This window comes from Cajanus cajan, chromosome 8 (assembly GCF_000230855.2).
Source record: "Cajanus cajan strain Asha chromosome 8, NIPB_CcT2T_4, whole genome shotgun sequence".
Classification (NCBI taxonomy): Eukaryota; Viridiplantae; Streptophyta; class Magnoliopsida; order Fabales; family Fabaceae; genus Cajanus; species Cajanus cajan.
The window spans coordinates 11,298,135-11,370,223 of NC_138524.1; the positions used below are offsets into that span (position 1 = coordinate 11,298,135).

General features: G+C 29.5%; 5 protein-coding genes across 8 annotated transcripts; 4 read left to right on the forward strand and 1 right to left on the reverse strand.

The window, feature by feature from the left end:
• The first annotated feature begins 3,343 nt into the window (after nt 1-3,343).
• On the forward strand, nt 3,344-9,301 carry LOC109814240 (protein DETOXIFICATION 40). Its single transcript, XM_020378613.2, has 7 exons — nt 3,344-3,795; nt 4,217-4,848; nt 7,332-7,388; nt 8,341-8,579; nt 8,695-8,813; nt 8,899-8,985; nt 9,072-9,301. Exons 1-7 carry the CDS (start codon nt 3,454-3,456, stop codon nt 9,135-9,137), a joined length of 1,542 nt encoding a protein of 513 aa, XP_020234202.1. The 5' UTR covers nt 3,344-3,453; the 3' UTR covers nt 9,138-9,301.
• An 8,796-nt stretch (nt 9,302-18,097) lies between these two features.
• LOC109814237 (glutamate receptor 3.4) lies at nt 18,098-24,240 on the forward strand. 2 transcript variants are annotated; one of them, XM_020378607.3, is made up of 7 exons: nt 18,098-18,264; nt 18,706-19,092; nt 19,770-21,115; nt 21,258-21,535; nt 22,037-22,068; nt 22,164-22,573; nt 23,583-24,240. In XM_020378607.3, the coding sequence occupies exons 2-7, from the start codon at nt 18,795-18,797 to the stop codon at nt 24,009-24,011; spliced, it is 2,793 nt and encodes a 930-aa protein (XP_020234196.1). In that variant the 5' UTR covers nt 18,098-18,264; nt 18,706-18,794; the 3' UTR covers nt 24,012-24,240. The 2 variants fall into 2 exon arrangements, with proteins under 2 accessions (XP_020234196.1, XP_020234197.1); XM_020378608.3 differs by having other exon boundaries at nt 18,780-19,092.
• Nucleotides 24,241-25,851: 1,611 nt separating this feature from the next.
• On the forward strand, nt 25,852-29,560 carry SGP2 (Ras-related small GTP-binding family protein). The gene is made up of 6 exons (XM_020378619.3): nt 25,852-26,442; nt 26,586-26,700; nt 26,806-26,902; nt 27,014-27,053; nt 27,150-27,233; nt 28,903-29,560. Exons 1-6 carry the CDS (start codon nt 26,104-26,106, stop codon nt 29,065-29,067), a joined length of 840 nt encoding a protein of 279 aa, XP_020234208.1. The 5' UTR covers nt 25,852-26,103; the 3' UTR covers nt 29,068-29,560.
• A 7,504-nt stretch (nt 29,561-37,064) lies between these two features.
• LOC109814253 (Transmembrane protein 97, Putative) lies at nt 37,065-39,005 on the forward strand. The gene is made up of 2 exons (XM_083062550.1): nt 37,065-37,533; nt 38,568-39,005. Exons 1-2 carry the CDS (start codon nt 37,210-37,212, stop codon nt 38,742-38,744), a joined length of 501 nt encoding a protein of 166 aa, XP_082918676.1. The 5' UTR covers nt 37,065-37,209; the 3' UTR covers nt 38,745-39,005.
• A 6,489-nt stretch (nt 39,006-45,494) lies between these two features.
• LOC109814239 (homeobox-leucine zipper protein HDG2) lies at nt 45,495-52,589 on the reverse strand. 3 transcript variants are annotated; one of them, XM_083062211.1, is made up of 14 exons: nt 52,288-52,581; nt 51,977-52,168; nt 51,575-51,836; nt 50,883-51,138; nt 50,521-50,638; nt 50,239-50,427; nt 49,469-49,912; nt 49,244-49,345; nt 48,796-48,996; nt 48,460-48,634; nt 47,998-48,269; nt 47,070-47,165; nt 46,581-46,971; nt 45,495-45,942 (listed from the first exon to the last, which is right to left on the reverse strand). In XM_083062211.1, the coding sequence occupies exons 4-13, from the start codon at nt 51,092-51,094 to the stop codon at nt 46,606-46,608; spliced, it is 2,175 nt and encodes a 724-aa protein (XP_082918337.1). In that variant the 5' UTR covers nt 51,095-51,138; nt 51,575-51,836; nt 51,977-52,168; nt 52,288-52,581; the 3' UTR covers nt 45,495-45,942; nt 46,581-46,605. The 3 variants fall into 3 exon arrangements, with proteins under 3 accessions (XP_082918337.1, XP_082918338.1, XP_082918336.1); XM_083062212.1 differs by lacking the exon at nt 51,977-52,168 and having other exon boundaries at nt 50,883-51,108; nt 51,547-51,836; nt 52,288-52,589; XM_083062210.1 differs by lacking the exon at nt 51,977-52,168.
• Between the last annotated feature and the right edge of the window lie 19,500 nt (nt 52,590-72,089).

Here is a 72,089-nt window from a genome sequence, read left to right on the forward strand (position 1 = left end):
CTTATATACTATTTAATTATCTTATCTCTAATCAATGTGGGACTTAAGTTTTTTCTAAATAATTGTCGCTAATAGTAAACTTTAGTGTAATATAAATATATTTTTAGTGACTATTATATATTAGCCATTAATATTTTTACATATGGTGGCAATTAAATTATTGTCATTAAATAATTGTCATTAAAAATAAATTTTGTCGTAGTGAAACAATCTTTGAATAATTACATTCAAAATTCCATGTTCAACAAAAGAAGACAGACACGTTCATTGATATGCTTTAATATTTTGAAAGGAATAGGTTGTTAATAGAACATCTTTGCATTATTATTACACAGTCCAACAGTGTGTTTTGCAGTTAAATTTCTTCTAAATGCCCGTTAAAATAAAATCAATAACTACTTGCTTCTTAATTTTATAATTTGAAAAGTGGAAATTCCCGATTGCATCTTTTAAGATATAGATCCATATCGGTCAATAAGTCTTGTATCTTACAAGGAAACTTAAGTCAAACCCTTATGAATCCATGCATATAAATTATCAGTTGATTGTTTTGTCACAATAATTATAAATGAGTTTGTTTGCTAAATTAATTTGATATTTTATTATGTCTATTAAATTTATATAACAAAAGGGGAGGATTTTTCATACCTAACACACAAGATATAATTGTTCAAAAAAAAAAAAAAGATTGGTTAGATTTTCTATTTTTATTGAGTTTACTCATTTTTGAATTTTTTTTTTAACAATTCTAAGTTTCAGATGTAGTATTGAAAGTTAGATAGAGATTTCGGGATATTTGATAGCTTTTCCAATAAAGAAAGTCTTTTTGTTTGTTCAAGCCATGTAACACCTCTTAGATTTGATATCTGAGTAGTTTCACTCCATAATACTTCATACGGTAATATTTCACATAGTATCATTTTACACAACTCTTTGTTGGTTAGAACCCTTCACTGGTTGGAATCTTCTGTGAATAACATTTTTTGAGATGTTCGTCCACCTCTAGGATCAATGATTGGTTCCACAAATCAACACAAGACTTTTCAGCATTTTTTGTCTTCACTCACACGCTTTCTGAGAAATTTTCTAGAAGGTTATCCATCTCTAAATTATTTCAAGTCAAGCACACTTAATTGTGAAATTCTTATATGATGAGCTACCAAAAAGTATATATATCTTGTTAATATAATAAGTAGTACAAATTAATTCTTTTAAATCATTCTCAATTATATAAACTCATACTTATACAATCTTTGTATCTCTCTCATTTCAGTGTGTACAAATTGTTACAAGACGAACCACATGTCTCTTATAGTAGATTTACCTAAACATTTAAGTTGTGTATATATGAGGGTCTTGTATTCTAAATTGTACTATAATTCTATAACTAATAATTAATTATTTTTAGTTTATCTTTCAATATAATTGGTTATTCATTTGATTTTTAATAATACAGGTTTTTTTTAGTGACATACTTTCAATTTTGAAGTGATTTTTCTCACAATCTATTAATAAAATTAGTGGAAATTTGGGTTTAGGATTCAGGTTCGTAGCTAGTTTTATTTTTTCAAAATAGAAATAACACATTTAATTATATTATATTATATTATATATACGATGGCGTAACATTTAAAAAGATAGTTGCTAGAATCAAAACCCATATGTTCCGGATATGATAGTACTTGTGAAATTGGAAGGTGAAGACATGTAATCATGGAGGTCGGATGTAATAGTGCTTGTGAAATTCGAAAGTGAAGACATGTAATCATGGAGGTCCAAATTAACTGATACATATATTGGTTTAAAAGATAGCTTCCTACAATACCTATAATTAGGGTTTAGGGTTTTGACTTTCAGATTCAAAGATTAGTTTTGCTTTTTTCAAATAATAAAAGTGTAAACACATTTAATTATATACTATGTCATATATATGATTGGTGTAGCATCTAAAAAAATAATAGTGCAAGAAGGAAAATCTAGATGTTTATGGGATATATATGATTGGGCCTACGAAACTGGAAGGGTAAGTATTCGAAATACATATATTGGTTTAAAAGATAGTATTCGAAAATATAGTTAAGGATTAGAGTTTAGAATTCGAGTTCAAATTATTTTTGTTTTTTAAAAATAGTAATAACATATTTAATTATATTATATCATATATGATTTAAATATAGTTACTAACATGACTAAAATACTTATAAAATTTTCTTTAAAAAAACAAATCAAGTAAAATGAACCACTAAGATAATTCAGTAATAAAATGTTGAGATAAATGTACAAAGATTTAGGTTAATTTAATCTATATTATCATTGTCTTAATTATGTTTACTAATAAAAAATTAAAATGAAATAAAATATTTAAAAACCAAAACACTATATAGTCATTCATTTGCATGTATTTCTATGTCACTTTTTTTTCCTACTCATTTTCTTTGTCTCTATTATTTTTTATTACACCACTTATCATGTATGTAATTTAATTTTTCTCTCTTTATCTTTTCTTTTTCTCTATATCTCTCTCCTTCATAAACTCTAATTCATAAGAAAAAAATTTACCTCTTATATTAAATATGAACTATTATCTTATATGACAACCTTTAAGAAATTTTTTTTAAGGAAAACATTTTTAGAATTTTTCTATGAATTGTTCTTAAAATTTTTCTTAACTTCTTATTAATTTTAATTTTTCTTCATAACACTTATTTATAAATTAAATTTAATATTTTTAAAATAATTTTTTAATGATTAAAAAATAATTTTATATCATAATATAAATTATTTATCATAAATTTAAAATATAATTTATATATTTAAACTATCCATTTATACATATTTTAAATATAATTTATGTATTCAAATTTATTTGTATATATTATTATAAATTTTGTTTATCTATTTTTATATATAAAGAGATTTTTTTTTATTTTCGTGTACATTATACTTTAAATATTATTAACCTTTTAAATAAAAATAAAAATCTGTTAAATGGAGGTTATAAAAAGTTTAAAAAAAATTAGTGCATGATAACTACATATTACTCTAATGACATGAATAGTTAAATAAGGACATAAAAAAGTACCTTTTTGTATAAAATAAACATTTTATACATTATATAGTTTCACTTCACCCAATCTCATGGTATTGCAGTAACCGGTAATTCATCTTGACCATTTCTTTATTTATGCAAAAGATTGTCCATTGGTGATCCACTTAGTATATGTTTAGAAAATCGTCCACACACCCTTAATATTCACATTTATTTGAGATAATACACCGCTAATTATATGTTTTACGGGTTCACCTAGATTTACCCCTCTAAACAGTATATAATCCGATAGAATCCTAAAGTTGAAAGCACCCTTTCGTGGCTGAGCCTCGTGGTGCAGCAGAGGGAAAAACGTTTAATCTATACATGCCACAAAGTCTAACATACACAAGTTAGTTTCCAATATGGGTTCTACATCAGTGGACAAGGAAGTTGATGAACCTTTGCTGCTCTCAAGCCAACCCCCATCATCACCTTCAAGTTTCACTTCAAAGCACGGTTCAGACGGTGAACTTGAGCGAATACTCACAAACACCAACGTCCCTTTTCGGAAGCGCATAGGAGCCGCAACATGGGTGGAGTTCAAGCTCTTGTTTCACCTCGCTGCTCCTGCTGTCATCGTCTACCTTATCAACTACGTCATGTCCATGTCCACCCAAATCTTCTCCGGCCACCTCGGTAACCTCGAACTCGCTGCTGCTTCCCTCGGAAACAACGGCATCCAAGTCTTCGCTTATGGCCTCATGGTACTACTCAATCATCCATTCATCTCAACATCAATTCACATGCAATCCAATCTTATTAATCAACTCTTTTTCAAGACTAAACATATATAAAATATTTTATATTAATTAAGTCTTTCTGTATACAAAATTAAAAATACTTTTTAAGAGTTTCTCTACTTAAAATAAAGAGTGTTTTTCAGATAAGTTTTTCAAGAGAACTTTTGCACTCGTATCTAAACAGACTTATTATCATATATAATAAGACTACTATTGAATCACTGCTACAAGATGTTTAGTTATGCAAATTTTTACGTTGGTGATCCCTAGTTTTCAACATGAAAGTAGTATATCATAGATCAAATATCGACTAGTAATGAGATTTAATAACAATTTTCACTATACAAAAAGACTGAAGTAAAGTTTGAGGAATGTTTTTGAACAGTTGGGGATGGGGAGTGCCGTGGAGACACTATGTGGACAAGCATACGGTGCAAAGAAGTACGAGATGTTAGGAGTATACTTGCAAAGATCTACGGTGCTTCTCACTCTATCAGGTCTTCTTCTAACCCTAATCTACATCTTCTCAAACCCAATTCTAATCTTCCTCGGAGAGTCCACAAGAATCGCGTCCGCAGCCGCGCTTTTCGTGTACGGTCTAATCCCACAAATCTTCGCCTACGCCGCGAACTTCCCCATCCAGAAGTTCCTTCAGGCGCAGAGCATAGTGGCGCCGAGCGCCTACATTTCCTCTGCGACTTTATTGGTCCACCTGGCGTTGAGTTGGGTGGCGGTGTACGAGGTGGGACTAGGGTTGCTTGGCGCGTCGCTTGTGCTGAGCGTTTCGTGGTGGATCATCGTGGTTGCGCAGTTTGTGTACATTGTGAAGAGTGAAAGGTGTAGGAAGACGTGGCGTGGGTTTAGTTTAGAAGCGTTTTCGGGGTTGCCGGAGTTCTTCAAGCTGTCGGCGGCGTCGGCGGTGATGCTGTGCCTGGAGACGTGGTACTTCCAGATTTTGGTTTTGCTTGCTGGGTTGCTTCCTCACCCTGAGTTGGCTCTTGATTCTCTTTCTATTTGGTAACTCTTTCTCTTTCGTAACTCTTTACCAAGAAATTATTATTACTTAACTTTTCTATGATATTATTAGTTAACAACTTAGAATTATATGTTGGCATGTTGTCTTGTAGTAGCAGCCATGAGTTATGAGTTATGATGAGTGAAACAGTAGTAGTAGCAGACCACCACCTTTATGGACTCTAAATAGCATGCCACGTTGCAACATATTTTGGCTTGTTCTACTTTTATCGAAGTTATAAATAAAAATGTCTTCGTGGGAAATATTAAAAAATAGAAAACAGAAACCATATTTTCAGAAGGTCACTTTGGCTTCTTCTAGTACTTTGTTTTCTAGTAGAAAAGCATCGAATTCGAAGAGATATGGTTGCTGTCGTAGCATAAATTCTATTCCTGATATTCAACTACAATATAGTGACAACACAAGCCAACATGTTCTCCAACACTTTCAAGACTTGTGGTTAACAATTTGATTTTGAAGTCTCTATAGACGTGTTTAGATATGTTAGATTTTAAAATGAATTTCAGAGATTAGTTTTTAATTTTAGAGTTATTATTGGTCTCTTAAATGAAGAGATTAGTTATTATTAATTATTATTTTTGTTAGGAATACTTCGGGTTTAAAATAAATAGTAACAACAACAAAGTCTTTCTATCCTCCATTTTTTGTTAGGTATGTCTGTCATACTTATCATTTTGTATTTTTGGGTAAGATGAGAAAAATGAAAATAATTAAATAATTATGTTATAGTACCTCAAAAAGGAAACTGATATTGAGAAGTGTACAGTAATCACAAGCCTCAATAGGCGAAAGATAAAATGAATTAAAGTATATGTTTACACTAAAAGTTGGTATCACTTTTATATATTGTTTGGAGATGTTCTAAATTAAAGTATAAAACCATAAGTTAAGTAATAACAATTAATTAAGAAACATACATTTTATAACTTTCATTAATCGTTTTGTAATTTTTAAAAATAATACATTACTGCTGTAAAAAAAACATTATTTTGAAAGGGACGTCAAAATAAATTCAATATTCTCTTAATTTATGTTCTTAATTAGTAAGCTTTCAATTATTATATAAACTCAATATCAAAAATTACATTTTCAAATATTAAACTTCTTATTTATTTTATTAATATTATAATAATAATTTTTTTTTAATATTTAACGACTGGTATAGAACGAATTAGAATCAAATTGTTATTATACTATTATTCAAATATTTATAACAGAATGAAAATTTTATTTTATCATTTAAACATATAAAAAATAACATAAAATTGATAAGAAAAAGAAAACTGGATAAAATATATTTTATCGACTTTTAATATAATCTAAGTTATTTGTTTTTAACATATTATATCATAATTAATGATGATTAATGTTATTCTCATTTCTTTATTTTTATTCATTTCTATTGATTTAAATATGATTTTTTTTACAAGAGATTCGAATATGATTTAAACGACATATAGTAATCATGCCTAATTTCTTATTAATAACACGGTTTTTTATTTTAATAAAAAAGGTACAAAATAAATTCTATTCAGGCCATGGTTTTACGTTTTTCAAATACTTAGTGTTGCTTTTCAGAACAATCTCCTTCTTCTATATATGAACATGTTGTGGGCTCATTTCGTAGGCCTATTACGAAATTATTTTGGGAATTGTTAGAATACCCTCGAAGATCGATGAATTTTAATACATTTTTCTATATAAACTTATAAAAAATTTTAAAAAAATAATTTAATTATAAAATGAATAATCTAAATTATATTTATAAAATAAAAAGTAAGATAAAATTATAAAAATTAAAATTATAAGATTTTAATGATATTATAAAATATTAAAAAAAGAAAAAATTAATAAATAGTAGAAATAAAAAATTATTAAAATTACAATATAAAAATTCAAAAATTTAAGATAAAAAGACAAAAGGTATACTTAAAAAATTATTAAAATTAAATATAGAAATTCAAAAATTTTAAGTGAAAAAATAAAAATATACTTAAAAAATTATTAAAATTAAATTATTTAAATATATAATAATATTATTACAAATAAATTAAAATATATAAAATAAAAATAAAATAACTAAATAATTTAAAATTTGAAAGAATAAAATATATAAATATTATTTAAATAAATTATTAAAAATATAAAATATAAAAATTGTACTAGTACCCTCTCAAATAAGATGGGTACCATAGAAGTTCTCGATTATTTTTCCTGTCAGACTTTGGGTCCATCAAAATGATAGGTCTACGTGCATGGTTTTAATTGTGTCTTTTCTGTAACACTCAAATTATTGTTGGTCAATTAATTATCTATGTATTGGTCTCTTGAATATAACACTACGTTATGTCTTGTTCAATCCAATTAATGTTTGACTGTGCATGTTAGAAAATGATTATTTGTAAGAGAACAACCGTTTAATAAGCATTATTTTTTAATTTTTGTTTTTTTTTTCTTATTACAGTACCACAGTGTCTGGATGGGTTTTCATGATCTCAGTTGGATTTAACGCAGCTGCAAGGTTTGATTCTCCTTTTATATTTGATAACTTTGGCTGTTGCAATTTTCTTATTCTTAACTAACTGTGTGTTTAGAAAGCAGTTGAGATCTTACTTTGGAGTTGAAAAATAAGTTACATCTATAACCTTTTATTTTTTCTTTAATCGAAACACGAATTTTAAATTGAAATTCAAATATACACGTGGTTGTTCTATAGCAGAAGTGAGTTTTGAACTTTGATTCTTTGGTTTATGCTATTACTTGTGTTTGTTTCAAATTACATAAGCATTTGTTGAAAAATATTCGTGTTTATTCTCCTGCGTACCACATATGCATGCTGCTTGTCACTGTTGTTGATGATGAAAAATATTCGTGTTTTTGAGCTTGGTAAGTAATGCACGTCTTGAGTATTAATTAACTACGATTCATTGTCAGCAACAGTGACAAGCAGCATGATTCAAACGGAATAATCAAAGCCTAGAAGAACTTAATATCTAGTGTTACATCTAAGAGATAGTGAAAGACAATCAATAATTAGTAGCCTAGAAACTACCTTGATCGAAGGTCTTCTTCATGTTACTATCTTAATGGTGCAGAGTATTAATTGAGTACCTCGGTAACTAATTTTCACCGGATAATAATATTACTTAAGAAATCTCCATCAATAATTATAATTCCACTTGTTCATTAATCGAAGAGACTAAAATCAGGTTACTATATATATAATCACATTACTTTTGATAAGTATAAATACCGTAAATATTGTATTAAATCTTATAGAAACATATTTTATCCTTAAAAATATATATGACATTAAGAAAAGTTGGAGGAAAAAATGACATAATACGTTCTCTTTCTTTCTCTAGTCTCTTTCAACTATTGTATATGTTTTGTATCAAGTCTTTGATCGTATATGCTGCGAATATTAATTAGTTTTTAAAATGAAGTATATAGTTTTGTGGTGATGCATGCAGTGTGAGAGTGAGCAACGAACTCGGTGCAAGAAATCCAAAATCAGCTTCATTTTCAGTGGTGGTGGTGACATTGATTTCTTTGATAATATCAGTCATTGTGGCAGTGGTAGTGCTGGCAATTCGAGACATCATTAGCTATGCCTTCACAGATGGTGAAGAGGTCGCTGCTGCTGTCTCAGATCTTTGTCCCCTCCTTGCTCTTTCTATTGTCCTCAATGGCATTCAGCCTGTCTTATCTGGTATAATAATAAACACTATAAATAAAATGTCACATTATATAAGTGAAAGTAATTTTAATGCTTAAGTTTTTATTTTTAGTATATGATATGCTTTTACGTGTCTAATCATGAAAAGGGGTGGCGGTTGGATGTGGATGGCAAACTTTTGTTGCGTATGTGAACGTTGGTTGCTATTATGGAATTGGAATACCATTGGGTTCAGTTCTTGGTTTCTATTTCAAACTTGGTGCTAAGGTATGCCAAAACCTTTGATTTTAATTAATAACAATGCAAGAATGGATGCATTTAATTTGCATGCACGTGCGGTGTCTGTGTGCAGGGAATATGGGTGGGAATGTTAGGTGGCACGGTTTTGCAAACAATTATTTTAGTGTGGGTTACATTTCGAACGGATTGGAATAAAGAGGTAAAAAAGGAAAATACTATACTATACTATGTAGCAAGATTTATGGTTATTATTTGTAACCAATATTTTGTTGATTGTATTTGCAGGTTGAAGCAGCAGCAAAGAGGTTGAACAAGTGGGAGGATAATAAAGAGCCACTTCTAAAGAACTGAAGCTCGTTATCATTTTCACTATTATATAAATCGGATTTTGCATCTTGCAACTTTTCATATTCCTTATTTGTGTGGTTGAAGACGCTCTGTATTTTCATATTTATTTAAAAATGTATAAAAATTATTTATATTTGTTAAATTAATTGATAGTATTTGAATCTCAAGATTTTGGATTCAAGTTTTAGGTTTAATTAATTTTAAACATTATTTTTTATTATTTAAAGATTTAAAAATAAGATAATTTAAAAATTATATACACAAAAATGGGATGTCTCCTTTGTAATAAGTATAGATTACAAGAAACTTATAACATTGTCAATTTAGTAAGTGTATATATAGCATAAGAAATTGCTACTTCCTCACATATAATAAATCATATTAAATTTATATATGGCTCAAGTAAATGTTTCTTTCTCAAATATAATCAATTAAGTATGCAATTTGTTTGTGTGAAAACCGAAAATAATAACACGTAAGTGTTAAATTATTTTATTATTACTTCTAACATATTAATTACTTTATTATTATTGATGTACTAATAATTTTGTTATTATTAATATTACAAGTTTTTAAGTATTTAAGGAGATTCTTAATCATTTAAGTATTGAAATAGTTTAGTACATGTACACTATTCAATTGTGATTGAACAGCCAAAATCATAGTGTTCCCTAAGCTATTGGATAAACCTCAAAGGTGCTGAATTGGGCTTAACAATGTGTAGGAAGGAAGGAAAGAAAATAAGTAGGAGATGTGCTTAACATTCACCCAACAAATGGTTATTTATGTTGCCACACTTTGGACACGAAATCAAAACCCAACAAAGGAAAAAATCAGGCCCAATTTATATGTAAATGGAAAGCAAGACATTTATAAAGTATCTTAATGTTAAATGTAGCAAGACATTTATACACATGGACTATAAACATAGTACCTTTAAAAAGACAAATTAGCAAGGGATCTATAAGGAAATCAAGTGTGATTTCTATATTAAGTAAAATTTATATATAATTGTCCATAGTTGGTTTTAGGAAACATTAGTGTGACTTTTCGTTTTTCTACAAGATATATAAGAATAAGAAAGAAACACCACTTAATTCTTCTACATATGATTTTTCAAAATAAATTAAACTAAAAGTAAAAAATGATACTGGTTATATCATGTTTGTTTGAAATGGTATCGCGTCAAACAAACTTGAAAGACATATAAGTGGTTGACAATTAATTCTACCGACAGCAACTTCAGGCGCTTTAATTTCTCTACAAAAATTTTAAATTCAGAAACTTTCACCTCTGCGCCTATGAAACCTGCATTAGTAGTTTACCACAATACCCTTATTTATTTCTTCAAAAATAATTCATGCACACCCATTTGTCTTCAGACATAAAAATAAAAATGAATAGGTGATATAATATGTATTAAATATATATTATGCGGGTATTTATTAGGTACATTTTTTTTTATTATTTGGTATATTATATGAGTTTCCATACATCATTATTTTTCTTCTTTATGGTTGTTTGAACACATTCTTTGTTTTATTTTTATTTTTATTTATACTAGTAATTTAACTCTATCCCATTTAAATATGTTATTTAGTCTCCCAAATTAAAGAAATTCTAAACAAGTTTCTGAAATTTTGTATTATTCTATATAAGTCTTCAAATTGAATTATTTAATTTTAAACTTATGTTGTTATCACATTGAAGATATATATTTTTAAAATTCTAAATTAATGTAATTAATGAATTACACCCTAAAAATTCATCTAAAATTTTCTTAATTTTTTCATGTGCGGAAATTGAATAGAATATTTATAGAATTTATAACAACCCATGCACTATACCCTTTAAAATTTTGTTAATTTATGAAGTACTAATGTAATAAGAGTAATGGTTTGGTTTAATATAAAAGAAGTAATAGGAAAGGATGTAAAAGAGAGGGTAGTTGAATTTTGATGGGAGATCTTGGTCCAGGTCCCACGGGCACGTGATCCATTATTAAAAGATATTTTAAGACAGTGGATCGTAATTGGTGTTTAGGAAGAGAAAGTGTTGAGTAGAAAAGAATCTGAAACCAAAAAAGCTAAGAATATGGAGAAAATACATCCCATGGAGTCCCTACCAGAGGCTGCTATGCTTCAGTCATTGATGATAATTAACTCCTCTCCACTTGTACTCAAAACTTTTTTTTTAATAAAGTTTACTTAAAAGTGACATGAATATGCATCGACTTTATAAATTATAAATGACTTCTTTATATATATATATATAGGCATCATATCAAGTGACAGAGAATTTATTATGAGAGATGAGAGAGTTAAAATATAACTCTTAAATTAATCAAGTGAGAGAAAATTTGGAGTTTAATCAAGTGAGAAGAAATTAATCTAAGGAAATGAATATATATATATATATATATATATATATATATATATATATATATATATAAGGCGAGGGATCCCTTTATTTCAGGAGTAAATCTACCTAAACTTATTCTATTTAATAACTCATGTTCTACATTAAATTTTAAAGATCAAATCGTTGAATTTAAAGTTTTTAATTCATAAATTAAATCTGTAAATTTTGAAAAAAAAAATAAAAATCATTTAATACTTTGTTTCATTAATTCAAATTGATGGATAATCATAAAATCATTTTATACATTGATTTGAATTAATGAAACGAAGTATTAAATAATTTTTAAATTTTTTAAAAATTTGAAGATTTGATCTATGCATTAAGAACTTTAAATTCAACGGTTGGATCGTTCAAATTTAATATAAAACATGAGTTATTGAATGGAATAAGTCTAGATAAACTTATTCTTGGAGTAAACGGATCCCTCCTCAATTCAAAAGTTGGTCGTGAAACAAGCATTAACTATAGGCTTAGTTATTTTATTTTTTTTCAATCTTCTAATTATCTTGAAGATTTAATTTTATTTTACTAATTTTAAATTATTTAATTTAGTTTTTTAAGTTTTAAAAAGTTTAATATTATTTTTATATTAAAATTGACACTAATCATGCTAATAAAATTAGACAAAAGGCAAAAATGAACATTTTTTTTAAGAAAATAGATGATTAAATTGAACATTTTTAAAATAATGGTATAAAATTGAACATTTTAAAAATAGAGTAACCAAATTGAATAATAATTAATAAATAGTTAAAAGAAATTAACAAATAGGTAAAAATATATTAAATAGGTAAGTGAAAATTCAAATTTATCTAGGTAAAAATGTTAGAGTAATTATTGATAAATTTGATCCTTTTATTTTTAGAGTATTCAATTTTGTTTCACTATTTTAAAATTATTTAATTTGATCTTTTAATTTTTACAATTGTCTCATTATTGTTGTGTTGATATGTTGTAGTGTTATTTTAAGTTGAAAAGTTGATGAGTTGTATTGTATTATAAGTTGACATATTGCTTAGTTGTTGATAGACTATAACCAATGTCAAGGAATCTAAGAGGTGATATCTTAAAAGAACCAAGAGGAATGAGATGATCTTAAAGACCTTTTCATATGTTTGTACATATAGTAGTCTCTTTGTATAGGCTTATTTTTGCCTTTGTATTTGTGAGGCATTTTACTTGTTTTTATTAGTGATTGTATATTGATTTTAGGGTAGGTTACTTGGAGAGTTTAACTCCATTTAACCTCCTTTGTTGATACACTCATTTTCTATTTTTTCAGTAGGGAAAAAGGGGTGGCATTTAGCAATGCTTGAGGGTGTGACTAGTAATTGTGCCAAAGTTGGGCCTAGGCAAAAATTTACATATTAGACTCATTTTGCTCCTAATTTTTCATAGATTTGATTTAGCTAGGTCTCATCATCATATGATGAACCTAACTAAACCAAATCAAATATTTTTGAAATTAATTAAGTGAGCAAATTAAGTCTTGGTCGCCTAACTCCTTGGTTCTCCTTTGGCCGAATTTCACTCATGCTCTTCAAAGCTTAGAAGCTTGCTCTCCAAGCTTTGTAAACCTTGGACGGTCAAGCTTGACCTTACCATGGTTCCTAGTGAACCATGGTTAAGAATAGCTTGCTCTACAAGTTTTACAAACCTTGGATAGTTAGTTAGGCTAAACCTTACCATGGTTCCTAGTGAACCATGGTTAAGGTTAGCTTCCTCTACAAGCTACCTCTCCCTATATATTTCTAAATTGCTCATTCTACTTCACTTTTTGAGATATGAAATCAGAATTTGACTCAAATTCTTTCCTCTTAAAGTCTTAAGTTCCGTGGAGAAACTTACTCTCTAAGTTTTTCTCAAAGGTTTCCAACTTTTAGCTTGGTTCAACAAGCTTCATCACCCTTTCATGGAGTAACCGAACCTCCTTGATGATTCAAACTCCTTGAAGCTTCTTCAAAGGAGTTCTTCAAGATCAAAACGTGTCAACCTCAAAGAGCATCTTCGGTCCTTGCATGGAAAGCTTGGAAGAACATCAATCCTCTCCAAGTAGTTCCATCAGTTGTGGTGTTGATTTAGTGACTAGATATGTTTTATGTTGAGTGAAAGTAATTCAGTTGTTAACTATTATACATAATTTAAGTTGTTAATATAGTTGGTGCAATACTTCTATAGATTATATGTTATTTTCTTGAATTTAAGCTTACCTTTACATTTTTCTTATTGTTGGATTATGATGATTATATTATTATGGGAGTAGAGTAGAATTAGGTCAAAAGGTGAGCTGGACTTTTTGGAAGCCATATGTTAAAGATAGTGGTGTTGGTTGTATTGTTTTTACACAACTTGTAGATAGTAATTATTTATCTAACAACTTAAGATTTATGTTTACAGTTTTGGATTTATATATATATATATATATATATATATATATATATATATATATATATATATATATATATATAAGATTTATTGTAGTTCCACGGAAAGATCTTTATGTTTTCAATTGATTGATTACTTCCTTTACATATATAATGTTACATGTATATTCAAGAATTATTTGCATTGTAATTATATGTAATTAGGTTTATGTTTTTAGTTGTTTAAATGTTAAAATATAAAGTGTATTGATCTCTCATGTTATTACATTTCATGTCTAATATTTCAACTAAATATATAAATAATTTAACATTTTGTTAATATTTTTAAATTTGTAAAACATCAAATGTATAAGTTATGGATTTTAAAATTTAAATAATATGTCGCTTAAAAATAATAATGTAAGAATATAAATGATAAACATGAATAAGTAAAGGAAAAATCAGAAACTAAAACTTTAGTGTATGTGTGATTTATGAATTAAAAGTTTATTTCAGAAAATATGAACATGATAATATAATATTTCCATTTTTACACGTTTAAAAAAAATGTTCTTGAAATTTTTATTTATTTTACATAATGTTTTTAAAAGTTGTTAATTCCCGCAAAATTTATCCTATCAGAATTCCTATACTTTTATTTTTATGATAGGAGATGTGAACATGATATTTTTATAGGTAACAGGAATTATTTTTTAAAATCACTTGTAACTTTTTCTTAATTATTTTTATTTAAATTATTTCAAGTTTTACTTTACAGCAAAGTTATTCTTATAAATAGTATTAAAGTATAACTAAACACGTTTTTTTAAAATATATTTAATGAAAATATTTATGAAAGGATAATTAAAAATATGTAAGCTTTAAATGAATCTGGATTAGATGTTATGAGGGTGAATTCATAATATCCATTGTTATGTGAACGGAGCATTGATTGAGGCATATGCTCTTGAGAAAGAAGAGCACATTCATTCATGGATCTCTTTCATGTGTAACCATTCATAGCTTTCACACCCTCATAAATCAAACAGGCTTGTTAGTGTTAAAGGGGGTCCTGGGTTTTGATTTCCATTCTGTTGAAGTTTCTAAATGAATGAGAGATTGGAGAAAACTTATGGAAGAGAAAATATTATTGTATCAGTGAGTTACATCTAAGGTGATAAACATCTATTTATAAAGTCATCAAAACTGTAACTAACTAACAGATTTTAATCTTTTTCTGTTATCCTTAACATCCCCCCTCAAACTCATGTTATCCTTGGAGGTAACCATGAGTTTGTGTCGAAATTCTTCAAACTGGAAACTGGAGAGAGACTTTGTGAGGATGTCAGCAACTTGAAACCTTGCTGGTAGGTGAATGACTTGAATTTCTCCTTTCATCACTTTGTCTCGGACAAAATATAAATCAAGTTCGAAATGTTTGGTACGAGAGTGCAAAATAGGATTGGCTGCCAATAGAACTGCACCAAGGTTATCACAATATGTTTTTGGAACAGGAACAGAGATGTATAGTTCACTAAGTAGTGACTTTAACCAAACCAACTCTGCAGTGACAGCTGCGATTCCACGATATTCTGCTTCAGTGCTACTTCTGGAGACAGCTTGTTGTTTTCTTGAACACCAAGAGACTAGGTTCTGCCCTAGATAAACACAAAATCCAGTGGTGGATTTTCTATCATCCAAATCTGATCCCCAAGAAAAGACACTGATGAGATTTGAAATCAAGTTTATGTTGGTTATATGGTCGAAGAAGGGGATAACAGGCACAACCAAAAGTTTTCAAAAAGTTGTAGTCAGGGGGTTTATGAAAGAGAATTTGGTAAGGGCTTGTGTTTTGCAAGGAAGGTGTTGGGAGGAGATTAATGAGAGTTGTTGCAGTGACAAAAGCTTCACCCCAAAAATGAAGAGGAAGAGAGGCACGAGTTGTCATTGAATGAGCATTAGTTCGAGATTGTAGAACTGTAGAGCCTGTATCAGTAATAGAACTAGAAACAGGAACAATTGGATTAGTAGTATTTGCATCATCATTAGGAACAACTATAGTAGCATTAGTGGTATTAGCAATATTACAATTTTCATGAGAATTATTGTCAGCAGTAGGAATGAGCACAGTGAGTGGAGGACTAGGATGAGAAGTATATATATCTAAAATAGAAGATGAAAGGAAGGGATTCGGAGAATGTTTATAAGGGAAAAAAGATTCATTAAATTTGACATGTCTGGATATATAGCACTTGCCTGTAGGAGACAGGCACTTGTATCCCTTATGTTGGTTGCTATACCAAGAAATTTTCATCGTCGAGCTTGATCGCAATTGACGTTGCAAATGTTTGAGGGGTGAATTGCGCCGCAGAAGTCATGTTGAACCGTTTACGCTCTGGATACCATGTTGAAGTTTCTAAATGAATGAGAGATTGGAGAAAACTTATGGAAGAGAAAATATTATTGTATCAGTGAGTTACATCTAAGGTGATAAACATCTATTTATAAAGTCATCAAAACTGTAACTAACTAACAGATTTTAATCTTTTTCTGTTATCCTTAACACATTCTTCTAATTCAAAAAATGAATTGTTAAATTTTACCAAATGTAAAATTGAATTTTTCTGTTAGTAAATTTGTCCATATTGGTCGTCTCTTATTTAAAAGATAAGTTGGCATTCGCATAAGTATAAAAAAGAACATTATTTTTCTATTTAATGAGATGAAGAAAAAAATAAATTTTTTTCTAGCTTGATTTATAAGAGACTGGTTTTTAAAAATTAATTTATTTTTGTATTTTTATAATTTTAAATTTAAAATTACAAGTAATCTTTTTTAGACATTATGTTCTAAATATTTGAAATTTTATTCTCTCTCCTCCAAATTCTTATAATATTGAAGAGGGGTTAAAATTAGATTATGAAAGATTTTTTTTTTTAAATTAAACAATACAAATTTATAAAAAAATTATTCCCTCCGACCAAGCATTATATAAATAAACATCATATATTAAAGAGAAATGTTAATTCTTCCAAAAATGAATGGCCCACTACTCATCCGAACCATTAAAATTTTGACATTTGTCAATATATTTCATTGTTAAATATTCATTTATTTAATATTTTAGAATATAGTTTCTTTCCAAATTTAAGGATCCACAACCACACACTTTATTTGTTACACACGTTCACACACATACGAAGTTTATGACGACAATCACAAGGACATGACAACGCTTTTGGCAAAGGTAGATTGGCCCTTGATGTGGATGTCAACACTACAAGGATGTTTAGAAAGATTCAGATGATACAACATTTTTGTTAAAAGAGATAAGAACATGACAGGTGACCCTTGTTACATAACAGGTGACGACAAAGATTAAAACAAAAAAGTTAGTAAAATACTATAGCCAGTACTTGAATAATTTTCAAGTGAAGGGACTGAAAGTTAAATGTGTACATGTATTATTAGACCAAACTTTAAAAGTAATAAACAACATTTAATTTTTTAATTAAACATTAAATGAATTGACAGAAGTCACTTTTTAATTGAGTCCGCTGATTTTTCGGCTAAATATTTCCGAGACAATAACATTTCTCTATCTAGAATTATTAGTCTTTAATTCATACAACGAGTGTTACCCAAACAAATGAAAGAGAGTTTGTCCTTTTTTTGTGGAAGGTTGAATTCCAACATGGCACCATGCAAGATTCCAACGCAATTGTGGAAAATAAGACACGAGGATGTTCTCTTCACTTCCTACCAATATATGCTTTGTCTTCATTCACGTGTTACTATTTTAAATATTTTATTTATCATTTTTAAATCATTTTAATCTTTTAATATAATTTAAGTACTTCATTTTTTGCCTGCTATTGACCAATACATCTTTTTTAATTAACATTTGCGACATCTTAGTTCTTAAAAATTGTCTATAATTTTTTTAAAAAATATTGTTATAATCATCAATATCATCACTAATAATGATCAATGCTAAATTGAGGGATTAAAATAATGTTTTTTTTATATATTTTTTAAATTATATAAACTAAAAAAAAATTGAGAAAAAAATTATTAGAGAAACTAAAAAAATATTTAATCCGATCCTTGTTATAAAATTAACTGCAAAAACTGAAATATAAATGAACACGTTGATTCCGTCGTCTGAATGGCAAATATCTCTTTAAGCAGTACGAAGTTTAAAATGAATATGCTTGAAAGCGAGTGAATGATTCTTTACTTGAAACTAAGACACAGTAACTAGCCTTTTTAGTTGGTTATGTTCCAATGTTTCAGAACAGCTCTGTTCCAACCTTTTTTAATCCCTTCACAAGTCCGTTCTTGAGGTAATATCAGATATTCTCCTCTTCCTAACGTGTTATCAAGGTTTCTGTCACACACATACTATATTGATTTTTTAATATTATTATTAATTATTAATAAACTAGACATGTGGGTTTAACTTCTCCAGGACAGCTATCATTTTATATGGTTTCAGTGGCTTATCTTTTGGTGTTTCTGGGCACAATTGACTGTTGTGGTTCACACATATGTATATTTAGAATCACCAAAAGAATGGACATGAATTTTTCTGTTGGGTGCTGAATAGTGAATCTACTTTTCTGGGTTCCCCCCTCCCCCCAACATGGATGAGTCCCTACACCTTACTTTTTTAGAATCTTTGGGTTCATGGAGTCATGTGTTTTTCTTCTTTAACCAACTATGATGGTGCTTACTTTTGTTTATTTTTTGTGCTGTTCCTGAAATGGTTTTGGCACTTTGACTAGTGCTTATAGTTCTCTGTGCTGAATGGTGGTATAAGCTGAAGAACTGAAGCTGAAAGTTGCTTACTTTGAAGCAGGGTCCTATTGGAAGCATGGTTATGGGGAGAACATTGTTCCTCTTGGTTTTCTGCTTGTGGATTCCCTTGGAAGTGTTGGGGAGGAAAGAGCCTTCTTCACCTACCACTGTGAATTCCACTGTTTCTTCGAGACCCAAGGTTGTGAAATTTGGGGCCCTCTTTACTGTGAACTCTGTCATTGGGAGATCGGCCTTACCTGCAATTTTGGCTGCCGTTCGTGATGTTAATTCTATCAGGACCATTCTCCCTGGCATTGATCTGCAAGTTATTTTACATAATACAAATTGCAGTGAGTTTCTTGGAACAATGGAAGGTATTTGCCAAAACTTGGAAGTTTCAGCAGCTATTTCTTTCACCAATTGGTTTTACTTGACTTTATGCTTGACAACTTATGTATCTTTGTATGGTCAAGATTAATTCTTCTTACCTCTCATGTTCTCATTGTCCCTGTAATGTGAGACGAACTAATCTTACCATTCAACTCTATGTGAATGGTAAAGGTTAGTTTTACTTTAATTTTGACCACACATATGTAGTTAACTAGTTAAGATTAGCTCTTCTCATGTAGTATGGTCTCTCTTGATAAGATGATATTAAAGTCTATCTCAGTAATTATTGATTATTGTTGAATTTATTAGGTCATTTGCTATCAAGTTAATATTAAATCACTTATAGATATTCAATTCTCGACATTAAAGACTATGTTAAAGATTTTATATCAATTAGTGATATATATATATATATATATATATATATATATATATTTATTTATTTATTTATTTAAGTGACAAACTAGTTTTATAATGTGAAATTAAACTCCAAACCACTCACTTAAGACCCTCCATATCCATTGTTTATTGCTGAAATACTTCTTTTTTAAGTTTGCCTACCAATCTTGTTAAGCCACATTTTGCTTGATTATCTACACCTTGAAATGAATCTTTATCGAACCAAAATCATTATGCTTGATTAATCTTGTTGATCATGTAGCTCTGCAGCTGATGGAGAATGATGTGGTTGCTATTGTTGGTCCACTATCATCTGGAATAGCTCATGTCATCTCTCATGTTGTAAATGAACTCCATGTGCCTCTTCTATCGTTTGGGGCAACTGATCCCACTCTATCTTCTCTACAATACCCATATTTTGTCCGCACTACCCAGAACGACCATTTTCAGATGTTTGCAGTTGCAGACTTTATTGATTATTACAGATGGAAGGAGGTAATAGCCATTTATGTAGACAATGATAATGGAAGGAATGGAATTTCTGTATTGGGTGATGCACTGTCAAAGAAACGCGCCAAGATCTCTTACAAGGCTGCTTTCACTCCTGGTGCCACAGAAAGTGATATCAGTGACTTGTTAAATGAAGTTAACTTAATGGAATCGCGAGTCTATGTTCTTCATGTGAATCCTGATTCAGGTTTAGCTGTTTTCTCTATTGCCAAGAGGCTAAGAATGATGACCAGTGGCTATGTTTGGATTGCAACACATTGGCTTCCTTCAGTGCTGGATTCCTTTGATACACCTGACTCTGACACAATGGATCTCTTACAAGGGGTTGTGGCCTTTCGCCATCACATTCCTGATACTGATCTCAAAAGGAGTTTGCTCTCCAGGTTGAAAAGCCAAAGAGACAGGGAGAGCGTTAGCTTCAATTCTTATGCATTTTATGCATATGATTCTGTTTGGTTAGCAGCTCGTGCCCTTGATGCTTATCTCAATGAAGGTGGAAATATATCTTTCTCAAGCGACCCTAAGTTGCATGACACAAATGGAAGCTTGTTGCAGCTATCGTCACTTCGTACCTTTGATGGTGGTCCAGAATTTCTCCGGACAATTTTGGGAATTAACTTCACTGGTGTGAGTGGTCAAATTGAGTTTGACATGGACAAGAATTTAGTTCATCCAGCTTATGATATTCTAAATATTGGTGGTACTGGATCCCGCAGAATTGGTTATTGGTCTAATCACACTGGTCTTTCAGTTATAGCTCCTGAAAGTTTATATGAGAAAAAATCATCCAACACGTCTTTGATGAGCAATCAACAAGTGTACAGTGTGATATGGCCTGGTGAGACAACAACTACGCCAAGGGGATGGGTGTTTCCAAACAATGGACGGCCACTAAGGATAGCAGTGCCTAACCGAGTGAGCTACAAGGACTTTGTTGCTAAAGACAAGGACCCCCCAGGGGTACATGGCTATTGTATAGATGTCTTCGAAGCAGCCATAAATTTGTTGTCTTATCCCGTCCCACGACAATATATGCTATATGGAAATGGTAAAAGGAATCCTGACTACAACGAGCTTGTGGAACAGGTTGCACAGAATGTGAGTTTCTATAAATCTTATGTTAGCATTGGTAATGTATGTATGGTCTAAAATGGACTTCATGCAGCAATAATATGGAAAGTTGGTCCTTTCCCTGATATGATTTTCAAAATTTGGTTAACTTGGCCCTTTCTTTGTTCAGAACTTCGATGCAGTTGTTGGAGATGTTGCAATTGTCACAAATAGGACAAGGATTGTGGATTTTACTCAACCTTTTATGCCATCAGGGCTTGTTGTTGTTGTTCCTGTTGTGGAGCAGAAGTCAAGCCCTTGGTCTTTCCTTGAGCCATTCACTACTCAAATGTGGTGTGTCACTGGTGCTTTCTTTCTTTTCGTTGGAACTGTTGTGTGGATTCTTGAGCACCGGCTCAATCCTGAGTTCCGTGGTTCACCGAGGAAACAACTTATAACAGTGTTTTGGTAAGTATGTTTTGACCATTTGAAAGCCTTTTTATCTGAATCTTTTCGTAGATCATAAAAGCCTCTTTGTGATGGACCTGTTTATTGCAAGGTTGTGCCATTGCTATCCTTTTTTATTATATCATATCACATCATATACAATAGAGGATTGTAGTTTGTTAGTCAAAGAGGTAATTTTATTTCTTCGACTGTGCTAATATATTATTTCAAATCTCCCAATCCTTAACAAATAAGCCTTTATCCGAGTCTCGTGCCTTGACTCCAAATACGAGGTGTGTAGGCTTACTTTTTTTTTTTTAAGGCATTATCATGATTCATATAATATCTTATAATTGAAAATTAAAGATTAATTTAGATTTATAAAATATAACTTTTATTAATTAAATATTATTTTAATATTGAAAACATAATCTTAAGAGTATTAAGTCGACCTCCCTCCCGTATAGGAAGACTTTAACATCAACTCAAATATTTTTTCATAAACGAATTCTTTTTTTGCAGGTTTAGCTTCTCAACAATGTTTTTCTCACACAGTATGTACCCTATATATTCTCATTCACACCCTCTTGAATTTTTACCTGTAACAATCCTTATTTTGTATTGTGCATGATGAAATTCTTTAATTTAGGGGAGAACACTGTGAGTGGACTTGGGCGATTGGTGCTAATCATATGGCTCTTTGTGGTGTTGATCATAAATTCAAGCTACACAGCTAGCTTGACATCTATCCTCACTGTGCAGCAACTGTCATCTCAAATTGATGGAATTGACAGCTTGATCTCTAGTACTCAACCTATTGGAATTCAAGATGGGTCATTTGCACGGAAGTATCTGATAGATGAGCTCAACATAGCTGAATCTAGGATAGTTACGTTGAAAACCATGGAGGAATATGTTGATGCCCTTCAGCGTGGCCCTAAAGGTGGAGGGGTTATGGCAATTGTTGATGAGCTTCCTTATATTGAGGTCTTGATGTCCAGCACTAACTGTAAGTTCAGAAATGTTGGGCAGGAGTTCACTAAAAGTGGCTGGGGATTTGTAAGTATCTCTGTTTGCATGTTTATGGTTCAGGATTCTATATGTTCATCCATTCAATAAATAGGATACCTTTTTTTTTTTTCTTTGTTAGAGAATATTATATCGAGAAAACTTAAGTCTCGTTTTGACTAAATAAGGTCAACAAAAAGTTTATAAATGAGAAACAATTCTTATTTTATAAACTATTTTTTAGGGTTAAGTTAAGAATAGCAGATTTTATCTTAGCAATTATTTTTGTTTGGATTGATGAATATTCAGAATATCCTTAAGAATACAAAGTTGCTAGGGGTGATTGCAATTAAGGTAACTTTCCAAAAAAAAAAAAAAATGGTTTCTTCTTGTATGAATGGATATAAAACTAGAGTACAGAATATATCATCTCATTTTTAAATCTTCTTCCAGACAAACATCAATTGAGTTAGGGTTTGTTTAGGAAACTTCTTGTTTAGGAGAGGAAAATAGGAAGGAAAAATAAAATAAGATTTTCTATAAGTTGAAATTAACTTGTTCATAAGTTATTAATTTGCAAAAACTCTTTCCTATTATTAGTTTCTCTAAAATTTTATTTTTAACTTATGAAGAATTTTATTTCAATTTTTCTTTTCTATAAGTATTTTTGGAGAAATTTATTCAAATATATCTTTACTTTTTTTATTTTATTTTTTATTAATAAATGTTAATTGTTAATTGTTATGATAGTAAGGAGATTGAAACCCACACCCTCCATATCACTCTAACCCAATGTCCCTCCCCCAAACCACCATCCAACCTTATAACTCCTAACATACCTGTACTTTGCTACATAATGTTTTTATGATGACACCTTCTGTTCATATGCAGAAATAAACATAAACAAATAAACAAAGTATATCCAAGTCCACACATGAATGTTCTTTTACCATGAGTGTGCTTGTTGTGTCTATACCTTTAATTATAATATCTTGTGAGGATTTTCCAAACATGGTTGGATATTGTTCTCATCTTCTCATGTTTGTTTCCCTGACAACAGGCATTCCAGAGGGACTCTCCTCTTGCTATTGACTTGTCAACTGCCATTCTTCAACTCTCCGAGAATGGAGACCTGCAAAAGATTCATGACAAATGGCTTAGTAAAGAGGAGTGTACAACCGTTGCTAATTCAAACAAACTAGCTCTGACAAGCTTCTGGGGCCTCTTTCTTATATGTGGCATTGCATGTGCCATTGCTCTCATTGTTTTCTTTATTAGAGTGTATTGTCAATACAACAAATTCAGCGCTGAGCCTGGGAAGATTGATGAGGAAATTCAACCAGTCAAGTCTAGACGTCCTAGCAGAACATCTAGCCTCAAGAACTTGATAGAATTTGTAGATAAAAGGGAGTCAGAAATCAAAGGGAAAAACAAAAAAAGGAGACACAGCCAGAACTTTGATGAACATTCGGTTACATCACCTAGTTAACCAATTGGTGCATCTTTTTGTTTTTCTCCTTTTGACTACCTTAGATATAGTGATGGTACAAATTAATCTACACTAGTGAAGGTAAATTCATTCCTTCTTAACAAGGAAATTGTGACAGCAATAATGTCACTACAATAGTATTTTGAAAATAAAATATCATGCTTTAGCTTGTACCCTTGTTTAGAAAAAGGTTGAGAAGAAAAAAGCACCCTAACCGCAATTCCCATCACTGCATGCTTCATTTTCCAATCTTTTGGTGGTCCTCTTATAAGTTGAGTTTCATCATTATAAGCATAAATATCTGCATGGGTTTCAAGATCAACATCAACTATGCTCAATGCAGCATACGGTGTTAATGCGCGCAATTTATTAAGTGACATTTAGTAGTGTTAACGTGAGCTCATTGGTTTATACAGATCCTTTATTTAGTAATGAAAGTTTCTCTTAAAAAGTGAAAAAAAAGAGTAGCAAATTCAAGCTTGATATGATCCTATGTGATCATTCCAAGTATTCTTAAAGGCCTTCATCTACCAAGTATGAAATCTGCAAAACCGAATTGAATAATTCCGAGATATCGCTATACATGGGTTTGTCGCTCCCAAGTTACAAGATTGAAAATGATTCATGAAATGGGACCATTGTACTCATGTTTTCCATGGCAACACGTGGTGTTTGATAATGTTGTCTTGTTTCTCAAAAGCTTCTTTACTACTCACCAAACTTGAAACATAGAAAAAGGAAAAGATTTTTATAGTACCCTCAATTAATTACTTGAATAATAATGTCACTATTTCTCGTCGAAGTTAATAATTAGATTTAGTCAACTTACAAGAAACACAATCAGTTAGGCAGAATTCTCCAGGAAACGAGAACCATTATCTAATGGACACATGTTAAAGAGTTAAGACAAAGGTTACTTGGGTGGCACGAGACTATGGGTAAGTGCCACCTGTTATGGTAATTGAGCAGTCACTGTCTGTCGCTAACAACAAATTAAAACTAGGCTAGTGCAAAAAGATTCTTCCATTTAATAACATCTTTTGGAAAAGAAAATTACCCAAGTACTCATTTATCTTACCAGTTCACAACTTATTCTGGAGAATAAAGTGAGCAGAATGCATCTTTCTCTTGCCTCTCCATCACTCTAGCCAAAATTAGAATTGCTTATTAAATTCTCTCTTCGTAATTCTTTTATGAATAAATAGTATATACACTGAACCTATCAAGGTTTTCTCTATGGTTAAAATCTGAATTTCTTCGGTTCTAAAATGACTTTTTACACACTATTAAGAATAACAATAGATATATAATTTTATTAAAATAAGTTCACTTTTTTTTAATAAATACATTACTTTGAAAGTTAAGAAGATTTGTTATTTTGAAATTCTTTTACATGCTAAAATTGCCATTATTTTGGACGGAAATAATATATCTTTTCTTTTTTGATTATTGTATAAATTAATAGTATATGCTGTTTATATAAATAACTTTTACATTTCCATTAAATCATAAACTTACATTAAATTTGTTAACTTTTGTAATAATCATGTTGACAATCGAACTAATTTGAATTTCAAATTGTTTAACATTATAAAATTTAAAAAAGAAATGCATACAAATTAAACTTATTATATAATGACTAATGAAATTTCAAATTGTTTACATTATAAAATTTAATAAAATTTGAATATAAAATTCCGACATGTTTATACATAATATTTGAACTTCCACTGCTAAATTATATATATATGATATATCTGAGAGAAAGAGAAACTGCAGCCACTAATAAAAAGAAAAGAAGGTGTGGAGTGTGGAGTGTGGATATTTTAACGGTCAACCGTGGCGTTAAAGTAGTGTTGCTGAGAGCACAAAAGTCGTTGGAAGATGTAACTGAAAAGTGAAAGGCATTCCCAAAACACCCTCTCACATTCAAAAATATGAGACAACACACAACCTCGCTTTTCATTTTCATGGCTGAGAGCCTCACTCGTTGCACTTGAGGCCATCCCACCATCCCAAACACAACATCACTTCCACTTTTTTTTCTTTCTTCTTCTTATTTCCTCTCAAAAATTAACAAAAAAACTAAAACATGTCCCAGTTCGCCCGCATGCACACCCACTCCCCCGCCATCCGCCGCCGCTTTCACCACCGCGTTTCCCTCCTCCGCCGCTGCATCCTCCGCGTCCTCCACCGCATCCTCCTCTGCTCCGGGAGAAAGGCCGCCAACACCACCTACAGCATGCTCCCACCGGCATTGCCCTCTCCCTCGCCGCCGCCGCCGCCGCCGGACTTCGACGGCGAGCCTCGCCGTGAAGAGGTGGAGCCCGCCTCTCCGACGGTGTTCCACACCCATGACTTGGAATCTGATTTGGTTTCCTTGAAGATCAGCTTGTTGGGTGACTGCCAAATTGGAAAAACCAGTTTTTTGGTTCGTTCATCACCTTTTTTAAAATAAAATATAAAAAATTATAATTCAACCAACATGGATCTTTCTTCATATTTAGCTTCTGTTGGGTGTAATCTGAAATGGGTTGAGTCAAAAATTTGATTTTTTTTGGATTTGTTTTTCAGGTGAAATATGTTGGGGATGAGAAAGAGCAGAACCAGAGCGAGGGGCTAAATCAGATGGACAAAACATTGGTTGTTAGAGGGGCACGTATATCGTATCGTATCTGGGAAGTACAAGGTAGAGGGAGAGAAGATCCCAGATTGTGTTTTGATGGATATGGTCCAAAAATAATGATAATTGATGGTTAATGATTTTATATTTGATTGTTACATATCCATGCAGGCGATGAAAAATCAGAAGACCAAATTCCAACGGCTTGTAAGGACTCCGTGGCAATTTTGATTATGTTTGATCTAACAAGTCGATGCACATTAAACAGGTAAAAATCTTTGTTTTGCTGTGGTGTTTGAATTAATTTTGCATTTTCAAGAGCCAATTGGTAATGGCTGATGAATTGTCCACCAATTCCTTTGGTTTGGTTTGATTTCAGTGTCCTAGGATGGTACAAAGAAGCAAGAAAATGGAACCAGGTACATATATCTTTTTTGGCACCAATGGTTTAAATTGTATGCATGTGGATGCAGAGGAGTGAGAATTTTATGGTGCTGTGTGGATAATTTTTGTAGACGGCGATTCCAGTGTTGATAGGAACCAAATTTGATGATTTCATTCAGCTCCCTATTGATTTGCAATGGACCATCGCCAGTCAGGTTAGGATTCCACTGTTTAACATTAAAAAAAAAAAAAAAAAAAAAAAAGTTTAAGTATGATCTCCCTCCCAACAACAAAAATGTATGTTCTTAGATCTAGTAAAACAGAACCTCCGGATCTGATGAAGTATTTCATTTATGAGTAAGTTCGATTTTGGTTTCAAAATCATCCTCAATCACGGTGAAATACAATATAAAGGTGAATTTAGATAAATGTATATGTTAGATCTCATATATTTAAGAATTGATTTTGAATTAAAGTTACTTTAGAAGGCTTCCTTTTGCATTGAATTAGAAATCTTATACTAAATTTTATTACCATTTTTTTTTAGAATAGAAACACCCAATTACAAATCATTTCACTTCAAAATTAATTCTAAACAAAATCAATTTTATAAAATTAATTTCATTCAAAGTAGTTTCTGAAAAATAAGTTGGTTTATATTAATCTTAAAAATTATGACTTTTACGATGATTGTTATAAAAAATAACAAACTTATCAACATGGATATTTATAATTAGATGATCGTTTAAAAAACTTTTAGCGTATATAAATTAAGAGCTTAATACATTAATAGTTCCATTAACATTTTTGATCATTTTTAATTATGTATTTAAACTAAAAAAATAAATTGCATTTGAGTTATTGATTATATATATATAATATATATATATATATATATATATATATATATATATAATTTAGCCTTTGTTGATAGTTTGTAGTTCTTTGAAACTGCTAGAAAAATATCCATTTATGACGGTTACAAAAATTTTAAGACTCAATTACAGTTTTTTTGTTTAATTTAAAGACTTAAATTAAAATTTTCAAAGCTCATGAAACTCAACGTATTAAACCTAAATTAAATTCATTTCTTGAAGTAACTGAAAACTGAAATTTAGCTCTTTTTTGGCTGTCGTTTTCCAAATAGTTTTATTCCTAATCATGTTTTAGATAACATATGGAGAAAAAAATAAATTTGATTACGACTTAGCAACGACCACGTTTTATTTCAACATAACCACCTCAAGCACCTAACAGTAAGGTGCTACTATTCAGAGGCATGAATGCCTGCAGAATGATATTTGCAAGACTAATCAATTTCGTACATTCTTTACTGAGAAAAACGAACAACGATTAAGAAACTTTCTAGTTAATACTATAAACGAAGCCTCTACTTTTTTTTTTTTTTTTTTTTCTTTTCATTCTTATGACTAAGCCACCATTTATTTTCGGTTGCAACGTCGATTCAAGTGAAAGGGATTGATGGGATCACAGCAGATAGCATATAAAGAAAACCCATATTTTCTAACACTACTTTGCAGACACTATTAATTCTGTGTAGGGTAGGCTTGTTAAAGATAATGTTAATTACGACAAAACCAAGTTGAATAATCACCTATATAAAGCATAATCAAACTATTATATGGACCCCATATAAGCATTCATATCTTTTTCTTTTGTATTTTTTTTGGTAAATATGGACCCCATCTTGTTACATTATAAAACAATGCATGTTTGATAATCATTGAGTACCATACTCCCATGCCCATTTATTTACAAGCAAGTTAAGCAAGGCATGTTGGAATCTATGCAAAATAAATAAATAAAAATTATCATGTTTTGAAGATGAGATTTGATGCGTCTGATGTGTGTGACATTGAACAGGCAAGAACATATGCAAAGGCCATCAATGCCACGTTGTTCTTTTCCAGTGCAACATACAACATCAACGTGAATAAGATCTTCAAGTTCATTACTGCCAAACTATTCGACCTACCATGGACAGTAGAAAGGAATCTAAATGTTGGGGAACCCATCATTGACTTCTGAAAATTGTACATTACATAGAGTTTTGAAGTTGTATGATCAAACGTCAACCGGTGCCATCTGGTGGTGTCATGAGTTAATATCTCTCACTCTAGGGGCAATCGAGTTGTTAGGTTTAGACATGTCAAATTGTCAATTCCTGTGGAAATTACAAGACTCTTCAATCAATATCATCACCAAACAATAAGGTTTTTCAAGGAGAGGAATAAAGGGCAAGTGAGAAATAAGAGAAATGAAAACAAAGGAGAGGACTAAGGTTTGTTTAAGCATAACAAGAGAAGGGGGCAAATGCATTATTGTTTATTGAGTTTAAATTAGTCAATGGTTGGTGCTCTTATCTTGCTCTTAAGGAATTGTCCTGTGAGTTACTGTCAAAAGAACATAGACAATGAGATAAGGAAGCTATAGAATCTCCTTTTGTTTCCTTTTTATTTCTCACCCAGTTTTGAAGTTCTGGTAATGCAAAGCTTCTTCTGAATAAATCTATCATTTCATATGGTTCTCGCTTGTCTCTGTCACTCAAGTCTTGGGGATCTTTCAATTTGATAGAATTTCACATAATGTAATCCAGAAACCAATCCTAAGTCCTAACAAAAATGATGGGATTTTTTTCATGGACATCCATTAGTATTCAAAAACCGACAATTAAAAATTAACATTAATGATGAGATTTTGAATATCAAACAATAATGAACAAATTTTAGTGAAAATTATTCGAGAATTGAGCAAGCAACTTCAAATTACAAAACATGGTACTCTGAAAGCATTTATAAAAAGTGTGGCATAACTTTGACAATTTCAACTCTCTTTTGATCACACTGTATATAGGTACTATATGGATGTGTTGGAACATTGTTTCTACCTAAAATGGTCACAACCATGGTAGTATGAATTGGATGTATCGCAATTTGTATCGTATGATAAGATACAATTCTAAGGTTCCACGATTTGTATCGTGTTGCGAATCGAAAAATCGTGATTCAAGAAGAAATCACATGATTCTGGAAGTAGTGGGTCACATTTGAAATTAGGCCAGGTCATGAATGACCCGGTTCTAAAATCCTAAAAATTGATTTAAAAAAAAAACAAAAGTAAGATAGAAAGTGTCAATAATACTCCCTCTAAATGACCCACTTAGTGGGTTTCACTTTTTGTAGTCCATTTGCTTAGTTCGAGTTCTCTGCTTCGTTCAGGTTCTTGTTCAACGTGGTCCCAAGGGTAAGGGCTTCCCTTCCTGTTGTGTGGTTCATTCCTTCACTTGTTCTCTCTTTGTTTTCTTTGTTATTCCCTCTACAACTTGCTGGTCCCATCTCTTTACTTGTTCTATATTTTTTTCTTTTGTTGTTCCCTCAACAACCAGCACATGCTGTTGTCTAAGTTTCTATTTGTTGGTACTTGGTAGGCCATTAAAAAATGGGTCATTCAAAAAGAGAGCCCGATATCACTTGGAACTATTGTGATAGTATCCCCTCCAAACAGACTTAAAGTAAAATGTAAGTTATATTTTCATGTTTGTTAGGGTGGTATTTCAAAGATGAAACATCATCTTGTTGGAACAAAGGAAAATGTGATTGCTTGCACAAGTGTTCCTAATGATGTGAAGGAAATATTTGTCAAGTTCTTGAAAACTAAAGATAAAAAGAAAGAGGATTGCTTGGATGTAGAGAATGGGATAGTAAAGGAAAAGAGGGAACATCTAAGGTTTTCAAACAAAAGACAATGAATGAAGTTTGTAAAGATAGGAAATTTGTGATTCAAGAAATTTGTAAATGCATTTATGGTAATGTATTACCATTTAATTTGGTAAGGAGTCCTCTTTTTATTCAAATGTTAAAGGTTGTTGGAGAATATGGAAGAGGTTTGAAGCCACCAAATTATCATGAGGTGAGGGTTTCTTTTTTGAAGAAAGTTGTTGACAACATCCAAAAAAGCTTAGAGAAATATAGAAGTGATTGGGAGAAATGGGGATGCACCTTGATGTGTGATGGTTGGACAAATGGAAAAGGAAGATCACTAACTAATTTTCTTGTTAATAGTTTAGGGTTTAGGGACTATTTTTTGAAATCTATTGATACTAGTGATGTGATAAAGGATGGAAAAAATGTTTGAATTGTTATACAACATTGTTGAAGAAATTGGGGGAACATGTAGTCCAAGTTGTGACAGATGGGGCTTCTAATCTTGTGGCATAAATTGAGGAGATTGGAGAGCTTCCAGTATTCTATAATACCATTGCTAATGCAAAGAAGATTACTACCTACATATATAGGCATACATGGGTCCTTAATTTGTATAAACAATATTCCAATGGAAAGGAATTAGCAAGACCAGTTGTGACAAGATTTGCAACTTCGTATCTTGCACTAAATTGCATTAAACAACAAAATAATGCTCTTAGATCAATGTTTGTATCGGAGAAATGGGCTACTAGTCCACATGCTAGTAAAAGTGAGGCTAAGCAAGTCATGAACCTAGTGTTGAGTGATGATAGATTTTGGAGATCAATTATATATTGCCTAAAGTGCGTGATTCCACTTGTGAAAGTGTTAAAGCTTGTAGATGGTGATTCAAAGCCAACCTCACCATACATTTATGAAGCAGTGGATAGGGCTAAAGAGAAAATTGCTCAAAACTTTCAAATGCAAGAGTCAAGGTATAAAAAAGTGTGGAAAATTATTGACACTGGGTGGAATCTACAACTTCATAGGCCTCTTCATGTAGTTTCCTATTATCTCAATCCTAGATAAATTATTTAAAAATAATTGTCATTTTAAGAGCTACTATTTTCTTTGTGCCTAGTAGCTTATTTATTTCTTATTTGGTTAGGTATCATTATGGCAAGAACTTCAATTCGGATAGTGAAGTGTTAATTGGTTTATATGAAACCTTTCAAAGAATGGTTCCAGCAAGGACAAGAGATAAGAAACAACTGGGTATCCCTTTAATTTTTACTCTTTATAAATATCATAAAGATAATACATAATAATTAATAATAACTAGATTTATAAACTAAATACACTTTTTTTGTAGCTCTTTGGTAGGAGAGTTATGGTGGAAAAGGTAAAGAGTTACAAAAGGTGGCCATGAGAATTTTGAGTCTTACATGTAGTGCCACGGGATGCGAGAAGAATTGGAGTACATTTGACTAAGTGCATACTAAGAGAAGAAATCAATTGGAGCAACAAAGATTAAATGCACTTGTATATGTCAAATATAATCTTCAACTTGAGATGAGGCAAAATAATAGATAAGAGAATGGAGATACCTATGATCCCATATGCTTGTCAGATATTGAATTTGATGATGAGTGGATCACCGAAAAGGAGAATCGTTGCTTGTCTATTGGTGCCTCATGAATGAATGTACATGAGTGTTTTGGTGTTGATGAGAGAGTTCCAAAGAAGAAAAGAAAGAGAGGTAATTATTTATATTTAAAAGTTAGTTTAGAACTTGAAAGTTGGAATTATAACTAGACCTTATTATTTTCTTTTGATTACATAGGTCCAAGAAACTTGAATGCCAAGATTGGTAAGGGAAAATCAATAATAGAAGATAAGGATGAAATTGAAGATAATGAAGAAGAAGAACTTTTGATATTAGAAGATAAGGATGACTTGAGTGATGTAGATCTTGGGATTGGAAATGATGAATGATCTTGGATAGTGGCATTTTGTATTTATTTTTTGAGGTTGTATGACTGAATTTGTGTGGCAGCAACACCACTTGTACATAATTTCGTACCAATTAGTATCTATAATTAAAAAAATTCAAGTTTCAATATTGTCAATACTATATTAAAATATGAAGATTTGTTTTTTCAGTAGCCATTTAATAAGAAATACTTCAATGTAATAAATGTAATAAATTTTGAAATTTGAAATAATTTTTTTAAAAAAAATTTAACCCGGTTAAATGTAATAAAGTGTGATGTCTTTTTTATCCCTATTTTATCTGGACATAAATTTACTAAATTAACCCTAATTTGAATAGACTTTTTTTGGGGGAGAAATTATGTTAACAACCTTATATAATAAGATTAAATATAATAAAGTGTAATGTAATTTTTATCTCTATTTTGAGTGGACTTAAATTTACTAAATTAATCTTGATTTGAGCAGATATTTTTTTTATAAAAAAAACTACTTTAAATTAATAAATTTATATAATAAGATAATAAAATAAGATTAAAATACAATGTAGGGGTAGATGAATGCCAACAACGTCATTGAGAGATCGGGATAGTGGTAGATGGCTCCTAGGTAGGGGTGGGTAGATGGACCTGGGTCCGCGGACCGGTCCGTAAGTCCGCGAATTTCGCGAATAACGGACCTGATTTTTTCAAATCTGTATGACTATGTTTAATTTTTGAGCCCGGCCCGTGAAGTTCGCCGACTTGGCGGATTTAATCTGTGAGCTTGCGGGCTAGTCCGCGAACTTCACTAATTAATATTTTTAAATATTACAATTTTAATATTAAGTTGTGTATTTAATTTTTTAAATTATTATGACATTAAAATTATGTTTAGTTGATATGTATTTGTCATTTGAATTATTTTTATGACATTTTGATGCTTTTATTATTGAAAGTTTGGTACTATTATTTAAGTATTTGTAATTATTTTTATTTAAATATTTTAATATTTAGTATTTTAAACCATTGATAAGTTTTAGTATGATAAAATTTAGCTTATAAATAAAAAAAATATTTTTTCTTCTAATTTTATGTATTTTTACTTTTTTAAAATTTATTTTTTTGAACCATTATTTAGGTCCGCTGACTGGTCCGTTATCCGCGGATTTTGGCAAGTCGAATACGAACTTAAAAAATAAGTCCATTTATTTTACGGACCGGACTTATCCAGCCCGTATAAAACGCGGATTTTATGGACCGAGCCTTAAACGGGTCAGACCGGTCCGTATACCCACCCCTACTCCTAGGCTTCTATGAGGATGCGGAAGTCATTCACGGTCTAAAACCTCATCCGTCCAAGTCAGGAAGAACTCAGACAACTAATATAAAATTATATTTATGTTTTTTTTTAAAAGTTATATTATGAAGAAGGATATGATTATTTCAAAAGTAAATTTACTTATATTTACTTTACACAATAAATTTATGTTTAATATTAAATTTTAATAATTTAATTGTTAAATTAAATTTTTTTAGTACATAGATTAAGTCTATAAATTAAAAATTTAAAAATTATTTAATATTTCATTTCATTAATTCAAATTGACATATAATTATGAAAATTTTGCTGACTTATAATTATAACTATATCATAAAACATACACATAATTGTGCACCTAATTTTTAAAAAAATGACTAAACATAATAGTATGAATTATCTTTAGAAATCACTAAATATTAAAAAATAGATTAATAACAATAATATATCATAAAGAAGTTCGTGATGAAATGATGTAAATTCACAATTTAATTTCGAGATTTCAGTAGAATAAAATGAGTCATGATTTAAAAAATAAAAAAATTAAAGAAAAACTTAAATATGTTTTTAATGCATACAAAATGAACAAGTTTTAATTTTGGTAATTGTAAATTTTTTTTCATCCCTATAAAATTTATAACCATTATTTTTAGTCTATATTATTATACGCATTTTTGTTAGTCAAGTAGCCTCGTATAATTTAAGAGGGCGGGGTGAATTAAGTTATCTTATTTTTCTTCCTTTATGAGTTTTTAGAGATGCCTTCTAAAAAATTTAATTACTTAAACAAAATGTATGTAATGATACAAAAATTACTCAACCACAATTAAATATCAAGTAAATAAAAGTGTAGGGAAGAAGAATTGTAAACTTGATTTTATACTGGTTCGGTCAATCTTGCCTACATCCACTCATCCAGTACTCAAGTCTCCAACTTGAGATTTTCACTATTCTTGTAGTACTTACAAGACTTGAATCCTCCAACATCTTGGAATACCCTTTCCTTGTGTTGATATTCAAAAACAACAAGGAGAACAACCATTTCTCCTTCACAAATCAAATGATCAAGTGCGAATTACATAATAACTCTCTTTTAAGAGTAGATATTGCACCTTTAAGATCTTAATGAACTCTTTAGAATAATGCAAATGAATTTGGCCAAGAAATTTTTGTATATGACTTTTTCACAATAAAGTTCGTAACCCTCTTCTGAAAAATTATATGCATTCATAGACAATTATTTCTTAGGTTGTGTCTTTTCATGAAGAGTTGTAACTCTCTATAATTTTTCAGAAAAGATACTCTAGTAATCGATTACAAAGCTTGGTAATCGATTACAATGATTTTTAAGTTCAAAAATTGAAACGTTGTATCTTTTTAAATTCAAATTTTTTAAGTTCCCTCTTCTAGTAATCGATTACAAGGTCTGGTAATCGATTACAAGAACACAATTTTGTATTTTAAATTTAAACTTTGAAGTTTCCTTGTTCTGGTAATCGATTACTTAAGCTGGTAATCGAGTACGAGACAAATATAACTTTATTTGTTACACAAACTTTTGATTATAGGAAACTTCTAATTTTCAGTCAAAAATATTTTTGTAAAATCTTTTTGAACACGTTTTTTACTTTCCTTTAAAAAATATAAAAAAAACTTACTCTTATATTCAAAAAGATTATTTGAGGTTTTCTTGAAATTATAGTTTTAGTGGCCAAGTAATAATTTGCAATTTCTAAAAGTTCATTTTACATATTAAGCTAAGTAGTCAAGAATTGCCTAGTTATTACTTGAGATTTTACTTCTTGGTCAACTTGTTCTAACTTGACCTTTTAGTTTTTACAATGCTTTGACATCATCAAAATTTTGTGCATATGTTCTTTCATAATTTTTAATTATTTATTTATTAAAAAATCAATTGATCATCTTAAGTGTTAGGCTTAATTGTGTTTTTGATCTCTCAAGTATTATAATTGTGTGTTTCAAAAAAAAATTATAATTGTGCAATTTTGATACCCAAGATTTAAATTAAGTAATTTTAGTTCTTAAAAGACTGTAATTGTATAATTTTAATCCTTTTATTTTTAATTGAACAATTTTAGTTTCTCAAATATCATAATTATACAATTTTAATCTTTCTCATTAAAAATTTAATAATTTTAAAATTTTAATATATATATATATATAATGATTTAAAATTATACAATTGTTTTCTTATTTATATTAACGTATATTATAATTTTTGTTAATGTATCAAATGATATATATTTATTATTACTAAATAAATAAAATTTATATATTATTAGTATTTTAATATTACTAATAAATTAATATCAATAATATTTTTAATATATTTATGGATAAACTAATAATTTGATATAACTTAGTATTTATTAATATACTTTTACAAAAATATAAATATATTAGATAAAATATGTATATTTGTAATTAATATACTTATATTTTTAAAAGTATATTAATATATAATAAGTTATATTTATCAAATTGTTAGTTTACCTATAAGTATACTAATAATATTATTGATATTAATTTATCAGTAATATTATAAAAATAATAATATATAAATTTTATTTATTTAATAATAATAAATATATATCATTTGATATATTAACAAAAATTATAATATAAGTTAACTTGAATAGATAAATAATTGTATAACTTTAAAATATTGTATATATATATATATTAAAATTTATTAAATTTTTAATAAGAGAGACTAAAATTGTACGATTACAATATTTGATGGATCAAAAATGTAATTAAGCCTAAATATTGCTAATAATTGTTAATAATATCATATTAGTGTATAATATCTTTAATTTTTTTTTATAAATCCTTAAAATAAATATTATTTATTTACTTAAAATTATTTGTAGAAAAAAATTATATTTTAGAGGGATTAAAAAAATGTGCCGATATGCCTATGTATGTGCCATTTAGTTCAAACCTTAAAAACCCATTACACTATTTTAAGGAAATACATATTTTATTTTTTAATGAAAAAAAAATTAGGATCCATACAATACAATACAATACAACATTCAAAGTCCAAGTGTTGGGGTATTTCCAATTTCCAATTCCAGGCTCCAAGATCCCTCTTTTCCTACAACCCATCTCTCTTTGGTTCCTCCAATCTTCGTTCTGTGCCCTCAGAAGCATCAATTCCACGAATTAACAAATGGGTGTTGTGTTGAAGCTAGTAGACGCCATTCTCTTTCTCTTCTTCCTCCTCATAACTGTGGTGGCTCCTCTCATCGATGCTCAAACATGTCTCCCTCTCTCTTACTTCCCCGACATCCTCGTCCAACTCAAGGAGCACTACACCCACAACTACGATGATTACCTTATCGCTGAGAAGCCCCACTTCTTCGTAGGTCTTGTTTGGCTCGAGCTTCTCTTCCAATGGCCCCTTGCAATTCTCAACTTCTATGCCATTCTCACTTCCAAGCCTTGGTTCAACACCACTTGCTTGATCTATGGTGTCTCTGTCACTACCTCCATGGTATCTATCTATCTATCTAAATCAACTTTCAATTCTGTTTTTGCTTGTACAAGGTTTCTGTCTTTGATTGATAGGATCACGTGTTTATGTGGATCATGTTGTTGTATGAATGATTAGGCTTGTGGGGGAGGAGAGAAAACGGATAATATTCTCTTGTCTGATGTTTGGATCAAGAAAAAGTCAAACTTTATTATGTTACTAGAAACCACTCATTTAGAATCACTACATTTGTTTGCATGATTATGTTTGTTGTTATTAGATTCATCCTCGTCCATTGGACTGTTGTCTCGTGACATTCATTTTCTATGGGAAAGTCGTGAAAATTATATTTTTTCAATAATTGATTAAATGTATAATCAATAATAATTGGAATGAAATTTGTTTGAAAAGTATGCTGAGAAACAATTTTGAAATATTTAATTTCATTTAGATACAACAACAAATCAGTTTTTATATAGAAAATCAGCTATTGAAAAATAATCACTAGTTTTAAATTTTCATATTCATGATAACAGTTTACTTTTCAGAAAAGAAAAAACACTGTTCACAAATTTTAGTTGTTTCAAACATTTTTTTTTTCCCTAACAAGTTGCTTAAATGGTGTGAATTAATCATATTCCCAAACATGCTCTTTCTATGGAGATTTTATTTGTTATTTATCATACATTGTGCTAGGGGGGGAAAGGGTCGTTTCTCCTGCGTTCTGTTGGCGTTTGCAGCAGTTAGATCATGTTGAATTGATTATGTTGTTTGCTGTCTAAATATAATGGAAGCAATAATTGCTTGTATGCAACTTTGTATGCTTGGATTTAAATTTACTCAGAAACTATGGTCTTGATGTATTGCACGGCTTCTCTGACAATTAGATGTTGCTAAGGTGTTAATTATACTACCAAAGTGTAACCTCTCTGATTTGACTTTTTACAATGGCATTTGTTTCACTGAAGTTGGAAGTTTGAATGTATTAATGTAATAGTAGTGTCTTCATCCCTTCCATGGATGGTTTAACAATGAGATTTTGGTTGTTTTTGCAGGCTGCTATATTATCAGAAATGATGGGTTCCAAGAGGGCATCTGAAAAGCTATTGACAGTGTATGCCTCTTTCCTGGGTTTGGGTGTTCTGGCTATGCTGCGAGGTTTGCTCACATGTTGTTCATCCAAATCAACTTCAGGCAAAAGACCTGCACTGGCAAGGAAAAAGCGAGCTTGAAACTGTGAGCATGAATCAAACATGAGAAAATGGAAAGAGAAGAAGCATGACTGTAGGTGTGAGGTGATGAAGCATGCCAAGGCCCCCTCCTGTAACCAAAATTTTGTATGTTTTTTTTATTTAATTAGGAGTCCCCTTTGATTGCATAACTGAGTAAAAGATTTTGTATCAGGGTTCAGGAGAACATCAAATTCCATCATGTTGTTGCATATTTGATACAAGAATAAATAAAATTCTTGCTACTTGGATTAGTTGTTTATACCTTCTACATGTGTATTCTGCTGGTGACAACAGACCCAGAAATAAAAATTAAGGCAGAGAACAAACAATAGAAAAAGAATAAAGGTCTATTTGAGTAAATTTCTCTAGAAACATTTTAAGGAGAGAAAAATAAGAAGTAAAATAAAATAAGTTTCTTTATTAGTTGAAATTAACTTGTACATAAGCTAATTTGTAGAAGTTTTCTTCTATTAATTTCTTTAAAATCTTATTTTTAACTCATACATAAGTTAATTTTAACTAATGAAGAAACTTATTTCAATTCTTCTTTTTATTTTTCTCTCTTATTATAAGTATTTCTAAAAAAACTTCTTTAAGTATTTCTGAAAAAGTTTTTTCAAACATGTCCTAAATATAAGTAGAGAAAGCAAATTCCCTACATATTTATGAATTGCTTGAGTGACATGAGGTGCACCTAAATGCTGACTTTAGGTGGTGTGTTTTAAAAGAAATAAAACACTACATCCAAATCATTGTACACTTCAAAATCCTATTAAGGTATCAAGTCGTACTATAGTTTTCTTGTCACTAACTATTCTTGTTACACAAATCAGTTGAACACCTGTTTCTGACTATTAATACATTTTAAGTTACGATAGCTTTAATAACTATTATTGTGAGGATATTAAAAGCCCAGCAAAATCATCAATGCATTATATCATCAATTTTCACAACTTTCTGTACACTTGTCAGAATTTAGAAACCATGACTGGTGAATGACCACAGGTACGTTTATTCTTGAATGACAACTCTATTGCTGTTCAATATTTCATATTGGTTTTCATAGTTTTAATTAGGCTCTATCCCTTATTAAAATAAATGATTAATATGAGATATAATAGTTGATAGATAATTTATCTCTCATGCATGTAATTACAGATTTAATCTCTAATCTGTGTGTATGGACAAATATTTATGTATTTATTTATTTTTTTGACAGCAGGCAGATATTTGTTAGAAGTTAATATTGTAAATGGGTCCCAATATTTCGAATGATTAATCTTTAATTTTCTGCTGGGAGATACTTTGATTTACCCATATAAATAAATGGGTCCTTTATATGGTATCTAATGCAATTGTATACAAATCATAATAATTAGTCAAAGACCAGTTTTTACTCGATGTCACCGTAAATATTTTCCTCAGCATTTTTTCCTTTGTAGAAAGATAGGATGAAAATGTTTATCAAGACTCTCTTGGATTTCTCTCCCCCCAAAGAAGAATGGAGTCAACGCAAACCTGCCAAAGAAATGTAAAATATCTTGGCTCACGCTCTTGAGGGAACAAACAATGTTAAACATACCAAGACCATTCTGTTATCTGGGCAATATGAGCTTGTCAAGATGATAAGACCGTAGAGGAAATCTTTGGAAGGTTGCAAATTAACCTCACAAGGTCTTCAGATTTTAGTAAAGTGTACAACAAAAAGAGAATAACATGAAATTACTGTACAATCTTCCCAACTAAAAAATGATGAGTTTTTGGGTTCTTTAAGAATCCATGACGTCCATTGCCCTCGAGACTGTCATGAGTGCAGAAAAAATTGTGGCAAGTAAGGTGCACACGGATATAGTTACACATGTGGGACACACACATGGATGAGAGTGATCCAATCTATGTGAATCGCAAAAGTGAGAGGAAAAGAATAACTAACTCCGCGCTCAATGATTACATTTGAAAAATGAAATAGATATAAAAGAAAAATATGGAAAATAAAAAAGGAAAGAAAAAGATTGTGATTCGTCTACTTCCTCTGGCTCTCTCTAGGATTCTCTTTGCCTCTGTTCTTATTCATTGTTTCTCTATTTCTCTTATATCATAATTCTGTAACCGCTATCACTACCTCAATATTAGCCTTCTCCTTGTAAGAAACTCATTTTGATACATAATACAATACAATATTTCTTGTTCATTTGCTACTCCCTTACGTTTGGTGTTTTCATCTCTACCATGGTTGAAAATACTTGCCTGAAGGAGTTGGATACTAACGTCAAGAAGCTTTTGGAACTCATGAAAAATAGGATCAAGCTTATACAGACAAACTTGCTAAGTTTGAATCAACTCTCGAGAATCTGACTAGTACATATCCATTGGTGGTTCAAACTCAAATGCGATGATAAGGAGCTCCCAACCATTTCAGGTGCGCAATATCAAGCTAGGTTTTGCATGCTTTGATGGGTCTAATGTGTTGCAATGGATATTCAAGGCTAAACAATTCCTTTTTACGTATTATTCCACTTCAAATTTACAACGTTTAATGATTTTTGTGGTGCACATGGACAAGGACGTGGTTCCTTGGTTTTAGATTATGAGTCCGAATAATCCATTCCATTCATGGGTTGCATTTACTCGAGCATTAGAATTGGAGTTTGGTCCTTCTCTATTTGAATCTTCTCGTTCTACCTTAGGTGCGATGAATGATTATTATACTGAATTTATTGTTGTGGATAACAAAGTTAAAGGGATCATTGTATATGCATTATATGATTGCTTCATCAGTGGGTTAAAACTTGATATCAGACGTGATGTGATTGCCTAGAGTCCTAATTCCCTCCTTAAGGTTGTGTCCCTTGCAAAGCTCTGAGGAAAAATATTCCACCTCCACCAAACCATATTCTACCACCAATTCTTCTAGAAACTTTAACCCAAATACCTCTACATACCCAAACACAAAAAAAAAAAGTCACTCTTTACCTGTCATTCTGCCTACCCCTTCCCCAAAACCCTTTACCCAACCACCTAAACCATTGAATATCAAATGCATTTCCCCGGTTGAAATGCAGCTCTGGCATGAGAAGGGCCTTTGTTACACATGTGATGAAAAATTTTCACCTACACATCGTTATCCCAACAAACAATACCTTTTACTTCATGTAGAAGAAATTGATGTTCCACCTCCAGAATCAGAATCTCTTGACTTAATAGTCCCTTATGCTGTTGTTCACCCTGAACATCATATTTCTTTCAATGCCCTAAATGTTTCCTTTGGGTCGGAAACTATGAGATTGCAAGGTTCTATAAACAGTGTCACTATTCAAATCTTGCTTGATAGTGGGAGCTCAAACAATTTATTACAACCTCACTTGGCTCATTTTTTGAAGTTACCTATTGAGCCCGTTACCAATTTTAAAGTACTGATTGGTAATGGAAATTCTCTCATGGTTGAAGGATTGGTCACAAAAGTCAAGGTCACAATTTAGGGGCATACTCTTAGATTGCTAATTTATTTGCTTCCTGTATCTGGTGAGGATGTGGTCTTAAGTGCTACTTGGCTTGCTACATTGGGACCTCATGTCTCGGACTATAATGCTTTAACTTTGAAGTTTTATTTGGAGGGAGAGTTCTTTATATTACATGGGGATCAATCTAAATTACCAAGTTCAGCTCAGTTTCACCATATCAGATGGATGTGCCACACTCATGCCATTGCATAAATTTATACCCTATAATTTTAGTCACAAGATGTCCCTCATGATCAGTGGCTTGATTTCCCTATTGAAATTCATTCAGATTTGACCCTTTTTGTTGTACTCCTACAGAAAGGTGTTTGACAAACACATTGGTTTACCCTCGGACCAGTCTCACAACCATGTTATTCCCTTAATTCTGGGTAGCCAACCTATTAGGGTCTGTTCCTATAGATACCCTCATATCCATAAGGAATAGATTGAGAACATGGTGGATGAGATGTTACATGAGGAAATAATAGTTCCAAGCTCTAGTCCTTTTTCCTCCCTAGTTCTTTTGGTAAAAAAAAGGATGAGACATGACATTTTTGAACTGATTATAGAGCCTTAAACACCATTACAGTAAAAATTCCTTTTCTATTCCAACTATTGATAAGTTACTTGATGAACTCTTTGGAGCTAAATATTTTTCTAAGTTGGATGTTCAATTGGGATACCATTAAATACTTGTATCTTCAGAGGACAGATTTAAAATAGCTTTTCGGACCTAACAAGGCCACTATGAATGACTTGACATGCCATTTGGCCTCACCAACGCACCTACCACTTTTCAAAACTTAATGAATTATGTGTTTCAAGGGCTACTTCAAAAATCGATGTTGGTATTCTTTGATGACATACTGGTTTATAACCCATCTTGGTCATCCCATTTGCAACATTTAGAAGCTGTTTTGAAAATACTTCAACATCACCACCTTTTTGCCAAGCTATCCAAATGCTAATATGGCTTGGAGGAAGTTGATTATCTTGGTCATACAATTTTGGAGAATAGAGTAACCATGGATCAACATAAAATCAAAGTTGTTTTAGATTGGAAATTACCAACTTCCCTTAAACAACTTAGAGGTTTCCTAAGACTCACGAGGTATTATCAGAGATTTATCAAAGGGTATGTGGTTGTCACTACCTCATTAACTAATCTCTTAAAGAAAGACATTTTCCATTGGGACTCTGCTGCTAACAAAGCTTTTCAAAATCTAAATCGCGATATTATTGAGGCAATTGTATTGGCCCTTCCAAACTTTAATAAGCCTTTCATCCTAAAAATTGACGCTTCTAGTATTGGTATCGATGCTATTCTTGGTTAGGACCACCATCCATTGCATTTTTTTTCAAAAAAGTCATCTCCAAGAATGCAAAAATAATCAACCTATGTGAGGGAGTTTTATGCCATTACAGAAGCTATAGTTAAATTTTGTCATTACTTATTGGGACATAAATTTATTATTAGAACAGATCAGTAGAGCTTGCACAGCCTCACTAATAAATCCATACAAACCCCTGAGCAACAAGCATGGCTTCATAGATTCCTTGGATATGATTCACCATCAAACATAAGCTTGGTTGTCACAATCTTGCAGCAGATGCCTTATCTCGATCCTTTTTTCTGGCTATTTCTCAACCTTAGTGGGATATCATTCCTCAAGTGTGAGCTATGATTGTTGTTGATCCCATCTTATCTGAAATACTTCACTTATGTATTCAAGGCACTCTTCCTCAACTACATTATTATGCTTAAGATCAGTTACTGTATTGAAAGCAAAGGTTGATTCTTCCTTCTAACCATTCTGTTATCCAACAAGTTTTGAATGAATTTCATAATTCTCCTATTGGGGGAACATGTAGGGATTGCCTGGGCTATGGCTAGAGTTTCTTCTCAATTTTATTAGCAAAGTATACAACATGATATTAAAACTTTTGTCCAAAACTATTTACTTTGTCAACAAGCCAAAACCACAACTTCTTTACCAATTGAATTGTTTCAACCCTTGCCAATACCAGCACATATTTGAAAAGATTTAGCTATAGGCTTTATTGTTGAATCACCCCCTTCCCATGCTATATATATATATATATATATATATATATATATATATATATATATATATATATATATATATATATATATATATATATATATATATATATATATATATATATATATATATATATATATATATATATATATTTATTTATATTTACTCTGAAATGTTTTACAAACAATTATGAATAAAATATAAATTTTTTAAATATATAGTTAAATATAAATAAATTTATAGTGACTTATATATATTAAATAAGAATGATGAATAGAAATTAAGAAATGAACTAATATATATATATATATATATATAAATATTTTTTGGTTTAATATGAGATATAACTCATTCCACTATGTTCAAGTCGAGTATGTTTCATAATCTCTTTAAAAAAAATAATAACAAAAAAAATACTGTGTATAAATATGTTTAGTTGGTTATTAAATTTTATTAATTTTTATTTATAAATAAAAATAATATATTTGAATCCATATACAAAGTCTTATTTCATTAAATATATGTATATTAATTTATCAAATTAAGCTTAATAAATATAATATACTTATAATTTTATTTAAATTTATTACATACAATATTTAATAATAAAATACCACAATTATTACTATTTAAGAAATTTATGCACCTAAAATTTTGGAGAAATTTGATGAAAGAATTTCTGTAGAAGTTAAAATGTCGAAGTTTATTTTAACTATATTCAACTTTACTTTATTATTTTCTCCAATATGAATATTTTTAAAAAGTTTATATAAACAAAATTCAGGCACATTAAATAAAGAGTCGTATAAAAAAATAAAAATTGACCACCATTGACACGTAATACCTACAATGACATTTATTACATTAGGTAAAAAAAATTCTAATATTTGTAGGAATAAAAATTACAATAATTTTAAAATTCAATATCTAAAAAAATCTGTCATATTTACATGGACACAATTTGTCTTTTAACAGCTCATATTAGATATTAAAATTAAAAAAAATGTCAGTTTGACGCGGGAATTAATTAATAACCTTTTCACAATTCGACATTAATTTAAGAAACTTTACTTTCTACCTTTGTTAATTTTACAATATGCCACTAACGTTGGTAAACATTTCAGCAACGAATGCAAAATTACAAGTCTTGATCAGTTAATCATGTTACCGAGTGTCAACTAATCGCATAAAGGAACACATCAATTTCAAATTAACCTTTAAAAAAGGTGGTGGTGGTGTATTGATGCAAACTTCCCACCAACTAGTGCCGGAGCATGCTACTACTACTACTTCTAATTAAATCACACAAAATAAGAATTGAAAAAGAAGACAAGAGTTTACATCAAAAGTTAAACCCTAGTTACTGAAAAGGTTAATCCTAGCTAGCTAGTTATGTAGTCTCGGAAATGGTAAAGGGTAGCAAGGTCATAATAATTAATCGCTCTCAACGTTTACTATTGTATCTAGGGAAGTCAATTCCCGAACCTTAATCCTCTCACAACTCTTTTGGGGTAAGTGCTGAGAAGGGATCATGCAAGGTGCGCTCTTGACTTCTCCCTAATCTTTGTAATGTAACCCGAAGATCCTCACCACCTTTTCATTTAATCTCCACAACCTTTCATCCCTTCTTTCAAACTGCAAAAGAGTAATTACCAACAAAAAATTAAGAACATTAGCATAACTACCAGAAACAAGTCTAGGTGCATGTCCATGAGTTTCATATATACATGACAAAACAAGCATGCCCATGTTTAATTTTTTTTTTCTTCATGAAAGTAAAAATGATTAGTATACACTTTTCCATTTTAAACATTACTATTATTAAAATCTATCATTTATGATACCCACATTTCTCTATCTTTCTTTACTAGGTGTTATCTAGAGTAGAGATGTCTACAAATCTTTTTCCTTTAGATAAACATATCATAAATAACAAATTAAACTTTTTTCCCTAGGTAGTCAATTATATGAATTACACAGCTTCATTCATCACAAAATCAGACTAAATAATAATTTAAATTTTATAATTTTCTGAAAAATCTTTCAAATTTTTAAGTAATAATTATTTCCTTTAGATAAACCTCCCCCAATCATGCACACATGATTTAATAAATAAAAAAAAAGTTTTACTGGTTAAGAAATTATATGTAACAAATTTTTTTAATTAAAAACTACATTAAAGTCAATAAGGGTGTATTGTATCAGTTTTTAATAAAAACTTGAAGTGAGTGCACACGTGCATGTGTTAACATTGGATAGGTTCGTGAGCATACCACACTGAATCCAAAGTCTTGAAGCTTAAGCACCTTCACCGGACAAGGAAGCCTTGATTCTCTCAACAGTGCATGCAATGAGATTGTTGACAGTAGCAACAGATCCAAGAGAAAGCTTAGCAGTAGGAACCGAATCAACCAATATTTGAAAGGCAACAGTAAGAAGAGATCCACCAGGTCCAGATTCACCAATACCACTACCATGCGTTGTTGTCCCATCTGGCAGAATAGCAAACCCTGAAGGAAGAAGAGCAACATAATCTGGATCTCCTCCATTTAGAACCACATTCATGGCAACAATATCCACCGGTGCATAAATGACAAAAGAACCGGTTGTATCGGTGCAACTCTCTTGCAATATCAACATGTTGCTCTGGCTTGAATTCGCACTCTACATGGTTTTAATATAATTTTGTTTAGTCACACTTCAATCGGTTTATATGGAAATAGATAAATAGGAAATATAAATGTGAGATATTAATAACATACATTTACTCGTAGTAGAGAGACACAGTTTCCAGTATCTCTTCCATTTGCTATGTGTGCCATTTCTTGAACAACTCCACCATTGGAAAGAATGTCCCACTGTGTTGTTTAAAGGGGTTAACAATGTTAAAATGACAAACAAAAAATAAAAGATATGAAGATCAAGAAATTAGGACTAACCCAGACACATGGTTTTATATTTTAATTTAAGAATGAAATTAACTTTCATGCACTATTAAAAAAATTTAGTCTAAATATATCTTCTAAAGTAATTATTAAAAAAATCAATATCTTTACTATATGCATGACAATTTTTCGGTAAATAACACTATATTCTATTTTTCTTAATAAAAGCAAGTTTTCTTAAGATCACGTTGATTTAAATGTGTACAGCTTAAAAATGATAATCTTTTTCCTAGAGAAGTTGATGTTTTCCAAATTTAGTTTGTGAAAGGACGTGTAAAAAATGGAAATGATGTTTCCCATCTAACATAACGATTCCCGGTACAGATTTTGTCGAGAAACATCACTTTACATCAATAGAATAAGAAAACATAGGTGCACAGAAAATGAAATGCGACCAATTAGACAACAAACATCGGCTAAATGCAAATTAGCTTGTGTGAAAAATTAGCTATCTATCGTTATTCTACCTAACATTTTTTCATCTAACACATCCCCAACCTTTATTAAAAAGGAGGCGTAACCATCATGCTGTCTTTGGTAATTTGAAAAAGATACGTAATCCAAAGCATTTGATAGAAAGGAATTGACTAATTGGTGTAAAAACTAGGCAAGTCAAAACATAAGGGAGAAATTCATGCGAATAAATTCACCTAGTAAGCAAGATTACCACATGAAGGTTGTCTATTAATTAATAATTGGCCTATGAACACACAATAATGCAGCCTAAAACGTTATTATAAGTTACCTCATTCCTAGAGTTTTCGTCACGGAGAAAGTCAAAGACTCGTTTGGGTGGAACTGGAAGCCAAAAAGAAGTGGCTGCACTGAGAACTATGCCGGGAGGTCTTCCAGGGTCATCTACACTCTTTCTGGTCATCACCCTTACATCATCAGCTCCTGTTCCAGAGAGTGTTGTCCATGTGTGAGCAGTGGAAGCACTCACACCGGCACAAAAGCTTATAACCATTCTTTCAGCTAGCTTCATCATGCTCTTTCTCCCTTCTTGGTTTGTTATCACTATCAGCATTGTAAGAATCATAAAAGTTAATTTCATGACACAGAATTGTCCCCTAACCCTTCAATTAGAATGCTAACAACATGCTTTGTAGCACAACATTTTTCACATATTATCATTAGCTAATGTTTATATTATATTTAATTGAACATTTCATAAGTAGAAAAAAAAAATGTGAGCATTTATTTATACCTCCGACATCTACGGTGGGAATGTTTGTTGCCATAGCACTAGCAAGCCTTTCACATTGTCGATCTAAGGTTGCAACCCAACGTTTTGCTCCAAATGCATGTCCAGAGCTAACAAGCTGTTTGTAAAGATTATGAACACCCCTGTCATCCACTTCCACGTGCTCAATCCATGTGACCTAAGTCATAGAGATTAAGCCACATTAAGAACATGAAAATAAAACAAAATAATTAAAACAAAAAGTACGACCTAGTGCACTAGGCTTCAACCTCCCATAAGTAGTAGCTATAGGAAATGTCGAAGTACCCGTTTTGGTCTCATAATTTCAATAAATCTTACCTTTGAATAGCCATTTGGCATTTCTTGAATTAAGCAACCAGAAGGCCTTCTTCTACATCTGGCTGAAGGACTAGGGCGCAAATTATCCAACGACACATCCACAACTGCCCAAGTCCCATCAGCATGCTGCTTACAATACCTTACAAAATAACTCTCACGAGTTGGCACAAGAGGTGTAGGTAGTTGTAGTTCTGATGTCATCTGCAGAATCAAACAATTAGTTCATTAGTATTCAAAATTCCGATAAACATACACCCAAAATGAGGTTTACACATGTAAAAGAAAGTAAGAGAAAGATAAAAAGGGAAAAAAGAAAAATATAATAGATGTGATAAGTTATGTATGGAAAAATGAAGAAATATAATTAGAAATAAAATAAAATATTATTCTTGTATTTAATTGCATCATTTGCGGTGATAGTAAGTTAAACTGTACAATAAATATGTACCACTTGTAAGGCACCATTGTAGTTCCCGGCCACCCCTGTTGATAGAACCTCCAGGGTCATGGCTCTTGAGACTATACCAGAGAACACTGTGGACCATTGGTTCTGAAAAGTACAAAGGAACCAAAAGTTAAAGCTAGAGAAGCCATAGAAGCTTGAAATAATAATAATATAATGCATTTCACAAGCACAAAATACTGAAGTGAGTAAGAAAACAGAAACATATACCACATCCATGAGAATCTCAACGAGGTTGACATGGTTCATGATAACAACAGCGGTTTCTCTAGAAGCTTCACATTTGAAGCCAGAGGGTTTAGGGCCAATTCCTCGAGGGAAGGACCTGATGTACTCATCCTCATTTAGCATAGTGGAAGTGCCATCAAGGGTAGTTAGCCAAAGAGGCTCACCCATTTGTGCCATCCCAATGAGCTCTTCCATAGCTGCAACGGCTAGCTCTATGATTATTGGTTTATCAGCTTCGGTGGGTCCACTAATTGACCTAAGAAGGTCACCAGCACCATAAATGTCCACACCAATCCCTGGTTGGCCTCCAAAACCAGCACCAACCCCAAGTTCTAGTGGACGAGGAGGAAGAGAAGGAGAAATATTTGAATAGTTCACCACAGGCTTCCCTACATACTTTGCAGCAATTGCTGAAATCCTATCGATCTGAAAATAAAAACAACAAAACATATCAAAAAATGTCAAAGAATAATCAAAAAAATATGAATGCAGATTAATTATTTGTTGTCCGCTGTGCGAGGAATACATTCATGGATCAGGAGAAAAAAAAATACCACCTAACTCTATTAGGACCCTTGCTTAATATGTTAGGTCCTTGTCAGCTAATCTTATGAGTTGAATACTCTTTAATTATTTATTTTTATCAAGGTCCTTTTTAGCTTGGACCATCGAGTAGCTAGAATAATTAAAAGACATATATATTAAATACATATATATAGTTACATAAAATGTTGCCTATTTAATTGATGTACCTCTTCTCTTAGCCGTGCATTTTCAAGCCTTAGGTGATGTTCATCGAATGACATTTCTCCTATAGCGGTTGGTCCACCACAATTAGGACACGAAGCATTGCTGAGAGCCTCCCTATACCTCATGTTATCTGCTCGAAGCTTCTCGTTTTCGGTTCTAAGCTGTGTATTCTCATGCCGCTCGTGTTGTGTCTGCAACAACAAAACACCACCACCCCCTTCACAAACAACACACAAAAAGGAAAAACCTAACATATATATTTATGCACCAAAGATATAATATACCTTCATCTGAGTACGCTTGTTCTGAAACCAAAACTTAACCTGCAATGGCTCTAACCCTAACTCCCTGCTCAGCTCCTTCCTTTGCTTGTCGTCTGGGTGAGGACACTCCTTGAAAAAACTGCAAAAAACAAAATTCAATCATTTTTTTCTAAATATTAAAAAAATTAATTGTATCATGGCACATGACAAAGAAGATGGAGTTAACAGAATTACTTCAGCTTAACCAGTGATCTCCGGTTCGAGTCTCGTGAATATAAAACTACATTAATATTTGATAGAATAACTTCGTCCCTTATACGACTCTAGCGGTGAAAGATGTAACGAAAAAAGGAAGGAGTTAGGGTATTTTTGGGGTAACTTACGCTTCCATTTCCTGGATCTGGTGCTGGGTGTGGCGGTGGTAACGTTTCTTTTTGTTGGGACGAGGGTCTTGGTCTTCACCAGAAGCACCTTCATGGTTTTCACTACCAGACTTGGTGGCACTGTCGAACTCATCTTCACGGATTCGAGGAACCTCACTCTCAGAAGTGTTCTGACCCATCTCCAACGCCTCCATCAGGTTCGACTGGAACATTGCTGCAGATCTTTAAGGTTTCCGGAGCCTTATGGTTTTTCAATCTAACAAAACACACAATAACACATGTAGTAGTAGTATAGTACGGTACACTCACAGAAAAAGACACGAAGTCACAAATATTTTTTTATTCCTGATTAACGTTTTCTAGGAATTCCTTTTCTTTTCTCTTTTTAAACTGGATGTAATTTTTTTCTCTTTTGACTTTTTTCTGAGAAAATAACGCAGTTTTGGGGAAAACGCGACTTTCTAATATCGAGAAGGATATTTCGCCCGGTTGTGCAAAAAAAAAGGGGTTGTTTGGAGTTGTGTCGTGAAGGAGAGCGTAAAAAAGTGGGAAAAAAATGATGCGTCAATTTTGTTTCGAAATTTTAATCTAAAGGATGAATTGAAGAGGTGGAGAATAAATAAATAAATAAAAAGTGAGTGTCAAAATGAGTTGAAAGTTGAAAGAGAAAGTGAAAAGTTATAAGCACCAACCTGGGTAAGAATACTAAAAGGTGAAGATGATCCAAACCCACCAACGTTGTTGTTCCTTTGTATCAACGAGGGCATGTTTCTCGCCGGAATCATAATTCCGGTTGGCATATTTCACATACCTCAAAAGTCAAAATCACCACCAACTAGTATATGAATAATTAACTCTCTCTCTCTTTCTTTCTCTCTCTTATCACTCTCTGAGCAAGGGTTGCTGAAGTTTTTTGAAGTCCTTGGTAGAGAAGAAGAGTTTAGCTCTTGGATTCTGTCAGGTGGCAATGTCAAACCGAGTCAGTGTGTTACTACCAAAAAAAAACTCAGACATACAAACGTGACCTCCAAGAGAACAAAAAAAAAACATCAAAAGTTCAAAACAAATATACCCTACAACGCATATATCATTACATGGATTAAGAAGCAAGGAAATATCATTGCCCTTTTTCTGATCTTGCCTTTTCACAAAACAAAATCAAAACTTTCTCAAAACAAAACATAACTCCAACGAAGATCTCGGAGAACCCCACAAGTCCACAACGCTTCCAATATTTCAGGATTTTTTTTTCTTGACCTAATGTCCCTTTTCACACTCCCCCAGCCCTAGTTCACCCGGAAAAAATGTTAGAACCCATGATGAAAAAAAAGTACAAAACGTACCCTTGGAAAACCAGTGAGTGACCTTAGGAAAACGTAAGAACCAAGTTTTACTTTTAACTTACCCTTGAGTGGTAGTACTAGTAGCAGAGAAAGAAGATGAAGGTGTAGATCTGTTTTGGTGCTATAAACCCATTGAAAAGAAAAGGGTTTGGGAGTTATGGTAATAAAGTTGGTTATATGGTAAGGAATGAAGAAGGTTAGAGAGAGAGAGAAAGAGAGGATAGGGACAAGGGCATTGAAGGAGAGAGGGAAGTGGGGAACAGATGGAAGCAGCGAAGAGTAATTGCAGAGCGTATTGAGAGGGTGCAATTGCATTTAATGGAGGGCAAAAGAGGTGTAATTGCGAGAGAGGGGAGAGAGAAAGAGACGCAGCATATTTTTTGTGTATAAATTTTTGACGTGCTTTTCTTTTCTCAGCGTTGACGGTGCAATGCAATGCAATGTAATGCAACGAATGACGGCTACCAAACAAGTGCTTAGTGTTGGTGTCTTCAAATTAATTCTGCGTGCCACTCCATTAATTTATATACCTTCTTACGTTCGGATCAGTCTCAACTCTCAACTATTGAGAACGTATCTTATGTTTGCAGAGACTGTCATCGGTTGAAATTTGTTGCAATTTTTTTTAATGAACTTTACTGTAATTTTAATATGCCTTTAATGTCATCGTTAATCAAAGGTTTTTGTTCACCAGATGCGATTATCAGCGTCACTCAAGTAATTCTTTGATGTACAGTAATTGATAATTTTTTTGATGGAATATTCACTGTAAGAGTTACTATAATAAACAGAAAGTAAGGAGAGAAAAAAAATATTAAGAAAAGGAGCAAAGCCTATTAATCTATAATAGTAGCTAGTAATATTTCTCAAATTTGTTGATGATTAATTTCTAACAAGATACTCTTAATTATTATTTTTTTCATTTATAAAACTCAAATCCAAATCTTTTTTTTTCTTACCAATAACTTGAGGTAATATGATATAATTTAACTGATTAATTAAGTTAAAGGAATTAGGTAATTGGTATAATAAGATTTGAGAATTGAGATAGTTTATTCATTCCTGAATTAAAAATATAAGAGTTTAATTTGTATATATTATTATAAAAAAATGTGTTTTACTATTAAATAATTATCAATCATTTTAAATATTATTTTTAAAATAATTTTCATATAAGTGAATAATATTATCATATATTAATCTATATTAAATAATAGTGTAAAAAAATTATCTTTTGTCGATATAATTTAATAAAATTATAAATATAAACCTTTTTAAAGAGTGATAAAACACAATTTTTATACATTTTTATTTTTACAAAATCATATATTTTTATTCATTGAAATAGGTTAAATTGGAATTTTTCCTTAACTAGTTATTAGTATAAAAAACTAAAAAAAGGTTCTTACTTTTTTATTTCTTTAATTAATTAATACATGACTTTCTTTGATTAACATTAAACACGATAAAATATTTTCAAATTTATTAAGCAAATAATAAAATTGTTGACTGAAAATTATTCTTTTATATTTTAAAATTAAAAAATTAAAAAATATTTTTGATATTTTAATTTATATTAAAAGTATCTGCACAAGATACTACTATAATATAATTCGATTACAATGTGGTGTAACATGCAAGTCAATTCGTAACGCAATATTTAATTTTTCTAAACAAATAATTGTGTACAGTATTATAAGGAATTGCAATTGAAGTATGTTTTTTGCTCTATACACTATATTTTATATTTGATGTGGTGAGTGTTATCGAGATATACGTACGAATGAACAAAATTTATGATGAGTGAAAATATTAATTTTGAAACCGCATCTGACTCAGGAAATTTGGTTCTTACATAGCGGTAGCGTATTTGTACTTTTTTGCTGACTATTAACATAATTATTTGTTCCACTAATATGCAAGTTCCATTTTTGGTAAAAATAATTTGTTATAAGCTTTTACTTATTTATCCACTGAATCAAATTAATAATATAAAATAAAATTTTAAATATTGGATTACTTTAATATTAAATATTTATTATATATAACTAAAATTTTAAATATATATATTTTTCATCTATGTACCAAAAAAAATTAAAATATATATGTATATAAATAAAATACTATATTTCATTATATAAAATATATTTAAAATTTGAATAAGTAATAAATTATATTTCATATTTATGATAAATAATTTATATTCTAGTATAATTATTTTTATGGTTAAATTATATTTGTGTTTTTTTATCTTATTTTTTATATTTATTTTTAGTCTTTTATCTATTAAAATATTCATTTGTTTTTTTATCTTTTACATTTAAATTAATTTGGTCATTTTAAAATAATGATCATGTTTAATTTTAGGACATCATTTTGAATCAATTTTTAATTTATTCAAGACTTAAAAAATTGTGACATTAGATTCACTTATATGAAAATTAAAAAACGTAATTGAAATTTGAATCCAAAAAAGTTATATACGTAGTTAATTATGCAAAAAAAATATTCCATGAATTACTAGAAAAGTAATATAAAATTATATTTATTGAAAATTTTATTTTCACCATATTTATAACATACATGGTGTGACCTTCAATTGCATTCGTTTCTATATAAGTAAAGTTTATGAGAGAAGTTTTAAATCTTGAATCAATCAAAAAAGAATTTAAAATGACTAAATTAATTTACCTAAATTTAGGAGATAAATAATTCATAAATAATCAGGATAAATAAATAAATGTATCTGTAGGTAATTACTAACGAATTTATTCGTGTGTAATTACCGACGGATATATCCATGAATAATTATTTTTTATTAATAATTTATGTTAAAAAGAATAAAATAAATTTATAAATAATTATAATAAATAAAAACTAAATTAAATAAGAAGTTAAAAAATATATAAAATTCTTCTAGTCAAAAAAGAGGCTCCAAAAATCCTATGACACAAATCATTGAAATAACATCCATGAAAACTTAGTTAAAAATATATTTTGTAATAAGATTACTAAATAGGATATAAATTTATCCCGGGTAAAAATCACTTTTGGTCACCCTAAAATTTTTCAAAATCAATTTTGTTCCCTCTAAAAAATTTTTGTATTCTTTTAGTCCCTCTAAAAATTAAATACATTGAAGTCGGCTCCTTTAGTGTAGGTCCATGAGTAACATTACTTATGTGGTTGATGGAAGTCCATGTGGATACGTTGTTATTGATATTGTTGAATAAAACCATTTGATTTATAAAGTTGTAAAATAAAATAGGAAAACAAAGGGACTAAAATTCAACACGGTGAAAATAAAAAGGTCATTTTCAAGTTTGAAGAACCACACAACCCAATACCATCGCACTATGCCTCCCCACAACGTTGTCTCACGACTCCGTCTTATGACTCCGTCGCACAATTTTGTTGCACTAGATCATGATTCACACGATTTCATTGCACTACACCATGATTCACATAATTTCGTCGAACTACATCCTAAACCCTAAATCATATAAGGAATTATGGAGTTACACTAAAAGGCAGACTTCAATGTATTTAATTTTTAGAGGGACTAAAAAATTTATAAATAAAAAAAAAAGGAAAATTAGAGAGACCAAGTTGATCTTGAAAAATTTTAGGAAGATCAAAAGTGACTTTTACCCATTTATCTTAGAATAAAATTTAAATTTTTTTTTATATAAGTCAACATACATGAAATTTAAAAAGATAAATAAATATTTGACTTTAATATATTATAACAAGACACTTGAGAGAAAATGTATTTTCATCTAGCACTATTATGTTCATATACATGTAGAATTATCCCAACCTAAAAAAAAATAGTAAAAGTACCATGATTAGATAAATTTTTCCATAAATATTTGTAGAAAAAAATTAAAAGCTAAAATTGACTTATTCATAAGTTAATTTGTACAACCTTATACATATTAGTTTTTTTTTAAAATTTATTTTTGATTAAATTATACTTTGATCCTTTATCTTATATTTTATATTCACTTTAATCTTTTATCTTTTAAAATATTCATTTTGGTCATTTATCTCCCAAATTTAGGTCAATTTAATCCTTTTGAATATTTTTTGATTGATTTATGACTTGAGATTTGACTTATAAGATTTTCTTATATCAAAATTATTGAATACAATTAAAATTCAAATTAAATGTGTTATAAATATTGTGAAAAAATAGAAAATAAATAAATAAATAATTTAATTTCATATTATTTTTTAATTATATATGAGATATATTTTTCACATGATTTTCACTATGTTTGTAGTTCTTTTATATTCAAACATCAATTATATTTCATAATTTTCATATAAGTAAATATAAAGTTATAAGTTTCACGTCTTAAATCAATCAAAATTTTATTTAAAATCATGTTATAAAATTGAAAATAATCATTGTATTAAAAAGACCAAATTGATTCAAATATTAAATAAAAGACTAAAATAAAATATTTTAGTAAATAAAGGACCAAAATAAATTAAAAAATAAGATAAAAGAGAAAATGTATAATTTAACCTATATTTTTTTTCTTATATATAAGTTGGTGTGGAAAAAAAAAATCATATATAAGCTAATTTTAATTTATTAAAAAGTTTTTTTTCCTACTCTTATAAACACTTATGGATAAGTACTTTATCTAAGTTCTATATTTTTGCGAGAATAATTAACATTAAAAATCCAAAAGTCTAGAATTTATCAATTAAATTAATACAATTATGTAAAATAAATTTGAACATGTTCTTGAATAAAATTGCAAAAGCTCGTTGATATAAGTATAATTACTAAGAAAAGGTATATAACAATTAAATTCTATAAATAATTCACATTATCAAGTATATAAAATATTATAAAATATTTAACATTATCAAGTATAGAACTGTAAATATTTGTCACTTGTCTGTGGTATTTAAGCTACATGCGGTTTAGAACCAAAATTGCATTTCAAAAGTATTTTTGCTAAATCGTGTGCGACAAATTAAAAGTGAATTTAAGCTTAATTGAAAGTTGTTAACATTTACACATGTACAATGAATAACACTATTTTAACATTTCCAACTCACTAATTTTATAAAGTACCATCAAAAGTATAGTGAAGTATCGAAGTAATATACAGAGTTTTATGTTTGAGTTTAGATGTTGTCATTGTGATTTTAATTATAAAAAAAATATTTTGAAATAAAAATTATTAATATTTGATATTAGGTATTTAAAATGAAATAAAAATAAATAAATTTCATATAATTGTCTCTTCTAATCAGCATTTACTATTTCGATTAGCCTTGTAGAGAGCTTGTCAAACTAGTTCATGCATTAGAGTCTCTAATATATTGGTTAATCACTTTTTATTTATTTTTCAACTCTTCATCAAAATTCAGACATAGTAAACCTTTGTTGAAATTATAATTCCTTAAACTTTTCTTTGTATGTCATCTTAATTAACAGTTTTCAATTATTTGGATCCCATATATAAGTTATCCTTTTCAAGTATTCATCAAAGTAACACTTTTTGAGTCTTTATTGAAATTATATATTTTCAAATTTAATTGATATCAAAATTACCATTTCTAAACTTCTATTAAAATCAACAATTGATGGTTGTGTCTAATGTTTTCCTTCTTTCTGTGACTCTCAATTACACATATTTAAACTCTTTTAAATGTCAATTTCTACTTTTTTAATAAATAAAAAAAAATCACATCCATAATTAGAATCTTTGTAGTTCCTTTCTTTCTACCAAAACATGACAATCTTTCTCATCCCAACTCATAAGTGCCCCATATGACTGCTGGTTAAAAACAACTGGACCTGATATATACCTCACTTACTGAATATCATAAAATACTAAAAAATATCTAAATTAAATTAAGTGTATGGCCGGGTAAAGAGAGAGGATAAAAACATTTTTCTATTATATAATAAAATACTAAAAATAACAATTTGAAAAGTTTGTCCCATTTCATTATTTAGCATTTATTAGTTTTAATTTTTTTTTCCTAATCTAGTTATATATGACATGTATTCTGTAGGGAAATTATATTTTGGGAAAAAAATAATCACCTTAGTTTCTGCGTTTTTCCGTTATGTTGTTCTCTTATTAAATCTCGTAAGATATTATTATATTCTTTATCCTCTTTTCATATTCAAGAAATTTAAATTTTTTACTTTAATTTTAATTTCTATCATTTTTAAATATTTTTTTAGACAGTTAACTCAAAATTTTTAATTTTTAAATTATTAGTTTATATACAACAAATTGATTTTTATCGTGGATAAAATTAATTTTAAACAAATATTTATTGAAATTTTAAATTTTTTTTATAAAAGCAAATATTAACCAATTCTTTAAAATTTAATATTTTAAAAAAATAATATTAGATAATATTTAATAATTTAAAATAATTTTCAATATTCAATAACTAAAAAATTATTAATATTTTTTAATGTCGACTTTGAAAGAGATAAAAGGAAGGTAGGAGAATTTTTTTTTCTTTCAAATCCTTACTTTTTTTTAGAGAATTTAAAATTTTACAATTTAAATTTTTTTTACAAATGCATGAATTTCAAAAAAAAAATTAATTTTTTCATCCAAACAAAATATTTTACACCAAAATATTTAAAATTCTTCAAACTCAATAGGTCAACACACCATACCTATATGCCTAAAGCACTCACAACATTCTTCTCAACAACATGCATCTATATTCAATTATTCATTACTCTAGGTCAATGAATTTATATCTAACAACATTCATAAATTTATAGCATATCAATTTATCTCAACAATTTTGACCATACATTCATCTCTCTCTCTCTCTCTCTCTCTCTCTCTCTCACTATATATATATATATATATATATATATATATATATATATATATATATATATCACACTAGTGAAAAATGAGTTTTTTATGTCACCTCTTTCTTATCGAACTTAAAAAAAATCGACGTAGAAAAAATACGGTGGCACTTTTGTAATTTTTGTAAACTTTTTTACGTCGAACCTGGAGTCCGACGTAAAATGTAAAATCTATGTCGAACACAATATACAACCGACGTAGATTTTACATTTTACGTCGAACCCTACCAAGTCCGACGTAAAAAAGTAGCAAGAGCGAATAAGAAGAGTGCATGGGAGGCACACGCACTCACTCGGATCTCATCACTTTTCTATATTATTCTTTGTACAAACCCTCTCCCTCTCCTTTGTTGCTAAATTGTTTTTTCTGTCTTCTGTAGAGTAGAGTAAACTCTTCGTTACTCGTTCGCATACTGCTGCAACTTAGGTATGAATCGCTAACACCTTTTTGCTTCGCATTGCTATTGTGGCTATTTGTTCTATTCGGTCTTTATATTGTTCTATTTGTTTGGGTTGTTGGTCTTTTCTTCTGGATTGTTCTATGAAGCAGAATGACTCGTTCTCCAAGCAGAACGGCCCGTGTTGCTTGCAGAACGGGTCGTTATGCTTGCACTCGTTATGTTTTTTTTTTGTATACAACTTTTTTATGTCGGATCTTAGCAATGTTCGATGTAAATTTACGTCAGTTTTTCACAATCAAAGTAAATTTACGTCTCCCGCTTTAACGTTGGACTTTTTTCTGACATAAAAAGCTTAAAATAACCGACGTAGATTACCTTTTTTGTACTAGTGTAACTACATCACCAATTAACATACAATAAATTCAACAATCATATACATATATTCACCAAACAATCATTTTAGCAAAACATTTAAAAAATGTAACCCACGCTTGGCGCTATCCAACATGTGCCCGGTATCATCAAGACAGGGAACTCTCTACCTCATCCACACCTCTGTCATTCGACCCATGCCCAACGTGAATTTGGGTGGAGACCCTTTAGGCCCTCACACCAACCCGAGATGATTATCTTTCCTCACACTCAGCACCAATTCAAACAGAGTCAATTCTTTTACCTAAGGCTCAATGTCATTCAAACCACGCTTGATACTAGTTCAACCTAAGGCAATTTTCTCTCCTCACGCTCAATGCCACTAATCTTATGCACGGTGTGAGCAAGACAGAGTGCCTCTAATTGAACCATCTCCAATGCCATGAAGGCCTGCTTGATGCGACAATGAGTTTTGCACTTGCAGACTCCTAAATTTGTCTCAAACCACTTGAAAATCAAAAAATTTCTCACATGCATTGTAACCATTCATACTTATACCTTCTCAACAATTCATTTTGCATCATAATAGCAACATGCAACCACTCAATGATGCAAATCATCAAAATCACCTTAACATACCCAAAGTGACTAAAAATTCACCAACACATGGATTTCACTCAAATTCATCAACACAACTACGAATTTATACAAATTTGAGCACATACAACTTCAACAATCAACAAGAAATCAGTTCTAACTTCTCTTACCTCAAATCCAAACAAAAAGATGAAGGGGAAGGAAGGACGGAAATGAGCTCATTTAAGTAACTTTACACACTTAAAGCTCTGATTCACGACTCTACAAACCTAAATCAACAACAACTTAACTCTTTGAGGGAAGGATCACATAGTCATAAGAAGGTTAGAAGAAGAAGGAAACTTTGACTTCTACGGGTGTGCAAGAAATCCAAACCAATCCATAATCAATTCGATTCACATTGAAAAATCTGATCCATTTTGAAAAAAAATTGAACCGATCCACTTCACAAAATTGATTCAATTAATTATCTTTTTTTACAAATTGGATTAGTTCGGTTCGGTTCTATTTAAAAAAAATCCATAAATGGTTAAAAAATAGATAATCACACAAAATCGGTCCAGTTTTTTTTAAAAAAAGTTATCCTCATTTTAAAAAAAATCAAATTGATCCACTTTATAAAAAATGGATCAATTAACCAATCTACTTTTATAAAACAGATTGGTTCGATTTAATTTGGATTTTTAAAAAATCCAATCCATGAACACCCCACTTGACTTCATAGAACTTCTCTTTATTTCCTCTTTCTAAGAATTTTGAGAATAAACTTATGAAACTTAATTCTTAAAAAAAATTTATATATTTTTCTTATTAAGATCAAACGAGATATTTGTTTTAGACAAACTCTCTAAAATGCCTAAAGATTTCTCAAGAGCTCTTTAACTCTTAGAGTCTTTTTATTCGTTACCTTAAAACAACTCAATTTTAAAAGATAATAATTAAAAAAACTTATAATATTACGGTACTTATAATAAAAAAAATATTATATAAAAACAATTTAGTTTTTTATTTGTCCTATCATGGTATTCTTTGACCCACTGAATTAGAAATTAAGTTTTGACACTACTATGTCGTTTGCTCAATGAATTTTTTTAATATACTTGTAATTAAATATAATTTTTTAATTAAATAAATCGTTTCTATAATATATAACTATAGAATCTCTAGTCAAATATGTCGACCCCTATAGTTAGGATAAAAAGAGTGAAGTAAATAACTTCATTGTGACCGTATCAAATGGACCAAATTATACTGAAGCAAATAATCTTTTCAGTTATTTTTCTTTTATCAATATTCAAGGTTGCATAAAGCTGATCTTAATATCCAAAGGCAACATGTTGCCGACCATACCCGATTGGTTTGATGGCAATGAAAGAACAAAAAGTGAGATGTAGACATAAAATTGATTTTGCATAGGACCAGAATTTCAACTCTTTTTTATCCTCCTTTGCATCATTTTTTTTTTTTGCTTTTTCTCTGTTTAAATGTCAGGTAACATCATGTTAATTGTCTTGTTACATGTTATTATACTATGTGATGAATGACTTCTTAGCTGCATATATCCCTCTTATTTTTTTTGGTGCAGGGTAGTCATGGAACGCATGAAATATTAAGGTTGTTGTCAAATATCATTTCAACTGTCACGTTAAGAGAAAAGACTCTGTCTGCGTTTGGAAAGAAATCATGCTGAGGCGATAATTAAATGGATAATGTTAATTCATTAATTCACCCCAAATAATAATAGAAAAAAGGGGTCAAAGACACTATACTTAATTTGAATCATTCAAACATTATTACATCCGTTCTACATATATCTTGCCCATAGTTCCATATAACTCTTAATAATTGGTTAGTCTTATTTGCATTACATCATTTCGATCTCAAGCTTATGGTATGCCTTTAATACGTTAGATTCTCGATTCCCATTCGTCGAAAGATTCATGACATCACATATATACAGTTCATCGATGGTTTAGGCTTTAGAGGCAAGAAAACTAGTTTCCTTATGCTCTTTAATTTCATCATTCCCATAATAATTTGTTATGACGTGTTTATAAATATGAGATATATGAAAGATAAATATATAATGTGAAGACTACGGAAGTATTTGGTGAAATAAATGAATCAAACAACATTGATAATAAATTTTGATTCTGGCAATTATAATGAAAGGGAAACAATTCTCAGGATGTAGTTAGCCCTTCCCTTATATAATTAATTGTTGATAACACACATATGATGCATTTATGAAAGGTATTCAATATATATTGAAGGAAAACATGATACCCACTTGTGACGTGAATTAGTGACAACATCTCCCAATTTTTGAACCTTCTTTAGCTTTTCAATTTATTCCTTGCTAGGGACGTTGAAGTGTATGCGTATATTTTGGTTATCTTTACGTGAATATGATTAAATTCTCATTGACCATGGACTGCCTTTTTCTATCAATCTGTCTTTGGCAACGAAACAAAAAATTGACATGTGCACGACGCAAAACAACACAATCATCATGTATTTCCATAGTAATAATATTAATGGGGGAATTAATGGAAACAATTAATATTCCGGAACTTTAAAATATATATACTTAACCTATTCATCTGTTGTATTAAATAATATTATACTCTAAATCATCATATTAATTTCAAATAATTTGAATTTTTCTATATGTTAACTTACAACTATATATATATATATATATATATATATATATATATATATATATATTATTTTGAATATTATTTTATATATTAAAATAAAGTGATATAAAAAATTATTAAATAATTTTATATTGTGCGTTATTTGGTATACTTAATCTAAATAATAATATTATCAAATACAATAGTTGAATTAGTTAATTTTTCATTCTATAAAAAGTTATTAAAAATATTATTTAATTAATTTAATATTATAATATCAATGGATCCTAACATTTATATATAGGGACAGATTTACGGGTTAGGCTGGGAGGGTCTTTGACACCTTCGATTTTTTTAGTTTAATTTTTACAATAATATAACATTTAATTTATTATTAGGTAATTATTCCTTTAGTATGAAAAAAACTAGAAATATATTTATTTGGAGTATAGTCATAGATATAATGGTATTTCGGTATTATTTATCTTTTTCCTATTTTTTTAATAAATATTCAATTTTCTATTTTTTAATAATTTTTTATTGTAGAGTTAATAATATATTTTTGAGAAAATAGTTTATGCACTATTACCGTAAAGAGTTTTTACATTATTATTTAATAAAAAATTTTCATGTATTTTATATTTATTGGCTTTTAGAAGAAAAAAAACTTAAAAGTTCCCTTAATTTTTTTTATTGATTAATAGTGATTTTTTTTTTTACATATTAGTGTGTATAAATTAAACTCTATTCTTTTATATTTTATACAAACAATTTATTTTTTTTATAGTCATTATTATAGGAGTAATGAGATGAAATATTTGAGCATGACTAATTTTCTTTGTTTTTTTAATATTATTTTTCTCTTATAATCATTGCTATTATTTTAAAAGCTATAAATGATTCTATTTACAATTAAATATCATGAGTATATCAATTTGAGTTTATCGGGGTGAGAATTTTCTCACAGGACTCTCCCAAACTTCCAAATTCGACCTTTTGCTCCATCGAATGAGTTTTCACAGCTCAAGACTTCAAATTTTATGTTTTTCAATATATTCTCCGTCAACATTTAGAGAGTCTTTAATCTTTATGTTTCTCAATACATTCTCCATATCAACATTTGGCGAGTCTTCGATCTCAAAATACTTGATTATTAACTATAAAAAAAAGGTAACACCTAATCATTAACTAAAAGATGCCTTAGTGTTTTTTTCAATTTGGACCCCTTGAGTGGATTTTTTTTTATAAAAAAAAATGACAAAGAAATGGTATATTATTAAAGGGTGCAAGAGGTACCAAACTCATATACAATAAGATATCCAATATTAACTGATCCAAACGGTTAGATATAATTTGTATTTTTCTAATTAAAGCAAATTAATAGCTAAACAATTGAGTATACAAATTAATACCCTTGGGTGGAGCATCTACAATGGCAACAATATGATTGAGTAAGAATAAAGGATAAAGAGTTAGAACAAGAGAGGCACGGTGCAATAATGTGAAAGAAACTTATAGAGGCTTCAATGGGTGGTGTGATGATGAATAGTTCAAGGGAGAAGGTCATATGAAAATACACGCCAGAAAGACAGATTCACAAAAGAATAAAAAAAAAAGAGGAAAATAGGTGGGAGAAGAGTCTAGACACACTAATATTTATACTTAGAGTTGTTAGGTCAAACCTAAATAAATGCTAATATATTTATGACACTTAGTTTCATCGTAGCCAACATTACACCATATACTAATTTCAATGATCAATTCAATTTAACGTTATTTAGTGTTATCTTGGTTGATGCTTACATGGTATTTACTTTAATTTCAACTTAAGTCAATGCTAATTTTGAAAATAGTATCCAATAACATTGACTTTAGTTGATACTACCTATTTTTATATTTAAAAAATAAAATTTGTCATTTGAAATGCTGCTTAGACTAACACTACTAACATACATGAATGTTGAGGTTAATCGCAAGACTTTGATTTTATTTCAAATGTTCTCTTGTAGTGGATTCCAAATTATAAAAGGGGAAAATCATCACTTCATTTAGCAATAATATTCTTCAAAAGTATAGTTATAAATATTATTAACCTATTAAAAAATAATTAAATCAGTTTTTTTTTTTATAAAAAAAAAGTCCATTATCTTATTGTAGCAGTATTTGGCTTTTTTTTTTTTTTTTTTAAACTTAATTTGAATTTCTCTTGTGTAATTCTATAACTGCTTTAACATGTAATGAATTTTTATTCAATAAAGAAAAAAAAAGTTTTATATAAGTTAATTTGAATTTTTAAGAACATTCCCTTGTCCTCTTCCTTCATTCTAAACCCAAAGATTCAAGAATATATTACTAAAAAGATAACTTAAAATTAACTCGTGAATTAAAAATATATAAAATTATCTTTAGTTTTAAAGTTTTTGTTTATAAATTTAACTTTTGAATATAAATGCAATCAATGACTTTTTTTCATAAATTCTTCTCCTATAAAATATCAAAAATATTTTTCAATAATTGCAACAAAATGTTTTTATTAATTTTAAAACATCCAACCTTTTAAAAATTGTTATTAAATTAATTAATTGAATTATGAAGAAAATCAACTGCACATGAGAATCTTTTTTTAATATCATAAAAAAATACGAATCATTCAAATTAACATCTTTAGAATCTGATTGGATATAAATTTAAAAATATTTTTGAGAAAAACTCTAAAAAATATTTATAATTTATATTCAAACATGTTAATATATGGGTATAGTGTTGAAATTGCAAGGAAGTGCAGGTAAAAATAAAATGATGAGAAGTTACTACTCTTGCTAAGGCTTTCCCTTTCCAAGAATTTTCCATTTTTCGTTCCCTCTCTGAGTATTAAATGTTTCTGGGCCACGCAGGATGTGCATGTCAAATGTCATTTACTACGCTCGTGTTTATAGCTTACCGGTTCACGTCCATTTCATTTTTTTTTAACTTTTGTTTTGTGTTCGAATCTGAGAGAATTTTAAGTAGGCATTGCGTGTTCTACAGAACATGATTTTCCACGTATGCATGTATTTTGAGAGCTTCACTCTCAGCTCACCTGTGAAAATCATAAACCAACATCTTTCTATTTAGATTCACATGTATTTTTTATTTAATATATATATATATATATATATATATATTTCCTGTAAAATTTAAAACTTTATCATTTGTGCTATGTTTATTTTTGTCTTGAGAATCACCAAATCTAATTTAGACAAAAAAAAAATTATAATAAGCAAATTTTACCATATTCAAAATTAAAAACTTTTATATTTTTTTTTCATAGGTAAAAAACGTGCGGGTTGATTTCACCACACCAAAATTAATTTTTTATGACAATTAATTTATTATTTAGCGGTCATATAAATGACCATTATTTTTTTTACCAGCATTTAAATAAAGGCTGGTGTATCCAGTATTGCTAATACTATTACTGGTATTTATATAAAATGCTGGTAAAGATTTAATAAATTGTCGGAAAACTTATTTTTTTAGTGACAATTCTAGTAACCATTTTAAAGGCTATTAAAAGTTATTTTTTTCAATTGTCTCCTTTACTTTAAATAATTTATTCCTATAATTTCTTTTTCTAAATTCATAACTTATATACTTTTTTTATCTCTACTCAATGTGGAATTTGAAAGATGAGGATTGTCTTTTATTTATATATATATATATATATTTTTTTTTTTAATTGTCTTGTCTCTTAAGAAATGTGAGATTTATAAGGTGAAAGTTGCTCTCTAATTGTTTTATAACACTATTGAATTTGGTAATAATGGGTGATTTGATAGCAATTTAGAATAGTGAATTAGGAGTTAACCCTATAAAATGAACTTGTAAGGTGATAGTTATTACTCACTTATATACTATTTAATTATCTTATCTTTAATCGATATGAGACTTAAGTTTTTTCTAATAAATAATTGTCGCTAATAGTAAACTTTAGTGTAATATAAATACATTTTTAGTGGCTATTATATATTAGTCATTAATATTTTTATATATAGCGGCAATTAAATTATTACCATTAAATAATTATCGTTAATAACAAATTTTGTTGTAGTTTTTAGTTCAAGACTTCAAGTTATTGGGATATGATAAAAAGTAAATCGCTTAAATATGTTCAAAGTACATCGAATTAGGTCGGTTTTAGGATTACTATTTATTAAATTTTTTTGTTTAAATTACTTGACTAATATATTTGTTTTCAATTTAGTACTTAAAGTTAGTCCCTGTCCGTTAAATGATGATGTGACTAACGGACTGTCACGTCATCATCCAACGGTGTATGCCATGTCAACACACATGTCCACCTCATTCTCCATGTAATTTGCCATGTGGACCAAGCGACAAGTCCACCTCGACAAGTCCAAGCGATGGATTTGTTGCGCTTGAGGGTGATATCGTGGCCGAAGGCGGAGGAAGGTTTGGTCTTCTTGTTCTTCTCGGCGAGGAGGAAAGGAAGGCAAGTCCGACAGGCATAGTAGTGGTGGTAGTGAGAGGGTGCGGAGGTTGGAGCGGCGGCGATAGAGGTGAAGGAAGAGGGGGCAACGTCAGATTTGAAGGAAGGGGAAGAGGAGGAAGAGAAAGGAGCATGGATGGGGAGAGGGAAGGAAGAGGAGACGAGCTTGTCGAGTTTTTCTTGGAGGTAGAAGGCACAGATCTGTCGGGGTTGGTTTTGAAAGGATGGTCGCTGCATTGCATTTCGTCACCCATGTCATTATCCTCGCCCACACCCACACCTACCCTTCCTCCTCCTTTTATTCCTTCCATCTCTAAAAAGAGAGAGAGATGAATAGTTGATGAAGTAAACTAGTTTGGGGGAACAAATGGTGAGTCACATAGAGAGAGAGGGTAGAAGTATAAAGTAGTGGAGGTCCCCGATGGCCACTAGGCGGGGCGACGAGGGGAGGCTGAAATAATATTTTTTTAAAATTTCAAGTCTGACTTGGCAAATTATGTGGAGAATGAGGTAGACATGTGTGTTGATATGACATACACTATTTGCATGGTGACATGGCGGTTCGTTAGCCATATCATCATTTAACAGAAGGGACTAACGTCAAGTACTAAATTAAAAAAAAAATTAGTCAAGTAATTTAAACAATTTTTTTAATAAGTAATAATCTGAAAATCGATCTAATTCGAGATAGTTTGAACATATTTAAACCAAAGTAAATTACTATATTTTTTAAGTTTTAAATTCTACCTATTATCTATTTTATATAAATATATATTTAATTTTATTATAATAAAAGGTGAAATATTCCTTACTTTTTAATAATTCACTATCTGTTTTATTTAAAATATTTATTTTCCTATAGTTATCATAGAAAATGTATCATTAATTTTTTTACCTAAAATATAATAATTTTTTTTTCACAATTAACATGACTGAATTAAAATATTTGATAACATTTTTTCTTTGCTAGGCAATATTTGATAACATTATGTAAGATCAGAAGAAGATTAAAATAAATAATAAAGAAAGAAAATATAAAAGTTGGAGCAAAATATAAGCTTTAAATTTAAAATATTTTAATCTATATGCTAAAAAGTAATTGATTGGATTGATTTAGATAGGTCTACATTGAAAAAAAAGATAAATTTGATAATCAAACCAATTATAAATGATTTTTTTTTTAATTTTGAAGTAAAGAAAGAGTAATTAGACTCGGTGACGGATCCAAAAAATTTAAGAAGTGAGAATAATATTTAAATACATAAATTTGTCAAAATATAAAATAAAATTTCTATAAAGATAAATAAATATCATAATTGTTCTCTACGAGTTTTCATAGTTTGAAAATATTGAATGATTTGCTCATTTTTAATACTATCAAAAACCTCTCTCTATATATAAATAACTAAACAATCATTTAATCATTCATCTCCCATACGATTTCGCATTCAATTCTTGATGATATTCATAATAGAAAAAACTCTTTCAACTAATCCAGTTGCCACTGTTAGTATCAAAGCTAGCTCTAAAAGCAAATACACCAATGAATATACAACATGTTTTCTTGTCTCCACAAGCTTCATAGAAAGATCATCAATCCCTTCTAATTTTGAAAAAATACTGTCAAAACATACATCTATGAAATAATTTTTAAGTTGGTTATCTAATGCCAAAAAGTTCAACTAGAGAAAATTTAGAAGAATAAAATTTGATCAAACGAATCTTCTCTTTGTCAATTGCAGAAAATGAATCTCTTGGATTTAAACATGCTACACAAAGAAGCAACTCAGTATTTGTTTATGTGAAACAGTTATTTAACTCTTGAAGTTGTTGATCAATCACTTGAAAAAATAATTAAACTTAAAAATATAATTTTAATTAATGTAATGTTTATAACATACAATGTTTCCTCTAAACATAAAAATAGAATGAGTAAATAAAAATTAAAATATTGAATTTCTCATTGAAAATAAAAAAATAATTCAAATAAGGTAATACAAAAATAATAACTTTAAATACATTAACCTCAAATATCATTTTAAATGTATAGTTTAACTATTGAAACATGAAGGAGTAGAAATGGAAGAAGAAGTTTGTATTTTTTCCAATTTCACTCTTCTACACTTTAAAATATGTTAAAAGTAGAGAAGAACCTCAAATTATGAATAGAATTGAAAAAAGTAAAAATAAAATAGAAAAAAGATATAAAATATAAAAAAAAGTTAATAACAACTATTTTTTTAATACTTAAAATACATATATTATTAATTTATAATTTTTTTATCTTGATTTATAATTTAAATGCATAACAATTTTTTTTTTCTTTTGAAACATGTAATTTGTTGTTAATTTTTATAACATATTAAAATATATATTTTTAAAAAAAATTTCTCACACAAAGATAATTGTAACAAGACTCAAATTCAGCTATAATTTTACAATTTTTTTAAAATTTTTTGTTTCTATTTTTAGATTTTAAATAAAGATAATATGATATTATATATATTAAAAAGAAAAAATTGAAAAGTTAGTGGGGCAACTACCCCCACAAGTATGTACATGGATCCGTTGTTGATTAGACTAGTTTAAACCAATTCAATTAATTGGACATGGATTATCCAATTCATACCAGTGAAAAAATGTTTTTAAAATTGGTTGTTTGACCAATTTAAAAAAAAAATTGTAAGTCTTAACTTTTAAAATTAATTGTTAACTGATTTTAAAAGTGAAATTTTAAAATTAATTATAAAATAGTTAGTTTTAAACGTGACAATTTTTTTAAAATTGTATGTCTATTTTGGGATGGTCTTAAAATAAAACCTTTAAATCAAACAATATTAGAAAATTCATACATAAATCTAGTCAATTAATGAGTCCTCAATGAACCAAAATATCCACATTTTTTAAGTTATAATTCAATGAACCAAATTACTTACAAATGAAACATTAAAAATAAATATCAATCATATATATAATCAAAAGAGTTTTAAATGCATGCAATACTTGTAAACATAACAAGTTAAGTAAATATGTCAAAATAATATTATACATCCTAAACTACAAAACATGTAAAATAGGAAAACATAAATATCACCTCATATCACTTTTAATAAGTTCTTAGGAATGCTCAATCTATGCTCATTGCTTAATATGGAGTCTAATTTTAAAAATTGTGACATTATTTACAAAAATATCACCACATCACTTTTAAAATCAGTTTTTTGTTAACCAAATTTAAAACTTCAATTTTAAAAATATTTTTTATACTAGTATTCTCAGATAAATTTGATATAATGAAAACCTTTATTTTAATATGTAGTATATACATGTTAAAATATAAGTAAATATCCTTTAAATAAATGTTCAATTTACGTAAAACTTGTCATGTATTTTTTTTTTGTTATAAAAAATTAGATTAAAGCAAGGCAAAATCCATGATGTCATGTACGATTATTTAGATAATATCACATTTACTTTCGTAGTTGGATTTTAAGTTTATATTCTAGGAAATGTTCTTAAATAGAGTAATTAAGACTTAGTTAATTAATGTATGTTAATCCAACTTTTAGAAGTTATAATGTAATTTTTTATAATTTTTTAGTTTAAATGATCATTTTAAGTTAAAAAATATTTAGTAGAAAATATATTAAATTAAATAATAATTAAAAGTAATATAAATTTATTAATACGATATGGTATGATTTACAAATAATTATATCTCTGAAGTATGTGCTGAAAATTATAATTCCTAATTTATAAGTGTATAAAAAAAATATTTATTGAGAAAATATGTACAACTCTTTAAATAATTTTTTATATTTCGATATCTCTCAAACTCACGAGATACCCTATGCACCCAAAAAAACCAAAAAATTAATTTACAGTAATTATACATTATTTTCATGGAAACAAATCAAATTATAACTCTTATTATTTAAAAAAAAAAAAAGGAATAACAACACATTTAAATTGTTAATTTTTATTTAAACAGTTAAAATTCAAAAGAAGCTTATAAAACTATTTTTAAATAGTTATATAATTCTCAATTAATTAACTTTTTAATCTTCATTATTTATATACAATTATACAATTATATTTTGTTAATGTTCGATGACAATAATAAGACTTAAACTTAAAATTCAAACTAATTACTCAAATAAACTTTTTTTTTATCACTAAATTAACTCTAATAATTAAATTACATTAATATATAACTATATCATCTAAATTTATATTTTTCATATATTAATATTATTTTATATCAAGCACATTTAAATTCTGAGTTGCTATTTTGGTCATTAGAGAAAAAGTTATATTTTCCAAACATTGAATGAGTAATATGACTCTATGTAACTAGACCCACTTTATAGTTTATACTATCGTCATTTCCTGTCTTTTTGTCATTATTACTCAAGATTCATAATCTAAGCAACGATTTTATCTTATTACATTTAACTTTATTCTTAATTTATAAGATTTTAAGACA

Coding starts and splice junctions, on each gene's coding strand:
- LOC109814240 (XM_020378613.2), top strand. CDS start 3,454: ATGGGTTCTACATCAGTGGACAAGGAAGTTGATGAACCTTTGCTGCTC. Junction 7,389..8,340: donor GGATTTAACGCAGCTGCAAG/GTTTGATTCTCC, acceptor TGATGCATGCAG/TGTGAGAGTGAGCAACGAAC. Junction 8,580..8,694: donor CATTCAGCCTGTCTTATCTG/GTATAATAATAA, acceptor AATCATGAAAAG/GGGTGGCGGTTGGATGTGGA.
- LOC109814237 (XM_020378607.3), top strand. CDS start 18,795: ATGGTTATGGGGAGAACATTGTTCCTCTTGGTTTTCTGCTTGTGGATT. Junction 19,093..19,769: donor GTTTCTTGGAACAATGGAAG/GTATTTGCCAAA, acceptor TTGATCATGTAG/CTCTGCAGCTGATGGAGAAT. Junction 22,574..23,582: donor CTAAAAGTGGCTGGGGATTT/GTAAGTATCTCT, acceptor CCCTGACAACAG/GCATTCCAGAGGGACTCTCC.
- SGP2 (XM_020378619.3), top strand. CDS start 26,104: ATGTCCCAGTTCGCCCGCATGCACACCCACTCCCCCGCCATCCGCCGC. Junction 26,701..26,805: donor TCGTATCTGGGAAGTACAAG/GTAGAGGGAGAG, acceptor ATATCCATGCAG/GCGATGAAAAATCAGAAGAC. Junction 26,903..27,013: donor AGTCGATGCACATTAAACAG/GTAAAAATCTTT, acceptor GTTTGATTTCAG/TGTCCTAGGATGGTACAAAG.
- LOC109814253 (XM_083062550.1), top strand. CDS start 37,210: ATGGGTGTTGTGTTGAAGCTAGTAGACGCCATTCTCTTTCTCTTCTTC. Junction 37,534..38,567: donor TCTCTGTCACTACCTCCATG/GTATCTATCTAT, acceptor TTGTTTTTGCAG/GCTGCTATATTATCAGAAAT.
- LOC109814239 (XM_083062212.1), bottom strand. CDS start 51,682: ATGCCAACCGGAATTATGATTCCGGCGAGAAACATGCCCTCGTTGATA. Junction 48,635..48,795: donor TGCCAAATGGCTATTCAAAG/GTAAGATTTATT, acceptor TCTATGACTTAG/GTCACATGGATTGAGCACGT. Junction 46,972..47,069: donor TCTCTCTACTACGAGTAAAT/GTATGTTATTAA, acceptor AAAACCATGTAG/AGTGCGAATTCAAGCCAGAG.